Here is a 72,089-nt window from a genome sequence, read left to right on the forward strand (position 1 = left end):
CAGGACCAGCGGTTCCCTCCTGGCTATGTCTCAGAGTGTCCTCGAGCAAGACACTTAATGCTACTGTAAGTTGCTCCTGGTGGGTCAGGTGAGCACCTTGCATGGCAGCCACCCCCCCCCCATGAGTGTGTGTGTGTGTGTGTGTGTGTGTGTGTGTGTGTGTGTGTGTGTGTGTGTGTGTGTGTGTGTAAATTAGAAGCAACATTGTGTTGGATAAAAGCCCTTTATAACCAGACTGCTTATGATGTAGAATTTTAGCTTTTATTTTATTATATTTATACCTCAAAATGTGCATGAAAGGCAGTACTTTTTGTATCAGATCACCCAGGTAATATTTCTTCTAACAGCATAGGAACATTTGACTGACATGCTACCCAGGTGTCCCCTGTGAGGTTGACTGTTCAAACAATAAATAGCTCTAAACTACTAGTTTTTTTTTTAGACTCGGGTTTTACCTTTTAAGCTGTGTATGGAAGCCAAAGAAAGCTCTGGTGTCCTGAGCAACATACACAGAACAAGTTGGCCAAAGAAAATAACAACAGCTTATGTCAGAAGGCAGAAAAAATAGTAGTGACATAAAAACTACAACGTTTTATTTTTGAAGAAGCACAAATACTTCAAACTGTACTTCTAAATGTCCTTTCTTTTCCTCCACTTTTTTAGGATATAATCTGGGGCAATTCACACTGTCCCTAATCATGACAGCTGTACTAAATCCGTCTGCAGGCGGAGTTAATCTTCTGCCACAGCCGCAGCTTTGACACATCTGCTCGGCTGGTTCAGCACCTCGGACAGCGAACTCGCCCATAGGCTGGAGCCCCGTCGCCGGCCAATGGCTACAGCGGCGCGGCTGCGACAGCGACGAGCAGCAGCAGCAGCAGCATCTAGGCAGCAGCCAATGAGAAGGTGCCGTTTCTCTCCTACATCCAACCGGAATGACTGCAGATGCCCGCATCAAAGCAGTGTCTCTCTCTCTCTTTCTCTCTGGCAGCCTTGGATAGCTGTGGGTATAAGCTGTCATCTATTTTTGGAAATCATAGTAGCCATTTTCGTGTCTCGGTATTTTCCGTCATTCTGTCGATTAAGGGTTTTTTTTTTAAGGCCGATCCGTGTTGTCTTCGTTCTAACTGAGGGGGCTGTGTGTGCTGTAGCGGCACATTCATAACCGTTACAGGTCTTCGGTTCTCAATGGAAGACATCTTCCCACTCGCTGCGAGCGAACAACTGAAGCACATTTCGCATCTGCTTTCCATCTACATCCACATTAACGAGAGAGGGACTTTTTATCAATGAAGATTTGAAGGGGGATAAGCAGAACACTGGGACACAGCTACACCGGTGTTTTTCATATTATCGGGCACCGATTCCGTTTTCACGCCCTGGACCCCGGGCAGCCTGTGTTGGCGAGGTGGAAACCGAACGGACCGAGAACGCACAGAGCAACATTTTGACCTCTTTTTACCCAGCAGCAGGAGCAGCAGCAGCAATGGGGGTCAGGGTGTGATCCATGGGGTTTAAAAGAAGACTCGATTAATTGATTGGAAGGTAGGAACACAGAGAGGCTTGTTTTGCTTCATATGAAATGAGACATTTTTCTCAGCATAGAATACGACAGTCTGCCCAACAGCATCACTTACTACACAGGTATGTGACCAGTTTATGCTCACATCTATGGCTCACAATTGGGTCATAGTCTACAGGCATTATAGAAAACAGTGCCTAGATTTCTTATGTTTAGAAACATCAGCCTATCAGCTGATGTTTCTGAAGCTGGCTTGTGTTGACGGAGGGGGGGGGGGGGGGGGTGTTTTCAAGGCTTCCATTTTGAAGCTAAGATGGATGCTTGCGCACAATTCTTTCTCATGCCTCTGTGGTTTTATCTTATATAATAAAGATGAAGGTCCGCGTTACCCGGATTCAGCCTATAGGCTTCGAATGTCAGTGCAGAGAATCAATCACAACACATTAACACCCGATTGGACGTTAAAAGCTAATGGAAATGTAATTTATGATTGCTGCCGTCCTTCATATTAGACTATCAATAGGTTTCAGTGACAGGGAAATAAAAATGTGGCCATTGAGCTGCACACAGTGGCTTTAACCATTATTAGTGTGAAGGAATTTAAGCAAAGTATGTACAGGTAGGTGGGGAGTTTATAATAAATGGACCAGTCACAGACTCTTTATTGTTAGATTTCTTTTACATTTTTTCCTTCCTTAAATTTGGGAGTTTTTTCTGAGGCTTGGAAGCCAAAGTTTGATTATTTCTTATGAGTTTGCTAAAGATCCATTTACCTGTTTAGTGGTGCTTTTAAAAACATTTCCTGTTCTTCCACAAAATATAGTTTTCTTGCTCCTCAGGCTTCATTGTAACTACGTGAAAACAATATCAAACATAAATCTAGGAATTTAGATCAGTACAATAAGCAAACTCCATAACCATAACAGAGACATGATTGATAACTTCAGAAAAGTTTTCTCTTCATTTTTTCTCACAACAACAGTTTAAAACTGAACCTTCTTTGTTGCCTTTGGAAATCATAGATCGAAAAAAACAAATTAAAAAAAATTCTTTATTCAAGGTTCAGTAACTAGCATTTTCTGGACCTTTCACTTGGGTTTTTAGGTTGTTCAGTTGTTTTTCAGTTGGTAATTGAAGGACAGCAATCTATAGACTGGGCCCATACTGAGCAAACTTCATCAGCTGAGAATGACCATACAATATGACTGAAATCTTTGGAAAAAGTCAGTAAGTGAAATGTTTTCTTCCCTCAAGCACAATTAAAACTCAGTGAAGTCTAATTCTTGGCCTTACAGAAAATACCCTATATGTATAAGCCAACGGGAGTTTTGTCCGTGTTTATTCTGCCTTGTTATTCTGTAGTCAATGCCTCTTTAGGTAAGTTAGTAAGTGTATGTGTAAGCGTAGCGATGATGTCATCAATGACATCAACCTTTTGAAGTGTTTGCCTTTGAAGTTTGCCTAGTTTGAAACTACAGCTATTGTAGCCAACAAGACAGACATGGAAAAAAGGGTAGTTGTGGAGGGAAACAAGATGTAGTGGAGAGTTGAGTGTGTAGCTGTGGTGGTCCATGGTTTCTTAACATGTTCTGCTGAAGTATTCTGAGAAACATTTTCTAAAGAATTACTTTGTTATCAGCTCAATTGTGGAACGTGGACTTCAATAAATGTTCAGTGTTTGTCATACAACAATCTCTGGAGTGGATAGCTTGTGGAGTACCGGACACGAGTAAGCCTGCCTCTACATTATTAGGAAACCATCTCTACATGAACTAAACACATGGATTAACATTCGGTGTCAACCATGGAAGGGGAAGTTGATCCAGCTTTTGTGGACAGTGATAACTGACTCTTAGGGCCAAATTAGGTGAGCTGATGGTAAAAAAGAACAAGACACTTCATTTAATAGAAACTTTTAAACATCATTGTAAGAGCTTTCAACTACTTATTAGCATTTTCTTCTGTGGATTGAGTCACACCATGATTGGGGCAAAGCAAAAGCTCCATCAGAGTATCTAGGGGGTCCTCATAAAAGCTGAACAGACACCATCTGCTCAAAGAAACTTGCTAGTGAAACTCTAGTTAAGATTTCTTTAATCAAATTAGCTTTCTAAAGAACTTTTAAAAATGTGGTTGTTATTGAGCCTTGTTTCCTGATGTAATTAATGAAGAGTACTGCCACTACTTCCTGATGTTTCCTTCCAGGTTCAACTTTTTCCAGAAGTCAGACTGTTTGATCGCCTCTGAGCTCTTTGTTCAGGGCAGTCAAAGAGCTTTTTCACCACTGCTCCCCACTCCACCTTTCCTGAGTCTCTCTGCTAACCCTCACCAGCCATCATGGGTACGGTGTTGTCACTGTCTCCCAGCTACCGCAAAGCAGCTTTGTTTGAGGATGGTCCAGCTACCGTGGGCCACTACACAGCGGTCCAGAACAGCAAAAATGCCAAGGATGCTGCAGCTGCAGCTGCAAAGTCCCTCAAGCGGCCTTCCATCATTAATGTGTTACCATGGAAACGAATTGTGGCTGTATCGGCTAAGAGGAAGGGCTCAAAGAAGCTGCAGTCAGATGTTGGGGACGGTGGAAAAGGGAGCTCTCCAGAAGGCCATGGTGCCACCACAGCCAACTCTGCCTCCAATAGCCTGAAGCTGAAGAAGTCTCAGTCCTGTGCTAACCTTTCATCATACACATCCAGCCAGGACCCATCGGCCACTGCTACCACTACCTCCTCCCACCTGCCCATCTCCAAGACCCTGGCTAATGTAGCGACTGTCGCTGCCAAAAAGAATTCTCTCACTGGCTCTGGGATCCAGCCGTGCACTGCAGTGGGGACACCAAAACGTGTCATCGTGCAGGTAACTGCCTTTTTTCTCACCACATAAAATGTGGTGTTAAATTGGTAATAATGAATCTATCATCACTATAATATCTCCAGTTCTTTCCCAAACCACTTTTCTCATTGTTCCTGTCTCTTCTTGTCTTTCTTCTTCTCTAATTCTCCTTTCCATTTTCTCCGCCCAGGCGTCCACTAGTGAACTGATGCGCAGTTTGGGTGAGTTCCTGTGCCGTCGCTGTTACCGACTTAAACGTCTATCTCCGACAGATCCGGTGCTGTGGTTGCGCAGTGTGGATCGTTCCCTCCTCCTACAGGGCTGGCAGGATCAGGGCTTCATCACACCGGCTAATGTGGTCTTCCTCTACATGCTGTGCCGCGACGTTGTCTCAGCCGAGGTGGCCTCAGAGCGTGAGCTACAGGCCTCATTGCTCACCTGTCTCTACCTGTCCTACTCCTACATGGGCAATGAGATCTCCTACCCCTTGAAGCCCTTCCTGGTTGAGGCAGAGAAGGAAGCCTTCTGGGACCGGTGCCTAGAGATCATCAACCGTATGAGTGGCAAAATGCTCCAGATCAACACCGATCCGCACTTCTTTACCCAGGTGTTTGCTGACCTGAAGAACGAGAGCAAGAAAGAAGAGGAGAAGACCAAACTCCTCATTGGCCTTGACCGATAAGAGGGAGCTGGGAGGGGGGACGGCAGGATGGGTGGATAAAAAGATTGATAAAGTTAATAGGTTGAGGACAGACGGATTCATGTAATGCAGTGTAGTGCTACCTTGAAGCAGTACTGTTGTCTGGCGTCTCTAGAGGTTTATGATTAACCAAATTTCCTGTTACTAACCCAGAACAAAGAGCTTCTGGTATCAATCAGGACGTTTAAATCATTTGAGTTAGGTAATGAGCCACCTTAGCAGCTATAGGCTTTTAGTCCGAGGCAGTTATAGAAATGGGGTGTCTTGTGTGAAGGCAGAAAATGGCCTGCAGAGACATTTCACTTACAACAAAACAGATTAAATCAGTGTTGTTAGGATCCTGACCAGAGTACTTAACAAGACTGGATCTGATGAGATTCTCAGACTACTTGTCACAATAAACGGCTTTAAGACAGAGATATGATCTTTACTTTTTCAAGAGCATTGTAAATGACTACACAGACAAGCAAAGCTATAAAAGCTTGGTCAGCAGGGTCCATGATGTGACATTAACAGAATGTGGGAAAGAGATATCTATCTTTTGCCTCTGGCCCTGGAACACCCATCTGTCTGCCCTTTTCCTTGTTTTAGTGAGATAAGAACCAAAATCAGATTTTCTGTCTTTTGATAAAACATGAACGTGGTTAGAAACGCCAGACAATGCAGATTCAGTAATAAAGGCTGAATATTATATATATATAAAGATAGAGGATATTGTTATTTGATTGCATCCTGACATTTCCACTATAGAGAGATGTCAGGGTAAGAATAAAACAAAGTTGCATGAGGTCACGTCATATGTCCTTGCACATGACCACCTGCTTATTGCCAACCCCACTTTACCTTATTCCTATTGTTCTGCCCAAGCTTGTTGCACTCACCATCACTGGCTGTGAGGTCCACCGTTGAATTAACCAACACCATAACATGGACTGGCTAGAATGTGTGAATACTTTTTAGACTGTGAAATTTCCATCCTAATTTGGCATAATTTTGCTATACGTATTTCATTCAAGCAAATCTTCTACATAGTACTGTACTTCTAAAGGAACATTTGGATTTATTTGGCCAAATGTGCTATGAAGTGCAAAATCAGTTATTAATTTTAGTATGAAATACTAATCCCTTGTGCACAAATTCTTAATCATTAAACAAGCAGAACTTTAAGCTGTTTACATTTACAAAAATGTGGGCGAATGCAATACAGACCCCTCCAGGTCATGTTTTACATGAGGAATAATCTCATTCCTTCCTACTTACCTTGCACTTTCTCCTGCAGTTCATATTGGTGCTGTCCTGAATGACCTGACCGCAGGAAAGTGTTTTCGAAAGAAAGAAAGAAAAAGATTTCTGGGCTTACCTACAGGATTGATAGGTGAAGCTGGGTTTTGAACGACGTGACCCGTCTCAACAAATGGCTACAGACATCAGAATGAAAAAAAAAAACTTTGATTTTATTCCAGGTGTGTAAGAGCAGGGGGCAGATGTGACTTTTCTTCCAAAACAACAATGATGTCTTCACTTGGCTCGAGGGACTGCTGATTGAAGTGTCTCCCCAACCCAGATTCTCTCTCTCTCTCTCTTTCTCTCTGTCTATCTGCTCCAGCCTGGTCTGAACCAGTCCCCTCCTGTCTGGTGCATTCCAGTCCAATCGTCCTATGTTTTAAGACTCTGGTTCCCGGACCTGACAGCTTAACTTATTCACACAAGTTGTTTGACATGCATGTGTGCTTTTATAGGTTTCCTAGCATGCTGCTTTGTGTTGGGCACACCGCACCACATGTTACAGAAGAGACTGAGCGGTTGCCAGACTGAACTGAAGAAAGCTAGACTCAGTAATGTGACATCCACATGGCTCAAGGACTTTCAAGCAAAAGAAATGTGTGAAAAACAAAGGAAAGTTTTATCCATGACAATGCTGCACATACAGTGGCAAAAGCAAGTCCAAGCATTGGTCCCTCTTCGAGATTTCCACTATCCTTGGTTCCGTGGTGCTTAGGGGTCAAGACTATAGAGTTCACCTTTTCCGAAACCAGTCATAGCTTTGATGGCCTTCCAAAAAAGTCAAAAGCCATGCAAGACTTTGGATCACATGGAGTGGATGCCACATGGGTACTCCATTGATTTAGCATTGCATTTCCACAACTGATGTTTACACGTATACCAACAATGTAGCGATTTGTTTGTTAAAGACATAAATGACTGAGCCTCAGCTATATTTCCCCTGTAGTGTAGAGTTCATTTTGAATTGATCGAGACGCATGGTGGGCACGTGGCTGCAAAGCTAGATTTCATTCATATTGTTGAGCAAAGATAAACGCACTAATATATTTAGGATTATATTTAAAAAAAACAAAATAGGATGCACATGTTATCACAGATTGAGCACTCTTTGTCCTGATAATTTCAACACCTGTAAAATTGATGGAGTACCCCCTTTAAGAGCTCAAAGGATTTAACTGGAACTAGCCAGGATATTTTTTTTTACCAAAGGAGATACAGATGCTCCATGTGTCCTTGCTCTGATGATGTCACATCACCAAGTCTAACCGTAGTCAATAAACTCTGTTCAGTTTTTTAAAAAGCTCTGCCTTCTCGTGCCATATCATTCTAAATACTCATTATTTCATCACACAATGAAGAAACACAAAGAAAAACGAGCCAACTCAAAAGTCTGCTGTATCAAAAAGACTATAAAGGAAAGTTGGTCCACATGCTTTGTCACAGTGTTGCAACATCATGTAGACCAGACCGAAATATGTGGACCAGAAAAGAGGAAGGACCCTTGTTTGTGATGCAATGGCATAATGGCTAAATGGAAAGTTTTTCATTTACATACACGATGGAGGTTTTATGTGTCACTTTGCAAAATGAAAGCCAAATTTTGACTCGTCCAAAGCTGAAGCGTTCATCATTCTCTTCTCATATTTATCATTTCTTAAAAATGTTCTTTGGCCCAGTTTCCACCACGGTGAAACAGTTAAATTAGCAGTTGAGGATTCACTTACCTTGGGAAATGGGATTTTCAGAACAGAATTTCATGCCTGTTCCCGGACTGGGTGTCACCATGATTCAGGTCATGTTTGAACTCTGCTGGTGCTTTGTGCTCAGATCATTAATGACTGTGTTGCAGCAGGAACCGTGCTGTGAGACAAATATGCACATGTAGAATGAATCCATCATTCCTCCTATGGATTAGTAATGGGTTGAACAGTTAGCAAGTAGCATTTCTTGAATGGCTTTCCTGAGAGGACTGCTGAATAATCACTTTTTGTGTCATTTGTTGAACCAATTTGTAGTCAACAAACAAGTTTAAAACTTGTTTGTTGATCTTTAACTGCCATTATAAAAAAAAAATGCTGACAAATCCCCCTTTCTATGAGACGGCATCAGGTGAGCGGAAAGCTACAGATAGAGCAAGAGGCATATATTTGTGTTCTTTAACAATACAATGATTTGAATCTAACCCAGATTTGGTAGAAGACCAATGAATATTCATGGTGAATTCGAGATCTATTATCTAAATGTGCTAAATTTGAGATTGAATTGACTGTTGGCTCAGCCACGTCCATTTTGGCTTCCATTGCTACACCTGTTTAGCTTTCTGTTTTATGTACTTCACGCTGTACTGTTTTAGCGAAAATGATTTTCAAAATGGACATGACAGAAATTCGTAATTATTTTTTAAAACAGTGGATGTTAGTGGCATTATTCACACCTACATAAGTGTGGAGGAATTCTTGGTTTCTAAGCTAAGCTAGTTAGCTGGACCTGCTGCTAATTGTAGCTTATTTAAGTTTAAAGTTAAATCCACTCCTTATATGTTTTTGTACTCGTTTTTCCTCATATTAGAAAAGCTTGCAAAAAACATTTCCAAACTTCTGAAATGCAAAGTATTTATTTTTTTTAACCCCAGCACCACTGCCCCACCATGTGGAGAAATATAGAGCTTAGGCCTGCCAAGTGTAGCTATGGTGGCCACGACTGCACCATCACTGTTCAGGCTAATGTGTCAGTAAAAGACCACTTCTTCTCCTTTTGTTACATTCATACTTGACATCCTATTTTAGAGTATGATTTATTATTCGATATCATGTGAATGTGGGGGTTTTGACAGACAACAGGAGTATGTATTTCTCTGCGAAACAGAAGAACGGATGAGGAAAAACTCCCTCAATATTTTTCACTACTTCTGCTTTCACCTGCTGCAGTCCTACAGTGAACCGGAGACAAGGAAGCAAGGAAAGGAAATATGTCCTCTGAAGGAAACTTTTTAAACATTTAGAGAGAGATTTATGGGTCTTATGCTGTGAGTTGCAAAAAAAACAAACAAAAAAAACATGTATGGATCACCTACACCCCCCCCTCTCAAAATTGATCAACTCATAACTATGTGCCATGGTTTATCTTGCAACACATACAAGACAAAAAATATTGTGTAAGATATGAAGCTTTGATAATGATGACGAAGTTATTACAGTTTTTCTTCCTTTTCATTTGTGAATCATATTGTGTAAACAAGAATCTTTGTTGAACAAAAATCAAGGCTACTAGTGTTACTAGAGTGCTGATGCTGCATTCTGTTACTATGTGGATGTATGAATATGTATGTGAGAAATAAGAATTATTTGATCAACTGTTACAGGTACTTTATATAAAAAATACTTTATAATTTTGGTCTGGTGTGTTCTTTTGTCAGGCCACACAACTTTACCCATAGATCTTGCAATCCTTCAATATGCAGTTCTTAGTCTGACCACAGAAAGGCAGTGATACGCTGTTGCAGTGATACACAGCAGCTGAAAGTGAAGACTGCAGCACAACAGTAGGTTTAGTTTAAGAAGGAATAGGTTTTTTGAGACTCGCCAATGAGAAATCCCTATTATGGGAAGTGTTTTCATAACTTTCTAACACTTGAGTGTTTGTAACATTGTCACATGCACCAAGAGAATCATCGAGCATGGGTATAACTTTAGCTGAGGTGCTAAAATGTGAATAAATTGCTGCAGGGGGGATGACAGGACAGGTTGCATTCACACTAGACTTGAAGCTAACACAGTCCTAACACACAGAATAGGAATTCTCTAAACTCTTATTTTCAGCAGTAGAAGAAGCACCAAGGTCATCGTTTATATTTATACCACATATAGAGCAAACATCTTCTCAAAAATAGGGCTGGATGGCTGTTCCCTAAGGAAATTCCCGAGACTGAATACAATCAATACGTGTAGCTGTTGGCCAGCATGTCGACACTGTGTGTTGCTGTCCATGGTGCTGAAGATGCTTCAGGGGCAGCCCAGATGGGCGGTGCAGCCCCAGATGGGCGGTGCAGCTTGTTACCTGCTTTACTTGTGTCCTAAATATGATGTATGCACTGCTCAATTGTCTATTTTATATTTATATTAACCGTGTAGGGACCATCTCTGTCCCAATCTACTGCCATAGTGCGAAACAACCTGACAAAGAGGCGTTTCTCACGGGAGAGGATCGCGGAGAGATGCAAAGAGGAGTGATCCTCCTCCTCCTCCTCCTCAACCACACGCGAGCTGATCATGGTGGCAGCCCCGTCAGCACGCTTCCGTCTGAACCGGCCAATCGGAGTCTGGTGCGCTGCGACTTATAAACCCATCTGCTGCCGAGCCCTTCCGCTCACTCTCCCCGCAGTCCTATGAATCATTGACCCGAGCTTCATCCTTGATCTACACCAACCGTGAAGATGGCGGCCCGGGTAAGACATATATTCTTTATTAGCTTTTCAATGTGATTCTGTCAGGGAACAGATCCAGGGCGCAAAATCTCGGCGAGCCTTCTAATTGTAATGTGGCCAGCTACATTTCGAGCCTGTATGTCACCTTAACTGCAGAGCTCGGGGTGTATTTCACATGACGTTGCAGCCCTATAACCCTGGCATGTGCCAGGGAGAAACATTTCCGCTAGTGTTCCTTAAGAGCTTCAGCATCCGACCTTTATTTCTACTGACCGCTTCGCTTCCTTCGCTGGGAGGATCACTGCTTAATCCTGGGCTCTACTTGCCCTTCAGCCGACGCAGCTGCCACTCAAAAAGCTTTGACGAATTGTGCATCTGAAATAGGACTGTAGACGTTTTAGTGTGGAAAGCGCAGAGTGGTCAGAATTAGCACCACAACATGTCTGTTTAATGATATTGCTGAAAACAGCAGGGATCAGTGTTGCTGCTTCAGTCTCCAGTCTGCAGTGTTTTGCGGTGGTGAGCAGCACAGCAGTGCATGGCCGCTGCTCGGTGGATTGTGTGCATATTCATTAGTGCCTACAACCTGCAGGGTCGTGCAGGATGCAGGATGATGATGTTCTAGGCAACCTGGGTCAACCTGCCCTCTGCTGTTATCACTCTCATTACAAGTGTAGAGGAACCTAGATGTGGTTTCATTTAACAAGCAGAGTAAAGCTGGGCTCCTTTGTTTCATGTCCAAGACAGGATTTCCACAAATGTACATTTTGTTCTCTTTGCACCATCCAAAAAATGGCGCACATACAGCACTTTATAATGAAGTGTAATGACTCAGGGTAGGGCAGCCAAGCAATTGCAACATTACATTTACACTCCTAGATAAGGCATTGAATTTAATAAATGTAGTATTCTAATCATTCATAGCAATACTTCAGCAAGTTGTTCAGTACTGATTCGGTCCATCCATAATGTCGTCATGTATTTGTGTTAAGGTGAAATTCATATTATGCTTCTCCCAACACTGCTGCTGTGCACACACACCACAAGCACACTGTTCTTAAAAGAAATAATGGAGCATTTTGGAATGACATGATGAGATGTGTGTGTGGTAGACGGGAAATGTCCTGGAGTTTTTGTCAATGTCTGGAATCAGTTTAGCAGCAAGAATAAAAGGAACAAAATAAACTAATGCACAAAATGTGTTTATTACACTTTTGTGTCCTGTCATTATGCTAAGCTAAGCTAACAAGTTGCAGTGTAGCTTCATAATTACCTGAGTGAAGCTAAGAAAGTCAGAGAAAAACATAGTTATACTGTATCTTAGGAATTTTCTGATTTATGTTGTGATCTTCATTCCATCATTATTGTTGGTGCTGTTAATAAAAAGGTGGAATGCAGCTTTAAATTCAGGGACGTTATCACATGTAGTCTCAGCAGAGTTTAATGTGGTATCGAGGTCCAGTCAGACTCTTGGTGAGCAAAACAATCGCAGGACGCATGACGCATGGTGCTAAGAGCTGTAGCATTAGTCAGCAAGACTGTCACGAGGCTGCACAACATTTGTAGAGGGCTCATGTCGATCACCTCCTTCACCCTCTTCTTTGTATGGGCAAGCAGGAAATGAAGAACAACACATGCACAAATGAATCCCTCGTTTTAATATGTGCCATTAGGCTGGTGGTTTTCTCCAAAGAGCCTTAAGCTGCTTGTTAAAAACTTTTTATTAGAGTCGTCTAAGCAGAAATGTGACTGCTACATTACACCTACTGACGAAACACTACACAACAAGGCTGTAAGTGGAACTCATAGCTCTAATCGGCTTTTTATTGCTTTACTTCTGTTGAATAACCAATCAGAATATGAATATATAGAAATATAAAGCAGGAGGGAAGCGCTGACCTGCCGGTTCACTGAGTCGATTTTTTACTCCAGAATCCAGACAGACTACAACAGTGCTGTTTTCACGTTCTAAGAAGGATTTGCAGATGGGGTGAAAGAGTTCAGTGAATATTTTATTGAATAGCCACATGCTGTCATTAGCCAATCTTATTTGAGGACTTGGATTTATGCATTACTTTTACTTAAAACTTACTGTTAGGTTTCTGATTCGGTGTGACATTAAGCAAACATGCAAGTAAACTTGATAACTGATAACCATCAGAATTCTGATTCCTTTTTCAAACAATGGGCTATCGATTCTACACAGTGAGAGACAAAAGCCGATTGTCACATTTAATTAGTGCTTGGTATATCTTTTCATCAACCTTTCATTGAATTGCCTTAAGCTGTATGAAAGCGGCTTTATAAGTAAAGTTTGATTCATTGATTGGTTTGTTGGTAAATTATTGGCTGATTTTTGTTTTTAAATTTTAGCCACTGTCACGAGGAAGCCTGTTAATGTTAACACTGTTGGAAACACTGTCCAGTTGACTTTTTAGTTGACGCTTACAGACTTTTAAAAGAATAGCATGAGAAACATACTAATATTAACTGAACTGAGATAGAACTGCTACAAATATATCAAGCTAAAAAGCTGTAGCAGTAATCTGTCTCACATACATGTTCCTGTTATAACCAGTGTTGTAACCTCGTCCTCACCCTCAGTCACACCTTGACACTTTGGAATGAGCTGTGGCTCCTGCTCCAAGAGTGACCTTTTCACAGCCAGGGCATTATTCTCTTGCACACTGTGACAATGATTCCCTTCACTGAGATGTGTGCTCTTCGTTAAAATAGTGAGTTAAATGAGAGTTCAGTTTAAAGCCGCACCTCAAAGGAAAAAAGTAAGCATCTATAATAAAATATTGTTAGTGTGAAAGATACAAAGTGAAGATATAGTATTTATTTTAATGTTTTCAAAAAGTAGCTTTTTATTTTTTATGCAACTAAATAAAAAATGTTTAGGAGACTATGGTCAGAGTTGGTGGGGGGGGGGGGGGGGTCGCTGGGGTTGCTGGAGTGTAAACTTCCTTCTATTTAGTAAAAAGCAAAACCGAGCATACTAATGACTGAGTGGTTTAGAATAAAATAAAAAATAACCTTTAGTCATAAAAAAGACGCCCATTTTCTGTCATTTTATGTCATATTAATCGAGAATTTCTATTAAGTATTAAATATTTCTCAATTTATGCACAATAATCAAATGGATTGTTTCATTCACTAATTAGATCTGGTGTCAAGGACATAGTCAAAACAAAGACAAAACTCTTCTTACATTCTTAGCTTTAATTAAAAAGAATTATGTAAAACAATAAGAAAATATGATCATATTTTCACAACACAATTGAACTACAAATACTGCATGGTACTGAACTATTCCGTAAAATGACAAACACTCACAGACAAAGAATTATTGTTATGTAAATAAAAAATTAAAAAAACCTACTCTATTGGGCTTCACCTTTATTCACCACTTACTGACTGGTCACACATGAGAAGGCACATGATGCAGTTGATATTATATCAGAGTGACAGAAATGATGCACCTGTTCTTAATTTGCAATGCAGAGTTGAAACGTCTGCCTTGTTGAAATAAGCTCAAAATGCATTATTCATTTTGATTTAGAGAAGATTTTAATAATGCATGGTGTGTGTGTGTGTGTGTGTGTGTGTGTGTTTGTGTCCATATATGGAAATTCTCTTAGTTATCCATCCTGAGCAGAAAGTGTATTCTGACATGTTTGACCATTACTGCATTTGATACACCCACACTCACATACCCTTCAATGTCACTTGCCCTGCAGACCATGATCCGTTGCTGGGCACACTCCAGCTTGTCAGAGACTGAGGGCAAATACTAACATTTCCTTAGACTGACACCATGATTCAACGTCATTCTCGAACCAGAGAATCCTTCCCCCAATGTGCAACAAGACAATCGTGAAAAATATAAGGCAGCATCGGTTACCAAAAAACCCCTCAAGCTGTGATGCTTACTAATGAGCAAGCTTTACAACAGGCTGCAACCAAGGGAACACCTGTATTTTTTCAACTGGCATAAAAAAATCTCTGTACTGCAGCTATTATGCTCTAAAAATTCAGTTCCCACATCCAAAGCGGGTGATGACCAGCCTGTCTCCTGTCATATCAGTTCATGCATTTTCCAGGCTTGTCTTGATTATCAGTGAAGCCTTTAGTGTGAATAGAAAAAAAGAGTGTGTATGACTTAGTGTTTGTGTTGACAAGCCTTTGATTTCATGTTTCTGACCTTCCAGCTAACTGTTCTGAGGCTGAGCTGTTTCCTGCTTAAAGCATATAACTGTCCCCGACTACCAGCAGCATGGGTAGTGCAGAGAGGAACTGCTAGCTTGTCCTTGTGCATCTTATCAAAAACACTGTTAAGCAAAAACTGATTTAGAATTTGATAAATCTGATAAATGTGATTAAAGCTCTGATTGTATTCAAGGACTTTGTTATCAGAACAGCGGTGTGTGTGTCTGTCTGTCAGCAGGGCAAAATGCCAGTGGCTGGAAAAACTGTGTTCCCCAGGCTGACTGACTGCAGAAATTTACTGCGTGATCACAGTTTTTATACAGGCTCAGTAGAAAGACAACTGCGATGTATTTTAATACGCTGCGGATTGAGATTTTCTGCCTTCCCCAAGTGTGGAGAGTGATCCCAAGATCACAGTGACACACGGGGTCGTATCAATATTTATATTATAACAATTCTGCAACAGTAAATTAAGGAAAGCCATCAGTACTGTGAGACATGGGAGGTTTTTTTTTTATCTCGCAAGTTCAGGGTCGTCACACCAGATTTTGTCCACCTGTTGATTGGGCACATTTTTACGCCGGAGGCCTTTCATGACGCAACCCTCTTCAATTTTACTAAGCTTGGGAGCAGCACTGCATAGCTGGGGACGGGGATGGGCAGTTTGGGGTTCATTGTCCTTCCCATGGACACTTATGGTCGGGGTGAGCCAGGCGCAAACCTGGGACCCTAAGGTTGGTAGGTGGCCCTTCTACCAACTGAGCCACTGCGGCCCAACTCTGTGATGAACATTTTTTTAAAACGTGTCTAAAAAGGATTTTGTATTGATTTGTTTTTCGTTAATTACAGTACGTATTAGACTGCGTTGCTTGCAGTAGAGTATGTATTGAATGCTCACCCCTGTATTGTGATAGGTATTGTGTCACCACATATTTGCCCACACACAGCTCTACTCACACAGCAGTGGCAGATTCAACAATCTGAACTTTCAGTAATTAAAACAACTGGCCTCGTTAATTGGGCAGAAGACCAAAGCAAGCCCCTCAACATCAGCTCCGTGAATTGCACAAGTTGCTGCTTCTATTAAACAACCACAAAACACCTTTAACAGATCATTCCCTCCCTGATCAGGGCGTCTTAAACTGAGCGCTGTGGTGAGATTTTGATGACTAATTCATTTGCTGTGTTCAATGATTACTGGACTTCAGGATTCACACTGGGATTTTCTGTCTTGACTTTGTTCCCTGAAGTCCACACACTCTGTTTTCCTGCTTTTCCTCCAAATAGAGAATGAGCTTTAAGTCGGACAGGAGCACAAAGGGTCAGGAAGACATTTGGACGGACACTGGCTTTGTTTGGGGCTCACCAGCCATCTGGGCTTTATAAAGGCAATAGATTAGAGAGAGGCAGCTCAAGACTGGAGCATGTAAATATTACAAGCTATTATTACTTCTTTCTGGCAGACAGTTCTGACACAAATATTGTTTTTAACACCAATAGTGGCTGGATTGTCTTAGAGGTACATAGTCACAAAGTATAATAATCCAAATTATAAGTAGAGTGTGGACTCATCTTGTTTTTCTGTCGGCAGAAAAATAACCAGTGAAGCGCTTTTGTTTTGCTTCTGTATTTTTCTTATCGTGAATGTTCAACAGCAGAATGATTCAGTGGGGAAAATGCAAGTTGCAGAATTTAATTTGAGGTTTTTTACATCAACAAGTATCAGTTTAACCTCTGACAGATGACTCCATGTGCAAATAGAAATTCTTTAATGTTATTCAGTCTTTCAACATTGCTGAGTAAGTGCTTTCAAGGACAACCTGGTCGATTTGATTGTGTCTAAGTCAATACATACTGAACTGGGATACTTTTGAAAAAAAAAAGTAAAACACGCCTACTTGTGTGATGGAACGAGTGAGTGGGCTACAAATGATGGCAGCTCACCTAATGTGTTGTCTTTGTCTTTGTGGTTCTTCTCCCTTTAACGAAGTGAGCTGTTCATTTCTCCCATAATTCCCCAGTAGCTCAGACAACTACTGCTCTGTCAGCTGTTCTGCTAAACCTCTTGCTTCTTTCTCTACTCCAACTCAACTCCTATCAGCTATTCTCAACTCCCAATTTGAGAGATAGCAAACTGCACTGTCATGGTTGGAGGCTGTTGGAAAGTCTCTTCTGTCCCTGTCAAGATTAAAATCTCTCCCACCAAACAGGAGTTTTTAATCAATCAACTGAACCTTATGGCATCAACCATTTCTTCTCTTTCCCTGTGTCCCAACATGAATGAATTTTGTTTTAAAGTATTTAAGTATTTGTAGTTGTACTTTCCACCCCTGCCCAAATAATAAGAATGCTCAAGAACTATTCCTTATTCTTGAGAATCTTGGCTGCTCTCAACATGTTGAAGAACCTACTCACAATAGAAGCCATACTGCACCTAGTTCTATTGACTTTGCCTTTTCAGATCATGAAACTATCAAATACCTGTATTAGATCGGAAACTGTTAAACTATGATATATCAATAAGCACATTAGTAAAGCCTTTTCTCAGGCAATTGCAAAGATTCTTTTCACCTTGTCACCTTCAGCAGATGAGCTTGTAGCTAACTGTAATTCCAAAGGAAATTAAACTTACCAGAGTCCAGAATGCTGCTGTCATGGATGTAACCAGGACCAAAAAGCTCCCATACATTTTAAAATACTACTGCTTGTTCATAAATCCTTAAATAATCTGCTTCCTAATGGGTCACCTGGTGTGAACCCTGCAGACCCCTTAGTTTGGTAGGTTCTGGGCTCATCGTTGTTTAACCAGTTAAAAAAGAAGCATGGTGAAGCTTCCTTTAGCTAACTGCTAGAAGTGCTCAGACTAGAGGCAGGACTACTTTCTAACTTTAGTCCTAACTAAAGACTAAAGACTAAATTGTTTCCTATTGCTTTTAATTACATGGACTGTAATTTCATGAGGTCTGGTCTAGCTGAATTTTTTCAATTATGGTCTCCTCTGTTCATTGTTTTTGTGCTGTTTATTCTAGTCTTATTTTTTGTATTGTTGTTTGCCCATTTTTTTTCTTATACACGCGAAACACACAGGATTGTGTTTGACCATAAACTTTACTAGATAAATACTCTAAATCTGTCTGGCCTTATATGTTCTGTACATACATAGTGTTTGTATCATGCACCTGCATGTTCAGTGGTTGTGTTTCTCCAAATCTGGGTGTTAATCCCTGGCTGTCTCGATGTAGGGCCTTCCTGTGTAAGCTCTGATCTGACACTATATTTAGAGAACTACTCAGTGTTGTGAGGCAGCCAAACACAGCACATGACATACAATTCATATCAGATTTGATGTCTATAGCCACATATCATAAATCGCAAATTTGCTTTCTAGTGTGCTACAAACCGTACCACATACAGCACAACACCTTGAATCCAAGTGAATCAAATCAAAGGGAATAAGTAACTGTACCCATGTCAAAATACTTTAAGGAAAACAGTAGAAGAAATCACTGGAGGAACAACAGAGGAGGACCCCTGTTTATAGACAGACAGACATACAATAGCTGCTGTGTGTATAGAATAGAGCATATAGGCGGTGTTCTGAATGGACAATCAGATAAACAGTGGTCTCCAGGAGATGGACAGTAATCTTTTCAGCAGGACAACACTACTACTACAACTGAACTGTAGCAGGCTTAAAGGATAAGGCTGGTGATATTCCAACATTTTGTTATTGTTAACAAATCCCCAAAAGTGACTTTAAACCATCCATGAATTCACCAACCTTAAATTCTGTCAATCCACAGTCTCATTTCTAGCCCATTCGTCTGTACCACAAACCTCCATTTACAGTCATATGAAACATACATGGGCTGTTGTTTAGCTCACTGTTGGTGCATGTGGCGTTGTGCACCTGGTGCACTAGGTGCTGCTTCGTGAGTCACTTTTTAAAGGGCATGGAAACACTTTGAGCATTGAGCCACTCCTGTCTCATGACGGTGCCCTCTGCTGTAGCCGCATGTCCTGACAGTTTGCAAAAAGGATGTGAAACTACAAATTCAAAAGAATGATTACTTATTCATCCAAAGCCAAAAATGGCTGCTGCATATACGTGTGTAATTTATAGCTCATGAGATAACACTTAAGCTATGATGCATTCATGAGCCCTTTTGTGCCCTTTTTAATGCCTTCTAAACACTTATCAAGTCATGAAAATTTTATAAAATGCATAATAATATGTGTTTAATAATAAATTGAATAATAAATAATAATTTTTGGTTCCGATCTGCCCATCACAGCTCATGACAAGTCAGAGCAACATTTCCCCTGAAACCTTTAATACCATCTTCAACAGTTGCCTGCCAAGAAACTACTTAGTTTGATTTATTTAAATATGAAAGTGATTTGGCCTTGAATGCAGTGGATTAATTTCATAATGCGCTCAGAAAGGGCTGATGACAGATACTGGCATAATGTTTGGCTCTGAGCTTTAGGTGCTAAACCAAGTTGATTTGGGTGGTTATTCCTATCTCTTTCATTGTGGTTCCTATCATTGTAACTACTGTATCACTGGAATGATTCATTTCAAATATGCACTAGTGAATAGATTATATTATATTATATATGTTTCTTAACCATAAGCCGATAGTGGTAAGATAGACTATTTGATACAAGTAGAAAATCCTAATTTAAGATGTGTTCAGCATTTATTTTGTAGCACAAGTGGGAGCAGGAGCTACCGATTATGTACTGTGTGTGTATCTCGGCTAAAGTCTTAGCTGTTCTACAGTCACCAGTGCAGACATATAACAGGATACAGCCCCAGAGACATTAAATGAATAATTTAATGTGATGCTTTAAATAAGAGCAATATTAATAGCATGTGAGAGGATATGCAGGGAGTTACCACTTCATTATAGGTTTAAAAAACTCCACTTCCTGGGTAATGTAAAAGAAGGTGACTCATGAGAGGCTCAAGAAAGAAGAAGAATCTAAAGGTGTCCCTATTAAAATGTGTAGAAAATTGAAAACAATAACCGATTAGATGAGGGTCTACACTTATTTCATCCTATAATTAATATGTAGACAGCAGCTTTATAAGGAATGGAATTGAAGGAACTATTCAAAGGAGCTAGAGAAAACAAAAGCCGTGGCTGAAGCTCTCCAAATAAATCCAACTGATGCTTCTTATCATCTCTGCAGCTGAGCTGAAGTCCCAGCACACTTTCTCCAAAAGCTATTGTAAATATTTTTTAATATGGAGGAAGGAGGGACAAACGGAGGAAGCCAGGGGAGGCGGATGGATGGACAGAAAGAAGGAAGGAGCTTATTAATGTTAGCAATTTATTCACATTCACAACTATGATTTACATCTCTCCATGCAACAATTCCAGTGTGTGTGTTTGTGGTTTGGATTTAATATAAATCAAATACTCTGGCACATAACTAGTAGTAAAACTTCAGTGCATATTCTTTGCATTCTTGGCACATAGTAGTGTTTTAATTAGTGAGCTTAAAAGACATTTGTGGGTGAATTTTGTTACCTTTGGACAGAGTCTACACAGCCACCTGTAGACAGTCTTTATGCCAAGCTAAGCTAAGTGACTGTAAAAAGCAGATTTAACGCACAGACATGTCAGTATTTTCCATTCCGATCCTCTGCAAAAACATAAGGAATTGTACTTCCTGGAAAGCTGAACTACTCCTTTAATCAAGAAAACATCAGTCCTTGAGGAAACTGCTTGCAGCATAAACAAATGCAACCTGCAACATGGGATCATGAGAAGACAATGCTTTTTAAAACGTGGAAATTAATCTTGATATAGATTTTCGGCTTGTCCCTTCAGGGGTCACCACAGCAGAACGTGTTCCACACGTTGATTTGGCACGTGTTTTTACGCCGGATGCATTTCCTGCCGCAACCCTCCCATTTGATCTGGTCCCACCAAGGTGGCTGGGCAGGGGCCACGCCTGGTGGGTGGGATTCGAATCTGTTAAAAATTGACACATCTTAGTGTCTCTAAAAGTCAAACAAACCAAAAAATAAATAACAAATGAATAAAAAGACATAAAGAAATACATAAAAAAAGAACAGGAATGTACCTGTAGAATTCTTGTCCAGGACCAGTTGCCGGGCAACCATGGAGACCCCTGTACATTAAGCAGGGAGTTACGTGCTGGTTTGTAGGTTTTGTTACCTTTAGATAATACTAGACCAGCTGTTCACTCTGTGTCTTTGTGCTATGACTTATTATATAGATGTTACAGTGGCATTAATGTTCTTCTGAACCAGAGAAACAAGGGTGTATTTTCAATTTATTTATTATGAGACATGTTTTCTATAGAATATAGAAATGTCTTTGTTTGCATTGTTTCTGCTTCAAGTCTGTTCTTCAAAACAGGTGCAAGTAGTAAAAAAACAAATGAAAAATGTTGTTTCATTCTTGCAGGCAGGTTGGAGTAAGATATATCTGTGCTGCTCCTCATGAGATTGAAAAGCTATCAGAGGTGGTCCTGAGCTTTCTTGAGGCAAACAGCACTGCTCAAAAAGGGAATTTGGGGAAGACGAATGTGATTATTTGTTAAAACATGATCGTGACCTTTGATGTGTGTGTTTTTTTTTTTTTTTACATCTATCTTTGACGTGCTTAAGCATGCTGGCTAATGCTGACTTACTTTTCTAACAAATCTAATAATGATTCATTGATGCATTTATTGAACAGTAAAATTATAGCACCTGGGCACATTATGGTAACATTTGGTGCATTCTGTGCATCCACGTACTGTAAGACAGATTTTGTCTCTAACGATGGGATGTATTTTTGACAGGACACACATGTGACCACATGGCTCATGTCCTCATTCTAAAACCAGATTTGCAGTGTAGTTAGGAACTGGAAACAGATAATTTTGCAGTTTTTAAAGACAAAAATTTTACAAAAATGGCTTTGAATTCAACTCTTACTCAACCACAACTCTGGCCTGCATGCATGTCACCATCCCAAGGGATCTCTTTACAATCAGTGTGTGCATGCCTGAGTGAATCTACGCGTTTGAATGCACCTTGAATGCACCTGTCACCAGCCATGACTGCTTCACACCTCAGCCTCAGCAATTAGCTGCTCAAATGCTGTCTCCTGTCCTTCCTCTTTGCTTGCATATGCTGTAAGGAGACACATCTGTGAAACACTGATACTGTGATAAGTTGCCATCTTCCTCATCATTTGGAATATTATGTACTTAATTTACCTATTATATATGTGCTATATATGATTTCAGCCCTCTACCGCAGGCTGGAGAGCTAGTTAGCCCCTCAGAGAGACACCATTGCATCCTTGTGTTATCCCACTGAGCTGCAGGCATCACATGCAGGCTGAATGGAAACGCTTACTCATTAGCATCCATTAATCAACTCTTGTTGCAACGCCCACACAGGGCCTGTTCTCTGAAGCCCCACACAAAATTGATTTGTTCCATTAGGAGCTTGCTTTTCGATTAAGCTGGCCGACAACAGAAAATTAACACAACAATCATAGACATCTAGAGACAACAGGAATAAAGAGAAACCATCACATGAATGATGTAAAACTGTCATGATCTGGCCTTCAGTTCCACTTCCTGTCTTGGACTTTTATTTCATAGCCTTTTCTCTATCTTCCTATTCCCAGTCTTTTCCAGCAGCTTTACCCTTCATCATCAGTCATTATTATTTGCACCTGTTCCCCTCACAGTTTCCTACCAGACCCTCCCCTCGCTGCTGGATAATACACCTTGGTAATGAGCTACGTGACCCGTGTTATTTGGAATCCTGTCTCCTGTTATTTGGAATCTGTTGGCCTTTTGCTTTTGGTCTGAGGTTTGCTCTGTATTTGCATTCTGTTTCCTTAGTGTTCATTTTGGTTACTAGCCTATGTTTAATATTCTTGTTCAGTGTTTTTTATCCTCCTCTTATGAGTTCTATTTCACAATAAAACCTGTTTATTTAATTGCTCCCTCTCGCCCTCTCTTCACTGTTCACCTTCATACAAATCGTGATTTAAAAACATTACATAATAACATTTAGAATTGCCCACATGAGGATAGTTTGTAATCTGTCTGTTATTATTATTATTGACTTTAGACACAGTTGTGTGGCAAACTTAGTAGCTTTAACCATACAGTAGCTATCAGCTGAGTCTCAGTCTCATCAGTAAATGAAGTTTGGCAATTGTAAATCACGTGACCTTAAAAGTCTATTATGCGATACATGGATGCACTGGATTTCAATGGCCTCCTTTATCTACAGATAGGCCACATGATACCGTGCATTGAAGATGAAGGCCTTAAGCTGCAGTAGAAATCTCCAGTAAATAAAGATTGACATGTGTAAATATACATTACATAAATGTCATCATCTCTCTTACTGTATTTCAGTTCTTTGAGAGAAACACATCTGAAAAGTGAACTTCCATGATTCTGCTTGAGTTTTGGAAAATAACATTCATTGTTTTCTAGGTTACCCAGATTCTTTCTAGGATAACCTAGCTGTGAAATATTTTGCAGATAAAATTGGAAATCCCATGTTTGTATTACATGATGATGATCATGTATCAATACCCTCTTTATCAGGCATGTTGATGTTTGTCCCCCCGATTTCCCATCTCCATTACCGCATGACGTTTCTGTGTAACACAGGTTAGAATTGGATTCTTTCACAGAAGTAGGATTGTTTTTTACTTCTCATTTGTAACAGAAATTGGCCCATACCTATGTTGGCAAATGAATAGAAATGAGTCATATTTACACTCTAGAATACTGAAGACACCAGCAGCGCTGAGAGCAGCCATTTTGCAATTGACAGTTCCCAAATCTCCTAAAGTCTTAATGATGTATAATAATGAAAAAAAAAAATGACATATGTATCTTTTATATATAAACTACAGTAATTCCACTTAGAATGATGCAGGTGATGAGGGTATTTGGGATAATTCCCACCTCCCAAATAACACTTTTGATTATTTAGCTGATAATTTAAAGCTGCACTACTCAATATTTTTACAATAGCTCATTTAATGTAATTAAATCACTTTTGTTTAATGTGAGAGGCGTCAATCAAAAAGTCATATCGGCATCAAATCAGCAACTTCTTCTGCACGGCCCTTCAGTTTTCAGAATAAATCCTTCACTCCGTTGTGTAGGTTGTGTAGACCACTACTGTTTTTGTTTTTCTCTCAAAAACTTTATTTCTGCTACAAGTTGTTGGCAGTTGTTTTTAGCAAATGTGCTACTTGCACAGCACCACTCAGCATAAAGATACAATCAACAACTGGCTGATTAGCAATAAAGAGCTAAAGAGCCACAAACTTCCCTTAAAGGAAAGAAAATTGACATGAGACAATGAAAACATAAAGCTAATTTATGTATTCAGTGACCGTGGTGGAATTTCTTTTAATTTAAGACAAGAAAGAGACAGAATTGGTCCTTATGAAGATTGAAGTATTTTAACATCTTGATCTTGTTCTGTTTCACCTCCATCCAACCAGACTAGGGGACTGCAGGTGATGCTGACACCATGCCAGCACTGCAGTGTTTGTCTCTCCGTCTTCTAGTCCTTTGCTGTCCAATCATTATCTTAAAACATACAGTGTACAAAACGTTAAATATTTATTAGCTCTAGATTTTACTGACTATGTCTGAATCACCTCTCAGTCTCAGAGTTTTATATCTCAAGATGCAGTAACGTTTTTGAAATTTCTATCCACTTTTACATGTGATACTGATGATCACTACAGGTGGTTAAATTTACAGGCACAAGTGATGAAGGAGAAAGTATAGCTGCTTCAAATATCACATTACTGATAACATGCAATTTTACTGTACATGCATTGAAATACATTATAGCAGCTGTAAAATGGGTTTAGAAACTCCTTCATGTTCATAATTAACAAACCGAAAGAGGTGTTACCAGTGTTAACACTAAGCTGTTAACAGTATGGTTTATCTGTCTGTTTGTTCTTTTGGCAGAGAATCTCTGGAGATTATGGGGGGATTTGGCAGAAATTTCGAGAGCAGCTTAGGGAATGATTGGTTACCATAAAACAGTTTTCAGTTTTTGTACTTTCCTCTGCTAATGAGGTGGAACAATTTAGACTAAAAGCAATGCATTCATGTGAAGTGTGGCACGAGACCACATTCATAAATGCTGACCTTAAACTACAGAGGGTGCAGCTTTGGCATTGGTGGATGTTTTGTTTTTGTTCCAACTTGTTATGTATTAACTTTAAAACTGAAAAATAAAATCATTCAGGAAAGTTAATATCTTCACAGCTTATGTGACTCTTACCCTGAAACTGAGTTAGCCACATTTATCTGCAGTGCAAGCACTGATATGAAGCATTTTAGAAATTACAAGATAAAATTCACCAGAAGAGATTAATTGCAGTCCCAGCTTTTCAAACTCAGAATTACTGCTGCATTACTTCTCAGTAACACTCCTTTACAGAGATGCATTATAAATGCAGGATGTAAATGCACTGATAGAGAGGTGGTAATTTATGTTTTAATGGTTTTTGAAAGTAGGATTAAACTAATTTCAAATTTGAAAATCTGATGCAAGTTTCTTTGTAGCTAAGATTTTACTGCCACTTAAACTAACATTTCCCTGCTATTTTAGTCTCTCAAGCTTCTAAAACAGCTTTTAAGATACCTGTCAGTGACAGAATCCTAAGGTCACCCAGTAGAGATACCCCTGTTCTCATCTTGCTGAACCTGTCTGGAACATTTAACTTGATGGACGATTAAATCCTGTCTACACTATCAGAATTATCTATTTCTAGTTATGCGCTACTCTGGTTTGTGTTTTGACTCTTTCAGCATGGTCATTTCTTTCTTTCTTTCTTTCTTTCTTTCTTTCTTTCTTTCTTTCTTTCTTTCTTTCTTTCTTTCTTTCTTTCTTTCTTTCTTTCTTTCTTTCTTTCTTTCTGCTGGGGTAAAACAACCATCAGTATTTGGCCCACTTTTTTTCTCTGTATACACCAGTTTCCTTTGTCCAACTATCCACTCAGATGGTTTGCATACCACAGCTATGCTGATGATACCCAACTCTATCTGCCAGACAAGCTCAGTCACAGCTGACTGATATTGCAAAATGAATTGGTGAATGTAAGGAATCTGGTCAACTAACTTTTACTGAGCCTGTTGTTGAGCATCTGTCACTTGATTACATTACATTATATATTATGTAACAGCTAAAAGCTAAAGGTTAGTTTGACTAAAATTCATGTCAATCCATGTACAAGAGGGTCATTTATCACCAGAAAAACCTTCTTAACATCACAGTATAATGTCTAAATTATCCAACATATTTGTTGTACTAATTCAATTCACTTTAATTCAAGTTTATTTACATGGTGCCAATTCACAACAAACTCATCTCAAGGCACTTTACAATATAAAGTAAATACTATTAAGATGTATAGTCAGTGTCTACAGTTAGTGTAAGTCTGGTGTATTTGCTGGAAAGCCTGACTGGAACAAATGACTGGGAAAGTTTGTGACAGTGCCACTGAAGCCTGTGATAAATGAGTCAGTAGAAAAGCCTCGTTGATTGCCAGAGACTTTGCCGAATTTCATAATGCAGTTACCATGGTTACTACTTTATGTGCTGCAATGATATGCATTGGAATTTCTGCCAGACAGTGTAGTTGAGGTTTTAATTTGTCTTCTGCGCTGCAGGGAAAGGAGTTTTGCAAAACCTTTAGAGTTTTTATGAGGGATGAGGGTTGCCCGCAATATCCACAGTCCTCACAACTTGTGGAAACAGTTTCCTCACACTGTAGCACACTATTTTGCATAAATGTGTTTCACCTTTCTAATTACAAACAGTGGATGGAAACTGTTCATGCAGTGCTACATAATTCATCCATTATACTAACTATAGCCTAAAACCAATGTTCTGCTTTTTGAATTTTAATTTATATTCATTTCATATACAATTGTGCAATGATTTGTTTGTTTGAATGTAACATATTATAAATTTACTAATTTGTTCCCTAAAATAGAGATACAGTATATGAGAACTGAATTGGGACAGAGGTTTTTTTTGTAAGAGGTTTCAAACTAAAATAATGATTGTATCTACAAACCATATGATATGTTTTTAAGAAAGATATTTTCCTCATGACATGTACAGTGGTGGGGTAAAACATAAAATGCCTCAAACGTATACTTAAGTACCTGTGTAAATGTACTTTCAATCTGATCTGATAAAGTTTAGTCCTCTTTCTCTGCCTTTCTCTTTGCAGACCATGCAAGCGGCGCGATGCCCGACAGATGAGCTGTCGCTGACTAATTGTGCCGTGGTGAGCGAGAAAGATCTGCAGTCAGGACAGTGAGTAGTTAATATTGCCTACTCATCGCTTACTCGGGCATCTCTCCTACCGTTTTCTCTCTCTCCAAACATCCATCCATCCATCCACCTTAGTTAGTACACATTATGACCGGAACAAGATATAATAAATCTGATGTCATCACATGTAAACAACCAAATACCTTGTTATGGTCTTCATAAAATAGTCATGAGTGTTTTTTTGAACAATTCTCTTATTAGTGAATGAGGACAACTTGTTTTTTATTTTAAAATCTTAAACAACATAACTATATCTTAGAACATTAGACTTTAGCCTGTTATGTTTTACTGTACATTGGGGATTATTGTCAAATAAAAACTGTAAGAAGCAATACGTGCCACATTGTTACATTATTTACATGGAAAGTGATAATTATGTACTTTCCACTACTGACTTAGCACAGTCAGTCAGTTAAGTTCAATTTACGGTTGTCAGCTTGTAGTGAATTTTAAGCCACGGATGTCTTGCTGCTATTTGTATTGTATGTATTCTAGTTGTGCAGCTTTAATAAGAATCATTTTACTCATCTCTCATTTTTGCCCTTTGCAGCATTCAGACCTCTGTATGTCACATATATCCTGCTGCGTTTGTCTGTTTGTGTGTTGAAGCAAGAAATGCTGCCGGTGAAAAATAATGATAAGGCTTCGTAAGGAACGATTGCTGCACAAAGTTATTTTACCCAAGCGTGAAACAATAAAGCAATAAAACGCAGACACATTATACCAGTTTGAAAGCAGAAGGCACCTGACAGATTTAACATTATTCATTCATAGGCTCATTTTTCCCACAGTAGTTTACTGCCATGGCAACTGCAGCCTTGTTTTCATCATTCAGTGCCACCAACCATTGGTATTCATCCCACAGTGCTGCTATAGAATGTTGTTCATGGTCTACACTGGTACAATTACATGTGGGCATGGCACAAACAATATTTCATAGTGTGAATGTCAGTACCAAAACTTGTGTTAATAAATACAGTACATGCATCAACTTGTAGCCCATCTGGCATTTTCACCGCCATAATTTATAGATGGTTCTAGTTTTACAACAGAGTAATGTAATGTAATATATTCGTCTGTTTCAGCATGAACCTGGAAATGAAAGAGGTTCACGTGAGAAGACTAGTCATCTAGCAACTAGAGGATATTAACCAATCGTGACTCATCAACAATGAATCCTTGAAACCGTCCAATTAAATAGTGCTCTGGCTCCTAACACATTCTGAATGATTAAAGCCAATGAGAGTAAAAAAATCAAAGAAAATAAACGGCATCGATGAAAAAGAAGTTAGTAAAACCAATTGTCTACTGTCTCTGCAGACATGTGACTGTGAAGACCACACCCAATCACAAGTTTGTGTTTACAGTCAAGACCCACCACACCGTTGCACCTGGAAGTATCGCCTTCAGCCTGCCGCAGGTACAAACACACACACACACCGTTATAAAAGCAACTTTACCAAGTTTCACTTTGCCTCCTTAGGTATAGTCTTGATTAACCTGCTCCTCCGGAACTCGTCCAGACGACAAAATCTGAACTAAAAAACTTCCCTCTTACTGATGTTTTGCAGAGGAGTTTTTCAGGCAGAAGGAGAAGCAGAGATATTTTCACACAAGGAATATTTATGTACAAGAAGAGCAATGGGAAGCTCGCTGAAAATTGGTGAAATTGCCCTTTAATTTCTAGCTCCTGGTTAAATGCTTATTTGCTTTTCTTTATCTTGTAGAGGAAATGGGCCGGCCTCTCCATTGGCGAGGATGTGGAAGGTACAGTAAAATATTTTGTGTTTGACAAACAAATGTCAGACAGCACAGTAGACAGGAAAAGGAGGTTTGACACAAGGATTTGACTGGTCTTAAAAATGACAAGTTGGGGGTCGAAACGGTTGTGACATTAATTAATCCAGAAATTTAGCGGATGGTCATTTTGATCGTCATTTTATTTGCAGCACATGACCGTGACCAGCACCTCGATTTTGGTGTAAAATCAATGAAATGCTATTGTCAACAAAATAAATGTTGTATTCATCCCAAAGCTGTTTAAAAATATGTTTTTATTATGATTATAAATCTGATTCCAGACCAACAAATGTAAATGTTGTGTTCATCCCAAAGCTGTGTAAAAAGATGTTTTAAATTATGATTACGAATCCGATTCCAGACCAACAAATGTAGATGTTGTAAGTTATTTAAAAACTAGACTATTTGCATCATCCCACTGATTAAATGTTTTAAAACTTTTTAAGAAACATTAATGTAAAACTGGAAGTTTAGGAAATATACAGGAGACTTTTTGAATCAACCTGGACTGGACTATAGCCAGCAATAACTGCCGTTTGATAAGAAATGCAACCCGCTGCTTGGTTCAATCTCATCTTATTGTTATTTAAAATTTGCAATAACCCTCTATGTCCCCTCAGTGTGCAACTACAACTTCGACAAGTCCAAGCAATGCATTGGTGCCATGACAATCGAAATTGACTTCCTGCAGAAGAAGAGTACAGAGTCATCTCCCTATGACTCTGATAAGATGGCCGCTGAGTTCATCCAGCAGTTCAACAACCAGGCTTTTTCTGTCAAACAGCAGGTGTCAATTAACATGCTTTAAAATGTCCAGGCTTACACACGCACACACACACACACACGGGTAGACTTTTGCTTTGTTCTTTGCTGTGTAAGTTGCTTTAACCTTGTCCTGCATCTATCTGTCTCTCAGTTAGTGTTTAGTTTCTGTGACAAACTGTTTGGATTGGTGGTAAAGGATATTGAGGCAATGGATGCCAGCCTCCTCAAAGATGAACCGGCCACTGGAAAGAAACCGCAGAAGGTACACTCCCTGCCACACGGCTCAAAGCCGTAAATCTACAACTGCATGATGTCACAGTTGACAAGCCTCATTCAAATCCATGTTTTTTTTTAAACAGCACAAAATAGAGATACGTTCAGTTAAAAAACAGGAACAAGATTGTTAATGAAAGTGTGCTGCAGTATTTGATCCCTTTGATTCTTGATGGGATTTTAGTGTCACTGCAACAGAGAATAAACTACTCATTTGTTGTTTTGTTGCTCATTATTTATGCATCCTTTTTTAATATAATGGCCCTACATGTAAGCACAAAAGCACAACTACTAAGAGATATTGAACACTAGATCTAAAATGGAACACAAAGTAAAAACACAAAGTTAAGTGAAATTTGCTTCAGATTTATAAATGCCTAAAACAATGAACCACAAATGAATAACAATAATTGCACATGCATATGTGAAAGCAAAAGCCTTGAAATACATATGAAAAATTTTAAAACATCTGCAAATATGAACACACAGATCCAGAAATATCTAAATATCTTTCACTGTGTCTGCATGTTTTAAATCTTCTATGTGCTGTTACTGCTCCATCTTTGCTGCAGTATTGCAGTGCTGTTGCCTTAGTGTATTTTGCCCTTAGGGGGGTCAATGCATTTTTTCCCCCAGAAGAACAGGAAAACATGGCGTTCTACAAAACATGAAGGCGCTAATCACACAGATGAACATTATATTGGGTTGTGCTTATGATTTTATCTCTTGTTTGTAGTGATTAAAGTGTATCTACAGTCGCCTCCAAAAGTGTTGGACTGATAAAGCCATTGTTCTTTCTGTACACTGAAGATCCTAATTTCAGCTGTTATTTGACAGTATTTACTCCTGGACATATTAAACGTAGAACATACAACCTTTTGTATAACCTCACTCAGATCAGTGAGAATTTAGGTGAGCAAAGGTTTTGGAATGTGTTTGTCCTGTGAGAGTGATTGAAACTGTGAAGACTTCATTTGTTATAAAAAAGATATGTCAGCATCACAACCAAAGAGCTACATACGGGGGAAAGCATTTCATTTAAAATCTGACAATCAGGGAAAAACAGTTCCACAGTCACTGCACAAACCAAGGGAAACAGCCAATATATTCATTTGAAATGTCTTGAAAGGAAGAAGCCACTTATGTACTGAGCAACATACACAGAGCAGGTGAGCAAAAGGGAAACAACTACAGCTGATGACAGTAGCTTAGTGACAATGTGCCTTTTTTTGGGAACAGAATGCAAACTTTAAATCTTCTTTGACAGATTGACATCGGACTGATGGTGGGAAACAGTCAGGTGGTTTTTGAGAAGGCAGAGAATTCTTCCCTCACACTTGTTGGTATGTTTCTTCTTTTTCCATCAGATACATCTGATCCTTCCATCTGATCCTTCCCAGAACTCAGAACATTTTTTTTTAATAAATATTACATAGGAGCAACTGAGAAATTTTAAACAAAAGCTGAGATATACCAATGCACAACCATCATGCTCAGGTTGCTAACATGTAAGAATGTTGCGTAAGAATCTATTAGCTCCACAAGATGGCAGCAAAGACACATTACAGCTCCATGTTGAAACAACTCTCTGCAAGTACAAGGTCAAAAAATACACATAGACCAAACTTGGCTTTTTTTATTTTTACATTTTTCATTACATACCTACATTTTAATCATTTTTTGAGTCTGTAAAATGTCATTTTGACACTTGCTGTTAAAAACAAAAGGTCAACTACTTGTTAAACTTTTTACCAGGTAAGGCGAAGACCAAGGAGGCCCGGCAGACAATCATCAACCCAGACTGGAACTTTGAGAAGATGGGAATTGGAGGTCTGGACAAGGAATTCTCCGACATATTTCGTAGGGCCTTTGCATCCCGAGTCTTTCCTCCAGACATTGTGGAGCAAATGGGTGAGAAAACCTCTCTGTTCTAATTCAGTCACTTTTTAAAAATATTCTTCATGATATTTGTTTTCTATGCTAGAGTGCTGGGGCTATTTAGGTTTTGTTTGCACTGAGTCTTCCTCTACTTTGACGATCCTCTTGAAGTATTTTTAGTATGAATATATACCCTTCCTTACTTAATTACAGTAAAATATGTGTTTTTCTTTTATTAGACAAATATTTTAAGGATTTCTTGTTCAGTAGCGGCAGTACGTGTGTATTATGTGGCTGCAGTACCTAAATGTAATTTACACTAATACAATTATTATTAGTATTAACATTTCACACACACACACACACACCTTTTACTGTATGATTTAATGTATTAAATTGGGTTCTTCTGCCACTGGCTCTCAGCACACACAGTCAAACTATTTTGTAACATTTTCCTGTCTGGCTCTTCCCTCCCTGCTTTCTGTGTTCCAGGGTGTAAGCATGTCAAAGGCATTTTGCTGTTTGGACCTCCAGGCTGTGGCAAAACACTTATGGCCAGGCAGATTGGAAAGATGCTCAACGCCCGTGAGCCAAAGGTTGTCAACGGTCCTGAGATCCTCAACAAGTATGTGGGAGAGTCTGAGGCTAACATCCGCAAACTGTTCGCTGATGCAGAGGAGGAGCAGAAGAGGGTGAGATGCCGTTCACAGATACTTAATGTATGTATAAATTCCATTTATAATATAAATCTGTATTTATAAATTAAAACCTGTTTCCAGCTGGGAGCTAACAGCGGCCTCCATATTATCATCTTTGATGAGCTGGATGCCATCTGCAAGCAGAGAGGCACAGGTGCCAGCAGTACGGGTGTTCACGACACTGTGGTCAACCAGCTTCTGTCTAAGATTGACGGTGTGGAGCAACTCAACAACATCCTGGTCATCGGTAACTAGCATCAGAGCAACTTCCTCATTTCACTTCCCCATAAGCTTTTGGAGACATTAAACTGATTTGAAACTCAGGGCGCATGGTGTCTCAGTGGGTAGGGCATTGTGTTGGGATGGAGAAGGCTGCGAGATTGAATCCCACCCCACCAGGTGTGGCCCGGCCCAGCCACCGAGCCCAAATAAAAATGGCAGGGTTGAGGTAAGAAGGGCATCCGGTGTACAAAATCATGCCAGATCAACGTGTGGAACACGTTCCACCGTGGGGACCCCAGATGGGACAAGCTGGAAGCTGTTGATCTTTTGAAACTGACTCGAGACAGTCCATTAGTGTCAAATTAATCATCACTTTAACTTAGTGACAAAAATCTGTCCATGAATAGATGTGCAATTATGACATTCGTTCATTGAAACAATCCGTGCTGTAAACGGGCAAACAGTGAATGCAGCCTTTAAAGTAACTTTAAAACCAGATGGTTTTAAAAGAAACTTCATTAGTTAATTGGAGATCACCTAAGTGCAGTGAATGTGTTTAAAGGATTTTAGTATAAATACACCTGTTCTGGTGAATCCGTTGACATCATGCAGAGAAGGAAGGTGGATCTACTGTGTGTCCAGTAGTCCAGGTGGAAAGGTATTAAAGCTAGAAGCTTAGGAGCAGGGTTCAAGCTGTTTTACCATGGTGTGGATGGGAGGAGAAATAGAGTAGGAATTATCCTGAAAGAAGAGTTTGTGAGGAATGTTCTGAAAGTGCAAAGAGTATTAGACAGGGTGATGAGTCTGAAGCTGGAAATTGAAAGCGTGATGTTGTATGTTGTTAGTGGTTATGACCCACAGGTAGGATGTGAGTTAGAAGAGAAGGACAAATTCTGGAGTGAGTTAGATGAAGTGATCCAGAGCATCCCCAGAGGTGGGAGAGTTATGGTTGAGCATTTATTACATATCCCTGATATCAAACTTAAATTTCCCCTACTAGTTTGCGAAATGAGTGTACTACTGGGATATGCAAGTGCACTAGTTTGCAATGTTGCCATACAGTTCAACAGAATTGGTAACAACTTTACTAGTGAAAAATGGGCACTAGTTAACTTGTGAAGGCCAACAAGCTCAATAGTTGACTAGTTGAAGCCTTTTACACCTTACTATTTAACTAGTGGGGCTCAAAATATTTACTAGTAGTACTAGTGAGGTCTAGAACATCCAAAGGTGAACTAGTTGATGCCCCTCTGGCGCTACTAGTGGACTAATAAAGTCTAAAATGCTTACTAGTTGTACTATTGAGGTCCACAACATCCACTATATAACTAATTTTGAGCTTACTATTAATACTAGTGAGGCTCCAAATGCCTACTAGTGGTAACAGTAAGGTCCAAAACATCAACTCGTTAAAGACACTTTAGACCTTACCAGTTTACTATTTTGGTCAAAAGTGTGTACTAGTTGAACTAGTGAAGGCCAAAATGCTGACTAGTATTACTAGTTGCAGAAAAAGCTAATGTGGAGGTGGGGAGGTGGTGTGGATTGAGGCATCGTGTCTGCTCTCCACTTCAAATATACAAAAAACAATTAATCAGGACTAATCAATTTGTCATTGCCTCACCCAGTCAATGTTGGCTCATGAAACTGCAACTACTGACACTAGTTGAAAAACTGTTCACTTGTTTGTCTGCGTGCAACTAGCTAACTAGTGAAATGTCAGACATTTCAGTAGTTAACACGTATGGCATTAGCAATACTGCACTCGTTGACCCGTCATGCAAAGACGTTGACTAGTGCTCAGTTTTGTTGAACTAGTACAAATCAGACGTCAGCTAGCACACGGCAAATGTTGACTAGTGAGGCCAAACAAGAGCCCAACTAGTGGAATTTGTAACTTATTCTTTACCTAGTAAACATTTGATCCCTTTCTACTTGTAAAAGTCAAATAATCTTTACTAGTTTTCAGGCTACATTATATTATCCCTGTGATAACAAACTATTGTGTCTTTCAAATTAAAGAATATCTACAAATCCCACCATAAACCCAAATGTATAAAATGGCAAATTTATAGTTCTATCAGTAGCCATGGCTGGTAAAATATGTATCTAAATCTATTTAGCCACAAGGAAGACAAATCTTTTGACATTGCATTTGCATTTTGCAGGATGTTATTATCTATTTCCCAAAACTTTAATTGCCACTGCCTGGGCTTTTATTTTAATGTACAAAGTGAGTATTTTCCTTCTGGTATTTTTGTTAATAAAACTGTGACTAAGTGTAAAGGAAAGACATAATAAGAGAAAAAGAGTTTAATATAATAAGTATTTTCTGTGTTAATTGCTGAAGAAAGAATTATTACATTGGTTTCAAAGTTAAAAGAGCAAAAAAGGAAAAATAAATCAAGCATTGTGAATTTAATACCTTTTTTCATCTTTGTTTATTTTCATTATTGTTAAGAGACAAGAAATATGATGGTTTCATGCTTTGTTCTCCATGAATAAACAGCAGGTAGCAGTGACAGCTCATCAGGCTTTATAGGGTTAAATTTTGGCTGAATAGAATTCCTCATGGAGGAAGGTTATAGGAAGCTTTTCCTGCCATAATTTCCATAAATCCCCTTGCTCCTGTCACTCCTCGGTATTTGTCTCCTCTTCTCTAGGTATGACCAACAGGCCTGACCTGATAGATGATGCTCTGATGAGACCTGGCAGGTTTGAGGTCAAAATGGAAATTGGTGAGTCTTACAAAACTTGTTCAACTCCTTCCTTATTTGCCCTTTAAAATGTATGTAAATTATGTTTTATGTTCAGCTGGATATGAAAAATAATTATTATACACTATAAATAATAGGCCAAAAAATCTTCCTATGCACTTAAATCTCTTAAAAAAAATAAAAAAAATCCTTTCTGCTCTTTCTCGCACTTGCATCTCGTGAACTGTAAACACTTTTCTGATAGGACTTTGCTTTGATGTTTTCTCCTTGACTTAGATGTTTGCTGCCTTGTACCACACTTGTAAGTCGCTTTGGATCAAAGCGTCTGCTAAATGACTAAATGTAAAATGTAAATGTAAATGCAAGTACATGAAATCTCCTTTAAAGCATTTCATAAATGCTTAATTTAACCCTTTAATATATACAATTACAGCACAACAGTCATGCAAACATTACCACCCTGCCGTAATGTTAATTCTGTTCTTTTTTTTTGTGCGTGCAAAAACATATTAAAAATCATCTGATCAGCTGGTCGGTATTAAACTAAGGTATCGTCCACACCTGTTATCAACAAATAGGGTTCAATTAGTTGCATTGAAATTAAATGACAGTGATCGATCTAAGGTTTTACAAGAGTGTTTTTAAATAAACTCCACAGCAAAAACTCAGCCACAAGTAGCTGAACAGAAAGCATTAATGGTCCATAAAGGACTACAATTTATTGAGACATTTATTGTGTACTACTTTAGTACATTTTGTTAGTTTTGGGACTGTATTTTAATAACACTTAGTCTGTGTTTATTATTTGTCCCTTACTTGTCTTCTAATATTCAGGTCTGCCCGATGAGAAGGGCCGTGTCCAGATCCTGAATATCCACACCAGCAAGATGCGAAGCTTTAACCTGCTCTCAAATGATGTTGACGTCAAGGAACTGGCAGCTGAGACCAAGAACTACAGTGGTGCAGAGCTGGAGGGGCTGGTCAGGGCCGCTCAGTCCACTGCCATGAACCGACACATTAAGGTCAGTCGCAAACCTTTAGGGAAGAGAGAAACCAGCAACACAAAATGCTTCACTAATGAAATATGTCTACTAAATATGTCTTTTGCTTTTATTTTGAAGTGATCGAATTGCAGTAAGTTTAAATTAACTTCATGTGAATATTCCATTCTAGGCTACATCTACAGTTGAGGTGGACTTGGAGAGGGCCGAGAAGCTGCAGGTCACCAGAGATGACTTCTTAGGATCCCTCAACAATGACATAAAACCAGTATGAACCTCTTCATTTTACAGTTTATGTTCCTAACTGCCGAACACAATATATATTCCTGTCACATAAATTGTCACCACCTGGTCCCTAACACAGTCATGTCTTTCCAGGCATTTGGTACAAACCAGGAGGACTACTCCAGCTACATAATGAATAGCATCATCAAATGGGGCGACCCGGTCACCCATGTTCTGGATGACGGAGAGCTGCTGGTACAGCAGACTAAGAACAGTGATCGCACACCACTGGTGGCCGTGTTATTGGAGGGTGAGAGATGAAAAGAACACACACAAACACTTTATTGTAATATTGTACATGATTAAACAGTGCACTGAACACACAAAACAACACAGGCACACAGTAAACTGTACACCACCTCTGTTCTCTTCTCTCAAACACACATACACACACACACACAGGTCCACCCCACAGTGGAAAGACAGCCTTGGCCGCTAAAATTGCAGAGGAATCGCAGTTCCCCTTCATTAAGATTTGCTCACCCGACAAGATGATTGGACACTCCGAGATCTCCAAGTGCCAGGCGATCAAAAAGGTCTGTGCTTTAGTGTGTTTTAACGCTAAATGTTACTGTCAGCAATTAAAGAGCCTTTTGCATTCAGACTGTTTTGTCTCACCACTCACGCCTTCCTTTATCTCTGTACATTTATGCCCTCATGTCTTCCTTCCCTTCCTCTGTTCTAGGTCTTTGATGATGCTTATAAGTCCCAGCTCAGCTGTGTAGTGGTGGATGACATTGAGCGCCTGCTGGACTATGTCCCCATTGGTCCTCGTTTCTCCAACCTGGTCCTTCAGGCTCTGCTGGTGCTGCTGAAGAAAGCTCCACCAAAGGTCAGAGATCACCAGAAACACATATTGTTTACATAGTTACTAGACTAAAACCAACAATAAACTGATTCTATACTATTGGTGGTGCATTCAAAGACAGACATACCTGGTATAAAGTACTTCTCTGCCATAAAGTTAAATTTAAAATGTAAATGTAAAACAATGGAGTAACATCATTTGCTAGTAATGAAGACTTAGCTTTATTTAGAGCCCAGACGGGTTGGGAACCATGGCACTAGGGTACTGCTTGGTATGATTGTGAAAAGTCTTCCAAATATTCAGAAAAGTATTAAAGAGTATAAACCCAGGACTTCTGGGAAGCACTTCAGTGAGATGGAAGTGTAGAGCTGAGCTCTCAGTGGGTTTTGAAAAAACACCTCCAGTGAATATAATTTATATCACAACCATCTTAACTCGAGTATGAAAGAAGTGAAACTGCAAAGAAGTCATAAGAATGACAAGAAGATGAGTAAAACTCTAGAAAATTCAGAGGTGGTCAATATTGCAGAGCATGTAAAAGATGGAGATAAGGAAAAAACGGCATCTGATGAAGTTAATATTGCAGCTACCGTTAATTGCAACACCCTAACTCTTCAAAGAGCTAAAAAACTTTAAAGAAGGTATGAGACGGGATCTGGACACTTATTTATTTACCCATCTTCTCTTTGGATGCAAACTGCAACTTGAAGACACTAATTAAAACACAGAAGTTTAAAACAAGATGAGATTTTTAAAACAATCTTACTATGAATTGGTGCCCAGGGCAACTAGACTATTGACAAAAAGATTTTAAAAAACAGGTGGATAATACAATTTATAAAATAAGGGAAGCAATCACAAACCAGATAACTTATGAACCCAAAGAGATTAAAACTAATTGTATGAACTACTATAGAGATTTGTATGGCCACCCACTGTCAGCCAATGCTGAAAAGATGACAGTGTTTCTAGAGACATTGGATTTACATGTGTTACCTCCGGGACACGTCTCCAAACTGGAGTTAGTAGACCTTCTGGTACCGCTTGGCTCGTAGCTGGTAACTAGCTTAACAACGTGGGTTGATTAGGCAGTGAAGAAGGAGTTAGACTGAGTTGACCGTTTTCACAGTCCGGCTTTTTTTTTTGTTTGCCAACAGGTCAATACACAGCCTCTGTACATACAGTTGTCCTGGCAGTCCAATTACTGGGGTCTCCTCTGGGCTAAGCATTCAGGTTCTACGTCCAATAGTCCTGCGGCCACCCATATTTCATTTGTGAACATACATAAAACACCGGGTGCACTAGCCACGTCCCGCACATGCACCAATCAATGGCTGTCAATCTTAAGGTGGAGGCATAACACTACCCCCACTCTGGATGACGACCTGGCAAGACAAAGAGTACACACTTCGGTCAAAAAAACAAGTTACCCACCATAGTAAATAACACAATCTACAGAACCCCTGCCTTCATTGCACAATACAAAGTGGGCCACAATAGAGGAGCTGCTTCCGCGGTGCTACTCTCAGTACAAGTGTCCTTTTTAGTGTGCACACGCATCTGTCCTGTAGAACATAACTCAGAAGTCCACAAACAAAACTCCAAGATTAGTAACCCCTAGACACTTTGTCTAAGTCAAAACATGGTGGAATTCCTTACAGACAGAAGTTTCTGAATACATTTGCTTTACATAGTCATAGCTTTACACTCCTTCCACGCACAAACCCACTGGACCGTATATATACATACATATTCCCTTTAGCAGGTACATTGACCAAACAGCAATGTTAAATTGCCAACCCGATACTGTCCTCAGCAGACGTTCTTATTATACTGGCACTTAGCACGTTCCACTTCCCACTGCTTCACGAGCCAGCTGCTTTGAAACTGTCTCTGTGCTGCAGGACATAACGTGGAGGGGCGCAGGCGTCATTGCTGTCGAGCGGCATCAGGTCTACAGACTGTGTTATTTCTCATCCAAAAATCATCATGTTCGGTTTCAGGTCGATGCAACTACGTTTGGTGGCCTGATGGGCCATAACAGCATATGGAATCATCACGTCCCAGTCCCAGTGGCACTACTCTGCAGTAGCAGAAATATTGTTGGACCACTAATATGTAGCAGTTGTGTGTCTCTGTTTCATTCAGGGGCCCCAATAGATCGACTGCAATCCATTCCATGGGGGCCCCAACACGTACTGTGCCCATGGCAGCCTGGGTGGTTTTCCTTGGCTGCGCCCTCTCAGCGCATTGTGGCATCATCCTTCATGTTATACAAATAATACCTGGCTTTAAGGTGTGCCAATATTCTCTCTACTCCAAAATGGCCCCTCACTGGACCATCGTGAAGCTGTTCCATCACAGAGGCAAGGTACATGTGAGGTAGCAGACTCTGTGGGTTAAACAACCTCCCCTCAGAGCAGCAAAACTCACTCCAAAATACTCCATGTTCCTGGTAAAATCTTTTCCACCGGGTCCAGTAGTCTTTGGTGGCAGAGTTGCATGATTACATTTGTAACAAGCAGGTTAAGCTCTGTTCTCTCATCTCCCTCCAGAATGAGCACTATAGCAGCCATTTTGCCTGCTCTGAGTTGGTCCAAGGTCCAACCACTGAATAGGCTGGTGCTTTGTCGCTCTATTGATTCTTGAGAACCGCTGTGACCAGTCTGGGCTGTCACCAACTGCAGTCCTCCACCCCCACTGGAGACGACGCCAGCAAGCTTAATAAAGTGTGGACCCACCAAAAGCGAGCCTATAGATGTTTTCATCCAAGCTGTCTTTTCGATCACACTGCACCGCTTTGTCCTGGTGTTGCACAATTTTTGGAGAATGTTCATTTGATCAATAGCAAAATTCTGGGCTATGATATACCTCCGTCTTGTACAGTGTGGTATTTTGGTAATATGACAGGAAACATTGTATCAAGAGAAGACAGACATTTGTTCAAAATATTGTTAGTAAAAAGCCATAATGAAACGATGGTATAAGCCGGATCCACCAAAACAAGAGGAAAAACTGAAACTAGTAGCTGTAGAATACGTAGTAGAATACGTGCTATGGAGCAACTGACTCATAAGATAAGAACTTAAGAAGAAATGGGAGAAATGGATCATTTTTATGTGTCATCGACAAGATGAAGACTGGAACACTGATAAAAACAAACTGTAGAGAACAATGCAATCAACAGTGTTCATGGGTTCAGTTTTTCCCCCTTTTTTTCCCTCCGAGTATAAACCGAAGTACTTACTGTTTGACTAATGCTTAATAAAAATAACAGTGCTGAGATTTACAAAATTACCAAAAAAAAAGAAATGTTATCTTTATGACCTGTTCTATTTCTCCCTGTTTATACTGAGCTACTGTAGTTGTGATGCTGACAGTAGCCTCATATTTCATGACAGTGATATAGATTTTTGCCTCTAAGTCTTTTAAATCTAACTTCCTCACTACTAAACTAACTAAAGATCTGTTCAACTCTGAAAGTGAAAATCAACACAGGCCATGCTTGTAGCTGTTGTTACTCATAAGACTTGAGTCGCGTTATATTTTTGACCATATGAAGATATAATTGAAGAATTATTACATTTCACAGTAACTAAGTGGAGAATTTGCTGTCTGCATAGGGTCGGAAGCTGCTCATCATTGGCACCACCAGCAGAAAGGATGTGCTGCAGGAGATGGAGATGTTAGATGCCTTTAGCACCACCATCCACATTCCCAACATTTCTACAGGGGAGCAGCTAGTCGATGCCTTAGAGGTATAAACACACACATGCAGTACTCAGACACACAATCACAGGTGTTCAGCCACCTTAATGTATGTAGAGAAAACAATATAAACTCAATAAAGAGTAGGTACTTAAAAATGTAATTATAACTCAGGTGGTATTTCGCTGTGTCTTTCATCGTTTATCTTTTTTATTAGAGATTTTGAAGTTCGCATTGAACATTTCTCCCTTTCTAAAGCCTTTGTTGTGCTTGCAGCTGCTGGGGAGTTTCACAGATAAAGAGCGGGCCAGCATCGCACATCAGCTCAAAGGAAAGCGAGTCTGGATCGGCATCAAGAAACTTATTGTGTTCATCGAGATGTCACTGCAGGTACAGACGACTTTTCAAAGCAGCGATAGTAACAGCGTATAGATGAGCTATGATGTGGCACAGTGAATGGCTGATATGTGTTGTGTTCATAAATGTTTTATTTTTTGTCCATCCGGCTTATCCTGTGAGTTCAGGGTCACCACAGTGGATCATTGTCCGCATGTTGATTTAGCACGGTTTTGTTTTTCCGCCGGATTCCCTTCCTGACGCAACCCTCCCCAAATTTCCACCGCGCTTAAGACCGATGCTGCATGGCTGGAGATGGGCTGTTGGGGGTTCAGTGTCTTGCCCAGGGACATGTGGTCGGGAAGAACGGGGTGCGAAGCTCCGACCCTATGGTCGGTGGGCAGCCAATCTACCAACTGAGCCACTGCCACCCACCATTTCATAAATAATATAAATAATTACATCAATGTTATACTTTGTACAAATGGGATATTACATGTACAATGTAGTACCTTATTGGTGTCTGTACTCTCCCAAGATCCACTGACCAGCACTGTTGACACCAGTTAGAGCAGCGATTGTTGGGGACACTGGTACGGTTGAGACACCAAGATGGGACCACTGTCATCTTTGAATTCTGTACATATCTGTACATGGCTGCACATGTTCCAGCTGAATATGAACATGAATATGTTGAATGCAAGTGTTCAACATGTCTAAACAGACAGGCTTTATCTCAAATAGCCACTGGCTTTAAACACTGAGGCCTCATATTGACTTTTGAAACATTTTTTGCCACTGTTCGTTTCTGCTGTCAACTAACTGTCCGCTCTGTGTCTCCTTCTGCCTCCTCTTACTGCCTCTACTGTAGATGGACCCGGATTACAGAGTCACCAAATTTGTGTCTCTGCTCAGAGACGAGGGGGCGTGAGTACAACCTCTCAGCACCACTTAACATTAATTTCACTGCCATTGCTTGTCAACAACCTCCATCAATTGAATCCATCTTCTTTTATTCTTATCCTCTTCCATGTTTACAGTATGCTGATCCTCTTATTGTTTCCATGTTTCCTTCAAACCATAGTAAATTACTATTTCCAATGACAGCACTGACAGAATACAAGTATAAACTGGTTACTGGTTAAATTTGATGGTTCTATTATTTCTACACACACAGTAGATTAGAGATTCTCATTTTCCTAAAAGTGCAGACAAAGGCGCAGTCAGTGACGTCTCACCAACTACTGACTTTAACGGCTTTATTTTACAATCACCAGGTTGAATGAAGGTGATCAAATCCGAATTTAAGGTGTCGGTTCCTCTCACTGTCCACTGGTAAGGTCAACAACAAAGCCATCAGGCTTCTGTCCGAAGTTTCGGAGTACAAAGTCCATGACTTTCTAGTAAATGTCGTAGATGAACATTTAAACATGTAGCCGTTTGAAATAATATTTGTTGTGTTGTGTGTTAGTGTATTGTGCTTTTAACATTTAAAAATTTGGCATGAGATTAATATAATATTTGTTTACTTCTAAAACTCATCAGTAAACCAGTTACACACTATGTATCGGAATTTTGTTAATATTAGCTCCTTATCTGCCATAAAATTGGAAAATTGATTTTCTTACTGTGGTGTGAAGATTTGCGCTGTTAGTGTATCTGACATAATCCCTAAAGACATCATATCATTACAGTGACTGCTGTGTAATGATATACTAATCTTTATTGTCCTAACCTTGATCATCATTATACTCCAACAGTCACAGTAATTTGATATTTTAACCTTTTTTCTTCTCTAATCATCATTATTGAAAAGATAAACAGCTTTCGGCTTGTCCCTTCAGGAGTCGCCACAGCGGAACACGTTGTGCACATTGATTTGGCCTGTGTTTTTATGCCGAAAGCCCTTATGGCCAAAACCCTCCCATTTTTATCTGTCCTCGGGACTCGCACTGGGTGGGTGGGTGGGGCCACACCTGGTGAGGTGGGATTCCAACCCGCCCCTGAGTCACCAGACCTCTTATTAATATTATTATTATGACTTCTGTCACCCATACGTTTTTTGCACCTAAATGCTTCAGCATACTTCAGATAGAATTAAAACGTCACAACGCTCAGCTTATAAAAAGGACATTATTGATGGTATACTGCTTTTAAATTTTCTTTTCTACTTTACTCTCATCTTTAGACATTTTGCAAGCACAAAAATATGTTTAATTGTAATTTTACAGGGTGAATTGGAGAATTAACATTTGTTTTGGAATCTCAACAACAACAAGGGTGGGTTCAGATGGCCAGGTGCAAAAGGACCTGGAAGAGGCATAAGACATTTAAAAACACAAAACTGAAATAAGAGAAGCAAACAACAAATGACACAAAAAAGAATCAGAGGAAATCTTACATGACTAAAAAATTACCAAAAGGCTCAAAGAGTGTCTTTGTCAGTTACACCTCAAGAAATCATTTGATATGTAAGGACATCTTCACTGACCTGAAGCATGTCCAGTTGCTCATAAATGGTACCTTCTACAGTAATACAACACAACCTATCTCATACTGAAACCTTTCTTACTTCTGCTTTTTTTAGTGGCCGTACCTTCTATGACTAGGGGAGCTGAATGGGACAAAATGAGGAAAAAGACAAGATGAAGATATCTCCCTCTTGTCCATCCGCAGATTTATCCAGCCACTTATCATCTATCTCAGTACACCCTGGGTCTAAGAGGGGACCACAGAGAGTCCTCTTTGTCTCTGCATGTTTCCATAGGCAATATCACTTTATCACCTTCTTCCTGCTCGTCGTCATCAACAGGTATTGACATATCACAGTAAACTACTGGAAGTTGTACTGTTAAAAGTCTGTTATCTGTAAAGAAATTGCAATAGATTATGTAAAAAGTGCTGTTTTGTGAACTGTGCATAAAAAAAAAAGACCAGCCATATTGTTTTTAGCTATAGTACTTGTTATATTTGTTGCAGTTCTCTTGTCCTGCCAGAGAACGTAACTGTTAGTATGATATGTATCCTCACAAACACAAGCAGTATAAACAATATACATCTAAAACTGACACAAATCCTGAATTTAAATATTATGAATCTCAGAGGTGTTGGGTGAATGTGTGGTGGCTGTACAAAAAGCTGTTCCATGTGTAAATGTAATCCCTTTAATACCTAGTATGTTCTTGTTCTGTAAATAGTATATATAAACAAAATGCAGTATAAGAATACTTTAAATGATCACTCTCAAGTCTATTTGCTACATCAGTATGATTCTTCCCTAATGCTCTGGAGATGTTCACTTTACCAGGTGGCTGTACTGTAATAGTGAAAGTAAATGATGGATTGTTGGTCTGTCTGTGTTACGTACAGTAAAGTTCGGTCTAGCTACTGTAGCTTTCAGTGTTATAAATAAAAAATATATTTATTCTGCACTTTTAACATTGACTCTTAAAAAACCTTTGATACTTATCACAGTGGTTCTTTGTGGGGTCTTGTGGAGTCTGTGTCTGCTCATGTGCATGTGTGGGGGAACTAAATTTTGGCATGTGCCCAGTGTGTACGTAAGTGTGAGGTGCAAGAACATACTTTGGAGTGTGGCCATGTTTGTGTTAAAGAGATCGAGAGTGTGTGTGGGTGGAATAAAGATTTAGAAGGTTATGATCATACTTTTTCTCTCATGTCACAGGTTCAGTGCTTAACATCTAGTTATTGTTTTATTCTAAACATTAATGGTGTTTGTGTGTGTGTGCGCGCGCGCGCGTCCATACATGTCTTTCTATGGTTGTGTGGACTTACATTCAAAACCAACTTTGGGATTGTGAGTACTGTACATTTTGGTTAGTCCTCAGCAAGTTAAGTGTTCAAATTTGGTTTTAGGATTAAGGTTAAGATTGTGTTAGTGTTATGGTAATGGCTGAAGTTACACAGCTGTGATGGTTAAAGTTTAAGTTAGAAAAGGTAGAGAATGCATTATGTCAATAAGTGTTCTCACAAGTGTAGAAAGACAAGTGTGTGTGTATAAATATATATCAACATGCAGATGTATTATTGCAATAAAAGCACAGATACACAAGAAAAATATCACTTTCATCTGCTTCATCTGGCCTCCTTTATTTATCAAAGATCATCATAACATACAAGTATAAATGTAAATAATGCCTCTAGTAATTAAAGCTTTGGAACATCTTGTTTTTATTAAATTGGCCTAAACATATCTGCACCTATCAGGCTTTATGATAAAATAGAGTCAAATCAACAGCTCTTGGCTCGTCTCTTGAGGGACCACCACAGTGAAACGTGTTCCGCATGCTGCCCTTCCTGCCCCACAACCCTCCCATTTTTATCTGGGACCGGCACCAAGGTGGCCCTTGGGGCCACACCTGGTTGAGTGGGATTCAAACCTGTGGCATTCTACATCCATTCTGCAATGCTCTACCACTGAGGCACCAGGACCGCGAAGTGGTGAATGGTTAAACTGTGAAGATGAACAATATTTACATATTTCAAGTTCCAAAGCTTTTTCATTAGGAGAAAAACTTGATGTGAGTTAAAATCAATATGTTGAATTCAAACCATTATTTTAAATGTCTCAACTGGGATGACTGGATGGGGCCTTTTTTGAAGGTAACCAATCAAATTTAAACTGATGTGAAATGCTGGTCAGTATACACCTGCTAAGTCTGATTAAGCCCATAGAAAGTTCAGTGTTATAGTAGGACTTGTCTGACATTTATTTACTTACAAAGCAAAGGCACCAGTCAAGTGAAGTGTAACAAAAGGCATTAGATATATGATGGAACACAGTGAAGACATCATCAACAAGTGGACAAAATATGGCAGTGATTTTATTAAAAACTCAATGTCCGCAAAGTCTCCAAAGAGGTCTGCAGCAACATAAATAGAGCTCTAGGAATTAATGGTGAACACTGCCTGTGTACTACATACAGTATGACAACAATCTCCTGTATTTTTTCAAAGTTTGTTTCGTGGGCTTTGTGCATCATTTTCCGTATCATATTGACGGCAGGACACTCTACCAGCACCATTATTTGATACCCTGGGAACAACTGCGTCCAGTAATAGCGTTGCATTTATCAACCGGAAGCAGCTGAGAACAGGATGCTTAACTTCCATTGAAAGTCATTACAGAGGAACAATTTCAGAGTCTGCAAACGTTGGTGCAACAACACGTATAGTTTACCTCTTCCTACCTTTTGGAGTAAGTGTTTTATGTAAGTAGTTTTTTCCTGTTATAAGTTTCTTGCCTTTCCCCCAATTAATTCAAAACATTTATTTGTCTTGCCACTAGTTTTCATTGATTAATGTCGAGGCACCTCGTTGCTTGCTATTACAGATGTAGCCATTGAAAGTGTCCTAGTTTTTGTGTGTGGTGTGTCTGCGGTACCCTACTGGTGGCATTTCATCAGGAATGCAGTGTGTTTAATTCAGAAAAAAGACTCATTACATCCAACCTGCAGTTTGTCTTTTCAGCCGCCAGACGTCGCAAAGTGTCGTCCTCATCATCCGTCCACAGTACTGAATCCTACCATCTGTAGATGCAACAGATTCTTGGTGAAAACTAATTTTAAATCTGATCTATCACACAGCTGCTGACATAACTCCGTGTTTATGGTGACTTCGTAAGATGATGTGATGGACATAAGGTTTCCTATAGATTGTGTCTCTGTCTCTTTAACATAGCTCGGGATGAGATTACATTACTGTTTCATACATGTTCAGTAGCCGTGTCTCCTAAAAGGTTCATAAGCCACTAAACTGCAAAATTATATTGTAGAGAACATTGGATATTTGGATTATAACTAACATACTGCAACATGTCTTTAACAAAGTATTTCGATACATTTACCAACAGACATGTGAATGTGTCTATCACTCTGTCGGAGTAGAGGGTTGATAAAGTGCGGCGCTTTGATGCCTGATTTGTGAATTTGATTACAATGTTGTTCCATGAAAGAACAAAAACAATATTTTAGTTTATTACATTACATCTCCTCTCTTCCCCTAGTTGTAAACACAGGTCTACTGATCACCAGTGTTGGACAAACTACACACTGTGGTATAGTAAAATATATTAAAATAACTGTCACAATGTAAAGATTATAACATTAAGATTCAGTGAGAACTAGAATTTCTTATGTACATTTTTAAATACTTTTTTTTTTCATGTAATAAATTAACTGTGTGGGGAGAGTAAGTTTGATTAGGGATTTGCTTATACTATTAAAATGTTTTATAGTTAAAATAAACCCAAATAAACCTAGAAATCCGAAGTAAGCGTTAAAGAAAAAAGGCAAACATCATTTGAATACGCCCATGCGCCATTGAACAACACACGATTCCCGCAGTTTGACTCAGTAAGTGAAGTCATTGCCTTTTTTCTATACATTTGTTTTAATATGTGTCCTTGTGCATTTTTTACTGCTTGACGAGATGAAGTATGTCTAGTTGCTGTTAATAATTACCTTAATGAGGAGCTTTAGCTAATTGGCTTAGAAGTTATATTTATTGAATATTACCAGCAAGTAATTTAGTTCACACAGGAGGCAATTTTTGGAAATACTTTGCAGGTGAGGTAGTGCTAACAGTAATATCAACAATCCTGTTCCTACAATTTGGCTAATGTGTTATAGAAACAATTTACATTAAGGAACCTGAACATGCAAGTTTGTTAAAGAACGAAATTTTCCAATTTGAAGTTGCGTTTTCTTACAGCGCTTTTATTTTAAAATGAGGTTACTGTTTCCTGCTATGGAGCAAAATGACGATAGACACAAGCTAATGTTAGCTTCATTACTTGGTCAAACGCAGGTATAACTATGAAAACATTTAACGTGTTTTACTGCTTTAAAGACAGACAAAGGAGAAATGTTCTAAAATAATTCACTTTTCATGTACGTTATGATGATCACTGAGTATTTCTCCGTTGTCTTTCAAGCACTGCAACACATTGTTGGTTCATTTTATTTTAAGCGCAAATTCTGCAAATTTGTTTAATATGTTAAAAAAAAAAAGTTGAATGCCTTAAATTACATTGTACCTTCTAATGACTATGGAGAAATGTGGATTCTCAGGCTGAAACAGTTGCTGCAATATCATCTCTAGCACACTCGAATAAATATTGATCATTTTCTTAAGAAAATATAATGAAATATTTGTATTTTTACAAACATTGTACATATCTGATACATTTTAAGGTTGGCAAATGTTTAATGCTAAGAAAACATGCATATTTCTATCAACAGGAAGCAGAGTGACTTGTCGCATCCAATTTAGGACTAGAATATGCTTTAGGATGCTTTAGGATAGAGGTCTTAAAGCGTTATAGATCGAAACATTTACACACCGGCCAAGGTTGGTCACTACCCTGCTTGTATTACGATTGTCCTTGTTCGTTAAAGGGCTGGGGTGCACTTCACACACATTTGTCTGGAGTTCATGCACAAACTGAACAGTTAGGGCGAATTGTAGAAAACAACTGTACTGTTGAAGAATTGGCGATCACAGATTTGGTATATAGCATTTGCCAGTTAAATCCTCTGAACACAGCCCTAAGTGAATCGGGTCTCCTTGGCACAGCCTATCAGAAGTAGGTACTTCAAGGAACATTTTCCTATTATTGACCCATTGGAGTATATACTTGATGCAAAAGAGATTCCAATATGTACCAATTTTGCCATTGTCACAAATTCTAAGAAATTGTGAATTATAGGAGAATGTGTTTAAGACATTGTAGTTCTTCAGGTCAGTATACTAGTAACAAAATAAATTTCTATCTGGAGAGGAGTTTCAGTACTACCTGTTTTGGAAAAATCATCAAGGGTACCGTATTTTCTGGGATTGCCGACTCAGTCGACGGGTTTGTTGAAAGTTTCAGTGGGTCACACATTTGCAGATTTTGTGTTGAAGAGCTGTCCTAATTTCAGAAATTGGAAGTCAGGACAGGAGTGTTCCCTGGTAGAACAAAAGAGCAACACCAGTTTAACATAGAAGCAGCATTGGCTAGTACCAACCATAGCCACGGAGTTAAAAGGCATTGTACAATCACTTAAAGACTGAATCATTTTCATGTGACAACAGGTTACCCCCCTGATGTACTGCAGGACTTGCTTGAAGGTACTGTATGTACCTGCAGAATTGGCATTGTGTTTAGATATCGTGATAAAGGAGAAATATTTCTCCCCTGAAGGGCTCAATCAAATCATCAAACATTTCCCTTATAGGTGGAAAGACCGGACAAATTGTCCCCAGGGTATACCACCAAACTCTGCCCCTCGCAAAACAATCAGCGCTTGCTGATGTTGCTTCCTCTTATGATTGGCACCAAGTACCAGAGCGGGAACAGGGGTGGCAGTTGTTGAAGACACTCAAAGATGTTGAGTTGGGTATGTCGCCTACCCACACAGATAAAAGCATAGGTCACCTAGATAGTCTGAATGCTGAGCATAGACCAAGATTTAAATGTTTTTTCAGCAGGGAAACTTATTCGAAAACACCAATTTGGAGAGCATTACCCGCAGCTCATTAGAGCAAACATAAAGTATTTTTTTCTAAACTGCAGTTTGCCGACTGAAGTGGGTCACATGATCGCCCCAGAGGAAAACTGTCACAAGAATGAATTACTGAAATTCAAAATACATTAAAGTAATATATATATATATATATATATATATATATATATATATATATATATATATATATATATATATATATATATATTAAAATATATTAAAGAAACAATGATTTATTTATTTTTTTCTAGGCATGACACCATTTTGCAGACGAATTGTTCTCTGTGCGACGTTTACTCGTTTGCTGTGGTGCATAGTTTTTTTTGTGGTTGTTGTTTGCCCATGATGAAACCATGTGGACTCCTGAAGAAAAAGTGTTGCCCGTACACTTGCTTTGCCTAATAAAGTGGCAATCCAGTTGAATGGTTAAACAGAAGGAAGACATACTTAACACCCGTATTATGCTCAGTGGTATTTTTGGGTCGGCTGTCACATCAAGGCAAACGAGATGATGATAATAATAAAAAAAATAGCTTTATTTATAAAGCACTTATCAAACAGCACAAAGTGCTGTACATTAAAAAGGAAAAAAAAGATAATTAAATAAAATCAGGTTAAATATAAAATCAAAGAAAAGCACAGGGTAAAATGCGTCAAGTGATATAGATAGAATATACTATTTATACTAAAACAAGAATCTCACATCTCAGGAAAGACACATATGTAAAGCTGCTGAGTTCTGAACAAATTGTAGGCGTTTCAAGTCTTTTTGGTGAAGTGAGGAAAATAAGCTATTGCAATAATCTAGACGAGAGGAGATAAAAGAATCAATCATTAAAATTTAACATAGGTCTGACTTTTGCAATGTTCCTAAGATGATAAAAGCAGGACTGAACTAGTTTAGTGATGTAAATGGTAAATGGTCTGCACTTATATAGTGCTTTTTTTACCTATTGGCACTCAAAGCACTTTAAACTGCTTCTTATTTACCCATTCACACTCACAATCACACACATTCATACACCGATGGGGGAGATGCTTTGCAGCTGGCCAACTCTCACACCGGGAGCAACTAAGTTGGGGTTCAGTGTCTTGCTCAAGGACACTTCGACATGTGACCGGAGGAGCCGGGGATTGACCCAACAACTGTGAGATTGGTGGACAACTGCTCTACCTTCCTGCGCCACAGTCGCCCCAATACTCAAAACTCAAGTTTTGAGCATTGGGGCAAAGACCCTAAGGATGGGAGTATATTATTGGAAATAGTTTGAGGTCCAATTATGAGAATTTGCGATTTATTTGAATTTAATTGAAGACAATTTAAGCACATCCAGTTTCTAATATCTTCTACACAATCTTGTGGAGAACTCAGCCTACTATGGTCCATAGGAGTAATAGGAAGATACAGCTGAGTGTCATCAGCATAACTGTGAAATGAAATATTATGTCTGCATATAACATCACCCAGTGGAAGCATGTAGATTGAGAAAAGAACTGGGCCAAGTATCGATCCTTGGGGAACACCATACTCAGAGGGGGAGGGGGATGAAATATGGCCCTGAAGTGTCAATGAAGACACAAGATTTCCTATTAGACTAATATGAAGCAAACCAGTTTAACGCTGTGCCTGATATACCCACCAGTGCCTCAGACTATCCAACAGAATATTATGACCTACTGTGTCAAATGCAGCATCTAAATCCAACAGCAGTAGGATAAAGCACAAGCCAGAGTCGGCATTAATTCGAAGGTCATTTGTGACACGTAGAAGAGCTGTCTCTGTGCTGTGGTTTTTGCGAAAACCTGTTTAGAACTTTTTGAAACTGTTATTTGTTTCCAAAACTGTCAGCGACTGCTGTGTGACCAATTTTTCTAGAATTTCAGAGATGAATGGCAATTTGGAAATGGGGTGGTAGATGTCCAGGATAGAAGGATCAAGACCAGGTTTCTTTAAAATGGGCTGTATGCGGGTATGTAACTTTGAAATAATCAGGGACACAACCTGTACAAACCTGATTTGTTCGATATGATAAGCAGGTTTGGGGCTATGCAGTCTAACACTTCCAGTAAACAATTTGTTGGAATAATGTCAAGTGGACTAGTTGATGCTTTTATATGAGATATTGTATCAAGTACGTTAGACAGTGTAACTGGAGATAAATCATTCAGGGAGCTCCGATAAGAACAGACCACATCCAGAAATGATGGATTTTGAGTGATAACACCCCTAATTTTCTCAACTTTGGAAACAAAGTGTGAAAAAAACTTATTGCAATCAGCAACACAATTGGCAGAGGAATGAGGGGGTAGAGGGTTAACCAGCCTATCAACAGTATGAAATAGAAATCTGGGATTTTGATGACTGGCATAGATGATTTGAGAGAAGTAAGAGGCTCTGGCATGTCAAGCTCCTCAAACTAGGCTCTCCTTTCCCTGGACATCGCCTCCTGGCAGCGCTCTCCTTTCCCCCCGACCCAATCTATTATACCTTCCCCAAAATAAATAATTTACGCCTTCCTAACTCCCTGGTTCCATCTGTCTTTCTGAGTCCGCAGAACATTAAATGCACATCTAAGTGTGATAGTGTCACCTGACACAAACACAAAAGTGCAAATACTTGTACATGCCCAGGAAAAAAAAACAAAACAGTACTGCTTCAATTTTTTAACTCAAGTTGAAGTACTAAACTTCAAAATAAATATACTTTAAAGAATTTTATGTTGTTCATATGATCAAAGTATCAGTCAGTTTATGACTGTTTTTATATAAACAAAAAAACAGCTGTAAAAAGGGGGCATGAATTATTTGTGTTTTATGTACTGGTAGATGCTTCATCAGTAACAGTGAAATCTACATCTGCAAAGTAACTAGTAAATAAAACTACCATATAATGAAATGTGTAAAGAGTACAATGTTTAACATCTCAGAACTGCAGTGGAGTGAAGTAGCATAAAATTAAAAAACTCCAGGTACATAAACCATTCAGTGCACTTCGATACTTCATACCTCTGCAAAGCAAAAAAAAAAAAAAGAAAGAAAGAGAGCCTTAGAAATTCAGTATTCAAAAAGAAGAAAATAGATCTTGAAAATAAAAATGCAAGCTTCCTCAATTCAATTCAACTTTGGTGCTATATAAATAAAGTCATCTCAAGGCACTTTACATAATAAAGTCCAGACTACACAAGTATGTAGAAACAACCCAACAAATCCCCCTTGAGCAAGGCATAGGCAACAGTGGAGAGGAAAAACTCCCTTTAACGGAAGAAACCTCCAGCAGAACCAGGCTCAGGGTGGGCGGCCATCTGCCTTAACCAGCTGGGGTGAGTGGAAAGCGAAGAGCAACAAAAAGCTACAACAAAAAAGCAAAAAGCAACAACAAAACATTATACAGGTTGGTAGGACACAAAATTAATAGCATACAGTCGTGACAAATAAATCTATAGAGAAAAAGAGGAGGGGAGCTCATTGCACTTACGGGAGTCCCCCAACACTCTAAACCTATGGCATCTTAAGTAGGAGCTAGTTCAGGTTGACTGAGCAGTTTTAATTATAAGCTTCATCAAAAGGTTTTAAGGAAGGTTTTAAGCCAAGTCTTAAAAGTAGAGAGGGTGTCTGCCCGACGGATTTCAATTGGAAGCTGGTTCCACACGAGAGGAGCTTGATAGCTAAAGGCTCTGCCTCCCATTCTACTTTTGCAAACTCTGGGAATCACAAGTAGGCCTGTATTCTGGGATCGAAGTGGTCTAATCGGGCAATACAGAACTAAGAAGGCTGTTCTAGAAATTTGTCTTATATGTGACGTAAACGCCAAATCCTGGTCAAAAATAACTCCAAGGTTCCTCACCGCAGTACTGGAGACCAAAATTATGTCATCTAAAGTAACTATATTGTTAGACAGCATATTTCTCATCTTTTTAGGCCCAAAGAGAGTAATTTCAGTTTTGACTGAATTTAGAAGTAGGAAATTGTAGGACATCCAGGCCTTTGTCTTTTAGACATGCGTCAAGTTTGACTAATTGGTTAGTATCTTCTGGTTTCACAGAAATAGAGCTGGGTATCATCTGCAAAGCAATGGAATTTTATGGAATGTTTCATAATAATTTTGCCTAAAGGTGACATATACAGATTGAAAAGTATTTTTCCTAACACAGAGCCCTGTGGAACTCCATAACTAACCTTTGTGCAGAAAGAGGATTCATCATTAACATGAATAAGTTGGAATCTGTCTGAAAGATAAGATTTCAACCAATGCAGTGTGGTTCCTTTAATCCCAAATCCATGTTCTAGTCTCTGTAATAAAATGTTGTGGTCAATGGTGTCAAATGCGGCACTAAGGTCTAGTAAGACACAAGTCCATTATCTTGGACTTGTTGGTGACTTTTACCAGTGCTGTTTCTGTAGTATGATAAACTCTAAATCCTGACTGAAAGTCTTCATACAAATTATTCCTGTAAAGGTGGTCACATAATTGTTTTGCAACTACTTTTTCAAGGATTTTAGAAATAAACGAGAGATTTGATATTGGTGTAGAGTTGGCTAAATCACCTGGATCAAGACAAGGTTTTTTAAGTAGCAGTTTGATTACAGCAACTTTATAGGTCTTTGGTACATAGCCAGTTTCTAAAGATAGGTTGATCAAATCTAATATGAACTTGTTTATTAAAAGTAGAACATCTTTTAGCAATTTGGTTGGGACAGGATCGAAAAGAAATGTTAGTTTTTTAGTTTAACTTGGCTCAGTGAGATCTATGGGTGAAAAGCAGTCTAAGATGGATTGGGGCCTTATTGAGGATTCTAGAGCTGTTGTACATGAAGATCTATCTGTAATATTTGTAGGGAGGATCTGGTAATTTTTTTATCCCTAACTGCTGTATAGTCCATTATTGTAAATTCAAATGTTATTAGAAAATATTCAGACAGAAGAGAATTATGAGGAAATACTATTAAATTATTAGTTTCAATGCCATATGTAAGGATGAGGTCTAACGTGTGACTAAAACAGTGAGTGGGTTTATTTACATCTTTGGGAAAAACCAATTGAATCTAATAATGAATTAAACGAAGTGCTGAGACAGTTACTGTCAGCATCTACATGAATGTTGAAGTCACCCACTATAATGACTTTATCTGTACTAAGCACTAAATCAGATAGAAAATCAGAAAATTCAATCATAAACGCTGAATAAGGGACTGGAGGACGGTACATGATAACAAATAATAGTGGTTTTTGAGTTTTACAGTTTGGGTGTGAAAGGTTAAGAGTAAGGCTCTCAAATGAGTTATAACTATGTTTAGGTCTATGGTTTATTGATAAGCTAGAGTGAAAAAGTCAGTAAGACAAAATACATCATTTATCAAATCATTTACTAACAGAGATTTAGACGAGAGAGATCTGATATTTAATAATCCACATTTAATAGTTTTGGGTTTTGGTTCAGTATGAGCAGTAGTCTTTACTTGTATTAGATTTTTATGATTAACTCCCCTTGTGTTCATTTTTGGTTTAAAAAGTTTAGGTGGTCGTGGAACAGACATAGTCTCTATGGGGCAAAGAGCAGTGTGGTTAAGATCATAACATTCAACAAAAGAATAAAAGTCCCTGGGTGAAAAATTAGAATCCATAAGAGCTGCATTTTGTCTGCTGGTAACGTCAGATTAGTTAGAAGTCAGAAGTATCTCGGACTGTTTATACCTGTGGATGTTGTCGGGTGTTGGAGCGGAGGTTGCAGGAGATGTGAGCGCATCAGAGCCACAGGTGTTTACAATGGTCAGTCAGTCTCCGGAGATTAAGATGCTGTGGACAATGTTCTCAGTCAACATCCGTGATCCCAGAAAGTTCGGGTGCAGTCCGTCTTGCTTGAAGTACTGAGGACGATCCCAGAAAAGATTGAAATTGTCCACGTAAAAGAGTCTGTGTGCGGAGACTTGTGGTTGAAGCCATGTGTGCAGGTTGAGGAGTCTGGAGAACCAGCCAACACCACGAACCAGCGTGGGAATAGGGCCGGAAATGAAGAACCGTCTGTCGTGAAAACTCTCACAACAGCAACTCAGACTGTTGGCGTTTAGGCTACTTTTGTTGCCGTAGGATGTCTTTCAATCAGGTTTGGAATTTTCTCCGCTATGTCCAAGGTCCTGGGTCGGGGTCCTGGGTCACTGAACAAGCCGGGTGGCTAGAGACTGTTTGTTCCATGAAGCTCGAGGTATTAAGAGCTGCGAGGTGCTTCGCTTGTGTGGTGGCAATGTTGGAAAACCCCAAGATAAGTTCATTTTTTTGCTTAGTTCGTTTTTCAAAAGTTTGATAGTCTCTTGAAACTGCATGAAAACTACGGAAGTGACGCATCGTAGTTGATCTTAATAATTTCATTATAGACAAAATATTTTACGTCCTTCCAGGTCAGAGTGCTAAGGAACGAAGAAGGCAATCATTCTTTGCTGGCACCCTCCTTAGAGCATCTAACTTGGCCATGTTTTGCTGAACTGCAGTCTTCTCCTGTTCAGGTTCTCCTTACTTTTATTTTTGAGGAATCTATCAAAAATTACAGGAGCTGATTAGAACATTTGCAAATCTTATAAAACATACATTGACGAACATGTTGATTGCAGTAATTCGATTTTTCAGTAATAGGGAACTCCCTCCCTTGATTCTAAAATGTTAAGAGTAATGTATTTGTTGATTTATAATTGTTCAACAAAAATATGAATGATAAAAATGCAACTCGTGGCAAAAATACTACTATTAAAGATTCTACTACTACTACCAAGTTTGTTTCCTCAACTACAAGTACTACGATGAAAACAACAGCTTTATTTATCATCTTTAATCTTCATATTATGTTAAGGGTCAATTTCACCCATTTCAGTTTTTTTGTTGACCAAAGTACTGGTTATACTTTCTTTTTTTTCATGAAAGTTTGTGACTTTTCCTCATCTGGGGTCATGAACTGGTGTGTAAAATATGGACACTTTGATGTGTCCTGGAATGTCTGTGCAGAGTATGTATATAAAGATGACGCGGGTCATTTTGACCCAGACACTTTAATGCGGGTAAGAAGTTGTTCAGATTCACGATACTCGACATGACTAACTTGGAGGGGATGCGTGTATTTCAAGAGAAATAGAAGCCACTGGATCAGACTGACTTGCATGCTTATTTTGGAATTCTGGTATTAGCTGAAGTATAAAGGTCAAAGGGAGAAGCAACTGCAAGTCTATGGAATAAAGAGAATGGAAGGCCAATCTTTCGAGCAACAATGTCTCTGGAGATCCGATTTGACAACCACGACACCAGAGCTGGTCGACATGAAATAGACAAACTAGCTGCAACAGATATGTATGGGATAAATGGGTCGAAATCCTACCTTTGTTGTGCAACCCTGGCCCCCATGTTACTGTAGATGAGCGCCTTGTTCCATTAAGGGGTCGCTGTCCCTTCCGACAGTATATGCCCAGCAAGCCGTCCAACTATGGCATCAAAATATGGGCAGCCTGTGATGCAAAATCTAGCTATGCATGGAATATGGAAGTGTACACTGGAAAGCTACCTGGAGGAGCATCTGAGAAAAATCAGGGGATCCGTGTGGTGCTGGAGATGAGGGAAGGGCTGCAAGGTCATAACATCACTTGTGACAACTCCGTTACATCCTACCGCCTTGGAGATGAACTTCAGAAGAGAAAGCTGACTATGTTGCGAACAATCAGAAGAAATAAGCCAGAACTTCCAAGTGAAATTCTGAAGATGCAGGGAAGATCTCTGCATTCCTCAATATTTGTTTTCACTGAGAAAGCAACAGTTGTTTCATACTGCTCAAAGACAAACAAGAATATTCTTGTCATGAGCACAATGCACAAAGAGAGGACAAGAAGCCACAAATGATTCTGGACTGCAACTCCACCAAAGGAGGAGTTGACAATATAGACAAAGTCACAGCGACATACAGCTGCCAGCGCAAGACAGCCCATTGGCCCTTGGTGATTTTCTACAACATTGTGGATGTGTCTGCTTACAATGCCTATGTCCTGTGGACTGGGATCAACCAGCAATGGAATGTGGCAAATTGTACCGACATCTGCTTTTCCTGGGAGAACTGGGCAAAAGCCTTGTCACTCCCAAATTCCAATGGTGAGCCAGGCCAGCTCGGTCCCCAGCAGCTGCAGCTGTCATTGAAAAGGTCAAGTTTGTGCCGTCCAACCAATCAATGGATCCAGTGGATACAGGTGTAAAGAAACGGAAGAGATGCCTGGACTGTCCCTCCCAAAAGGACAGCAAAACAAGCACCTTTTGTGTGAAATGCAAGAATTACGTCTGCAGAAAGCACACAGTTACATTATGTCCATCATGCGGACAACAGTGAAAATCTGAGAAAATGGGGCAAGTTAAAAAGAGATGTGTTTGTGAAGAAGGAAAAAATCCTGGAATTTCAAATTGTATTGTATTTTTGTCTTTTAAGTGTTTAATCTAATGGAAAATAAAGTTGCCGTTGTTTTAACCCAGTTTTTTGACAGTTCTAAATGGTTTTACATAGTGCGGGTCATTTTGAGCCGCAACATAATCAATGGGATTTTTTATTTTTCTACATAATACAAGGGTTAAGACATCTTCTGATACAATCTAATCTACTTAACTTTTATATATCCATTTTAGTTTTATCATGCCATCCAATATGTTATGTTGCCTGTGTGTCTGTAATCTATGGGTCCTGGTTCTAAATCCTGCTGCTGTGCTTATATCCCTCAGTGTTTCCAGGTCCAGCTCTTTCACATCATTTCATTATTTTTGTAATCTGCCTTTTGCCATGTTTTGGATTGTATCGGCTGGGCTAATTTACAGGATAACTTTAGTCACTTTCTAAATTAATCATAGTTAATAACCATACAGATACTAATACCAAGGCAGAACTTTCACTAGTAACCACTGTTTTCTTATCACCCTATAGTCTAGTTTATCCTTATTTAATTAAATGATTGGTTGACATATTTTACAAACGTTATCCCACATGCTTCAGCATCTCATTGTACTGTTGCCAGTCAAATGTGTATGCATAAATATTGCCTATTGGAGAGGTAAGTTTGGGTGAAGTGTTTTAATAGTTTATGGACAACAATGAAGGTCTATGGGACAGATACAAGATAGTGCAGGCTGACATTAGGCAAATATAAGTACAGAAGATTTCGTGTTGAAGTTAGTATGTCTAAGATTGTGGACATCCTGTAGCCCCTAGTTGCATATTTGGCTTGTGTATTATTGTAAATGGAACTCTTGGTTGGTGGAGTTTCACTCTTGTTTCATGGTCAGGTCTTTGGTTTCTGTTCTGGTTCCTGCATTAATCACTATACTGTCAGTAAAATGTATATCACACAACTTCTTGCCTCAGAGTATCTGTATTTAGCGCCCATGTTAATTGCCCTACACAATTGATCTTAATGCAGTGTCTACAACAGAAATGGCTACCAATGCTTCTATTAATACAACTGTTACTAGTTTCACCACCACTACAAGTAGCATTGCTACTTTATTTACCTAATACACAAGAGAAAATCCCTGCAGCAGAAGTTCACTCTACCTTTCATCAACTCTGACTGCTCCTGGCATTGATTGCCACACCAGAGTCTGCTTCTGCAGCTATACAAGCACAGTAGGGCATAGCAAAAATCTAACAAAGGCCGTTAAATGACCTACGTCTAATCAAGCAACACCAAAGAACATCCTACCAATCATGTGGTTAACACTTGACCCTGCATCACCAACGCAATCCCCTAGTCCTAGGCCACGTGTCTTCGAATGTACCAGTTTAACAGAAAAACATTTAAGCTGGCAATAAATACTGAACTCAGGCTGAAAACATTTTGTTTTTAAATGGCAAGACTTAGCCCCTTCATCGCTCCCATCAGATTCATCACATCTTTTTTTTGTTGAATTGTTCTTCCACCTCTTAACAAGTGTCCTTCCTGTGGTCGGTTTTTTCACTTCTCCTGTGAAAGATGATGGTTTAGTAGAATCAAAGTATCAAATATTGCTGTTAAAACGCTATACAAGCTAGAATATCAGTTAATACATTTTTAAATGACATTCAGCAGATTTTTTTGATCACCTTGTACTCACAACTATATTGTAATCTTTTTTCTACTGGCTCAACTTTATAGTACAGCAGTTTAATGTTTACATTGTGCTTTGCCCATCTTCTGCATCTACCTCTGAGGAGCTACAATGTTTGCTATACCTGCATGAAATCATTTGAGTCTGAACACCAACTGAATATGGAAGATTTACTGTAGGACTGTTGGATCAGGCTTAGTTTGAGCTCAATAAACTTACAGCTGAGTGGTAAACATCAGTTTACATATGTTTCTGGAAAAAATGTTGTGCTGTGCACCAACGCTTCCCATCCAACCTCATTAAGCTTGCGAGGTACTGCAAAGAAGAATGGGAGAAACTGCCCAAAAATAGGTTTACCAAACTTGAAGGATCATACTCAAAAAGACTTAAAATGAATACTTGCGTGATTTGTTTTTTTTTTATAAATTTGCAAAGATTTTAAAACAAACTTCCTTCACGTTGTCATTATAAAGTATTCTTAGTAGAACTTTGAGAAAATAATGAATTTAATCCATTTTGGAATAAGGCTGTAACATGCCAAAATGTGGAAAACGTTAAACAATATGAATACTTTCTGGACGCATTTGTGTGATCACAGATTTAAACATTTCGCTTCTTATGGAGGAGAGAGATATTTTGTTTTCTGTTGGTTCTGACAGCAGTACCATGACCTGAAGAGCAGCGTTTTAGGCACAATTTAAGCCAAACAATTTTGATTCACTGCCCATGTCCCTCAGTCATAACTTGACCAATGGCCTTTTAACTGAACCTAGTCTATAGATATTGACTAACATTATGAAATATCCTTTGACTGTTAAAACATAAACTCATTAAGTTTTAGGTTTCCAAGTTACCAATAATGTTTAATGTAAAACAAACAGTAAATTAGTAAGGGCCTAAAGTCCCAAAATAGTCCTAATTTTACCAGGTCCATGCAATACTGTAAGAGGAATATGAAATGCGTCTCACAGCGATGCCAAAGGTGGTGACAAATGGGCAGAATACACCTGTAAGCCACAACATTAAGTCCCCCTGTGCAACTTAATGCACTCCAATACGGTGACTGCCACCTCATTCATTTTAAATAGGGTGGTCAATACATTACAGTTTCACCTTTCTGACAGTTTCAACCTAAAAACTAAGAAATAACCTTGAAAAAAGTAGACTTCATGGCAGAGTTGCTGCATTGGATTGTATTAAATTGCACAGGTGGTCAAAATGTTATGCATGATCAATGTATGATGCCACAGGAATAAAAACGAGTTGGGGAGATGTGTAGAGGAGGAGGGGACGAGATGGCTTAAAGAGTATTAAAAAGTATCGTACTTTGCATCCGAATAAGGACACTGAATACTAAACTCAGACAGAGAACATTGTTTTTCAAAGTCTTGACTTACCACTATGTCCTCAATCAGTTACAGTCTTCTTCTTGCTTTTAATAGGTGAATTTAGCAGGGGCAGTTCTCGATCTGATAAGAGAGCGTACATTAAAAGACACAGAGCCCCAGCTCCCAAAACCTTGAGATTATGCTGCCAGTCACAGTTATTGCGAAGGAAATCTAATAGTCTTCCAGTTGGGAAACTGAAGGCAGGGATGGATGTTAAGCCCGTACAAAAGGATGTTAACCCCGTACAATCCACTTTCTCAGCCCGCAGGAAGAAAAGGTGTTTATCATACCCAAAACCCCCCACTCTCCTCAGCAGTAAGCGAGAGGTATCGAGCCAGCGTGAGCCACAGCCGCAAAGCAGTTTCTGCGCAGTATAAAGTCTGAAAGAGGCAATCTTAGAGTGAATGTCAATCAGGCCTTGACCCCCTTCAGCCACAGGCAGGTAGAGAGCTGCTGCCCGGACCCAGTGCCTGCCAGACCAGAAAAAGTCCACAATGATTTTCTGGATGTCCTCTATCAGGCCACTCGGTGGTGTCATGGTAGTAAGTTTGTGCCACAGAGTTGAGGCGACCAAGTTGTTGGAAACAAGAACTCTTCCTCTGTATGACATCTGAGGTACCAACCATTTCCATTTAGACAACTGAGCACAAACCTTCTCCCTAACTTCTTCCCAATTTTCTCTATGGAAACCTTCCGAGCCAAGAAAAACAGTACTTTCAGCCCAGTCTTACCCCACTGATGTCCTCCAGGCAAGCTAGGCACTTGCTGACCTCTCCACTGTCCCAGTAGCAAGGCCTCACTCTTTGCCCAGTTGACCATTGTAGATGTGAGACCAAGTCTCTTTCAAGCACAAATCATCCCCTTGATTGGTCAAAAAGACATTTAAGTCATCTGCATAAGCGGAAACAGTGAGAGGGGGGGACGTGCTGGAGAAGCCCGGCAAGCCCGAGACACAGAGGGCTCAATGACAAGAATGTACAACTGCCCTGAAATAGGGCAGCCCTGTCTGATTCCTTGCCGTACAGGGATTGGTCGACTCAGTCCTACCCCCATCTTTACCCTGCATTCCGCACCATTATACAACAAACGTAACCTTTCTAGGAACCCGTCACCAATGCCAAAAGCCTTAAGTGCAGAAAACAAATAGGAGTGGTCAACCCAATCGAAGGCTTTCTCCTGATCTAAAGAAATAATTCCCACATTGACATTTGAAATGTTACATAAATCAATCAGATCATGCATAAGGAAAACATTGTCCATAATGGTCCTGTCCGGTACACAATATGTTTGGTCCGGATTAACAAGAATTCCTAGATAGTCTTTAAGTCTATTAGACAAGGCTCTGGAGAGCACCTTATAGTCCGTGCAAAGTAAGGCCACTGGTCTCAAGTTCCTAAGCAGGGCCAGGTCTCCCTTCTTTGGCAGAAGGGAGAGTACTCCCGCTGACAAGAAACAGGAAGAGAACCCTTATGTAGACACTCCATAAATCCTGCACGCAAGTGTGGACTAATTGTGTTCCAAAACCGATTAAAAAAGTCACTAGAGGGACCATCAATCCCAGGTGCCCGTCCTGTTGCCATTTGGTTAACAACGTCTGTTAACTCTTCAAGAGTCAATGGGCTGTCTAGAGTGGCGCTCTGTTCCTGCGCGAGCTGAGGAAGCCCATCCAGAAGCTTCTCGCGATGCTCCATATTGCAATCCTCAGCGAAAAAGGGATCAGAATAAAAATCCACTGAATGGCGTCCCATTTCACTTGGACTGGAAGTCAACCTGCCTCCTGGAAGTTTACGACAGGTCATTTGCTTCCTTCGATCCACCGATTTCTCCAGGTTGAAGAAAATGAAGCTTGGTTGAAGGAGGCGAGACCTCAGGAGGGCCCCCTTTATTTTCTTGTACAGAAAGGAGCTGAGCTCCAGCATCTTTTCCTGCAACACATGACCTGTGTCAGGATCCGAGCCTCCATTTAGCTCTTTCTCAATGCTTGTTATGTCTGCTTCAAGCTCCCTGACTGCCATCTTAATCTTAGCGGTGGAGTGAGACCGCTGGCAATACACGCGTGTTTGAGCCTTTGCAACCTCCCACCACTGCCTCAGAGAGCTAAAGTTGGATTTCTGAACCCTGAATCTCCTGAAGTCTTGGCAGAAAGTGTTGTCCTGTAGTAGCTTATTATTAAAGTGCCAGTATGACTTAACCTTTTTGCCTGGGGAAATTACTAAGGTTGTGCTAACGAGGTGGTGATCAGTGAAACCCACCAGGCTTATAATGCTGCTAGATAGTCTAGAGCTAAGGCTTTGGGAGATGTAGATCCTGTCAAGCCTAGCTGATGCTAACAACAATAAACAGACAAACAATAACAGATGCTAATCTCATAATATATAATGTCTTAACTACGCAACAGTATATAAAGTTGTTTAAATGAGAATAGTTTTAAACAAAAGCAAATGCAACATAGGCCTGCACACAAATTCAGCAGTAATTTTACCAAAAACATAATCTGTATTAGTAAAACTGCCAGGCATCATTTTTTTCCTCAAAAAAAACGTCCTGTCTTTTGTAAAGGAAGAGCTTGACGAAGTTGTAACTGCCCAAAAATGATCATCGCATGAACTCTGGTGTGATCATGTCATGATGAGGCTAGGAACCACGAAATACATGCACAGGGTGGATATATCAGTAACACTGGCTTTCATGTCATAGGATTCAGCAGGGAAATGGGAACTATCCTGTCTTTTGTGGTTTTGCAGCTTGATAATCAGCATGCGGTCTCATAAAGTCAATGGCCAGAATGAAATGTGAGAGAAAGTAAGAGTCCTAAGAGTAACAACCCTTCATACTATTGGCCTGCCAAGACATTGATGGATCCTTTTGATAATTTCTATTTATTTTGTGGCTGCTTTAGCACTTCTTACTTTGTTAGAGCATAATTGTGATGACGACCTTCACCTATGGCAAAAGCAAATTCAGTCATACCATAGCAGTCAAGTTAACGGTTAAGTCTGTATATATTTATTTTATTTTGCTTTATTTTATTTTTTGCATTTCCATTCCCCTCCCCAGCTGTGCAGTGTCGGTCCAAGCCCGGTATAAATTGGGGAGGGTTGGGTCAAGAAGGGCAGCCGGTGTAAAAACTGTCCCAAATCAACATGCGGACAATGATCCGCTGTGGCGACCCTGAACTCACGGGATAAGCCGAAAGGATATTTTTGCATTTGCAGTATAATAAAGACTAATATGGTACCCTGACGAATATCTTAAAAAACATATTTGAATAAACTAGCTTAGTAGGCAGAAGGATAACACATCAGCACCACAGGCAATACTCAAGTAAAAGTGTAGGTATAAAAAATACAAGACTACAAGTAGAAGTGCTGCCTTAAATTACATCAAATTGAAGAACGGCGGTGAATAATTTACATTTAGGATATAGTTCCTAGTTATCCTAGGTATTTTGCCTTACTTTTGCTCTGTCAACAATGATAATTTTGTGGCTGATAGGTAGAATTCATTGTGGATTAAGATTGTGACTTCATGTGTTTATAACTGTACTGTACAGTCTTGATTACTATTCTGTACTGTGATGCTGCTCTTTATGTAAAGGAGAAGTGCAATGTGGGGAAATATAGTAAATTTAGTCATATGGTTAGATAATTAGCAAATAGTCAACTAAGATGGGCTTATTGAAGAGGTCACAAAGAGAAAAAAAAACATCTCCCCATGATCCCGAACCCATTCTCCACCCATCATGTGTACTGGGGGCCCTCACCTGGAAGATTGAACGGACTGTGCGAATTGCCCAGCGGTAGGAGCCAGATCCCGGCACCGGACCCCCTGGTCTCCTTTTTGTCCCGTCTCGGGTTCGCTCCCATTTCCTTCAGTGGGCCCACTGCTCCAAGTTCTCTTGTGATCCCGGGGCAGACCGTTTATTTATTTATTTAGGCTACTAAATAAACAAGACAGGGATAAAGATGAACTGACTAGTAACAGGTAATACACGGTGGGGGACTAAGGAAAACTGATAAACAGAGGTAAACCAGATAAATAAGGCACGGACAAACATAAAAGTCACTACACAGGTAACACACACGGGGAAGTCTAAGGCAAGAAGAAAGAAACAGATAAACTAAATTAATAAAACAAGGAAAAACAAAACTGCAAACAGGAATATCACCAAACCTCAGACCATAGGGGAAAGCTGCACAGGGTCCAGAATATAAAAGTCCAAGAGAAACAACAGTCCCGAATGCAAGAGTCCATGAAACACACATTCAGATTTTAGCTAGAGTCCAGAGTTTAGAGTTTACTGTGGGGTTGTTGAAGTTAACGACGACAATGAAGACAGGAACAACGACAGCAGTTACCACGAGGATCTGGCAGGGGAGTGAAGGGAAGCCGGAACTTAAATAGAGGAGGGAACAGGTGCAAATAAAGAGGGAGAACGAGGGTAAAGCTGGGCAAAACGAACCAGGCACAGGAAGTAGCCTGTAAACTCATAACCTGTAAAGACCCAAGTCCGGTTATGTGCCTGGGGTCTGTAGCCCAAGAAGGACACAAATGGCATCCATAGGGGGGAAAAAGAAAAGGGGAAAAAAAAAAAAACTTGCACTTCTCTGGGTCCTTGTTTTGGCTAGATCCTACTATCACAATTAGGGCGAGGGTGGACCCAAGTGAGGAGACTGTGGGGGACTGAACTAACAAAAGGCATTTATTGATAAGAACATAATGACAAACAGAAATCGCTCCTAACAGGAGGGTACAACGGAAAACATGACCAGAAAAAGAAATAAACTGAACCAGAACAATCTTAGGACATAAACCTGAATGAAAACCAGACAAATTATATGACTATTATAACTAAAATGCATCCCACTAAACCTAAATTCCCATCCGGGAAACCCTACTAATACTGAAAAATAAGGGGACAAATGAACAGAAATCTTCTCCGAGGTAGGTTGTTGATGGTGGTTGTATGTTTAATCTGTAAATGTGTGAAAACAGAGTTGGTCTCCCATCAGCCTTAATGCAGGGTCATTTGGAAAGCACATTTTGGAAAGCGTAAAAACTGTCCCAAATCAAAAATGCGGACAATGATCTGCTGTGGCGACCCTGAACTGACAGGATAAGCTGAGAGGAGAAAAAAAATTAAATTGTCAGCCTTTGCAAAACCAGAACCACTAGATTAAAGAAGTAAGGAATGTATTTAATACAGGGTTAACCTGCTGTCACATAAACTGCAATTACATGTACTGTTCTGAATGCAATTATTTTAGTATAGGGTTATTTTATCAGCTCTGTCCTTCTTTTGCTTAATTTACAAAATAAAGGAAATAAGCCTGATAGATTTTGGCATCTCGTTCTTTAGTCAGATTATCAAACCAAAGTTAAGGAGTTTGGATCGGATGGACCTGGTATGGACTCATTCAGGGGTTCCACAATGAGTGCACAGTGCTGACCAGGACCTTATTGGGACATGAAAGCAGCCCTGGAGTTTCACTTAGCACAGCCTGGGAGGGGGTAGAATGACCTAGCAGAAGGTGTATCATTTCCCCTTTATTTCTAAAATAATTGAAAAAGTAGTCGCAAAACAATTATGTGATCACCTTCATAGGAATAATTTGTATGAAGACTTTCAGTCAGGATTTAGAGTTCATCATAGTACAGAAACAGCACTGGTAAAAGTCACCAACGATCTTCTCATGGCCTCAGACACTGGACTCATCTCTATACTTGTTCTGTTAGATCTTAGTTTTGCATTTGATACCATTGATCATAACATTTTATTACAGAGACTGGAACATGAAATTGGAATTACAGGAACTGCACTAGGTTGGTTTAAATCGTATCTATGTGATAGATTTCAATTTGTTCATGTTAATGATGAATCCTCCATGCACACAAAGGTTAGCTATGGAGTTCCACAAGGCTCTGTGTTAGGACCAATACTTTTTACTTTATATATGTCTCCTTTAGGCAACGTTATTAGAAAACACTCCATAAATTTCCACTGTTATGCTGATGATACCCAGCTATATTCATCTATGGAACCAGATGAAAATAATCAGTTAATAAAGCTTCAAGCCTACAAGACATAAAGGCCTGGATGTCCCACAATTTTTTACTTTTAAACTCAGACAAAACTGAAGTCATAGTATTTGGGCCCAAAAATCCCAGAGATATGATGTCCAACCATCTTGTTACTCTAGATGGCATAAGTCTGGCCTCCAGTACTACTGCAAGGAACCTTGGAGTTATTTTTGATCAGGAACTGTCCTTTAACTCACATATAAAACAAAACAGCCTTCTTCCACCTACGGAACATTGCCAAAATTAGGAGCATCCTGTCTCAAAGTGATGCCGAAAAACTGGTCCATGCATTTGTTACCTCTAGGTTGGACTACTGTAATTCCCTACTTTCAGGATGCCCCAGTAACTCCCTAAAGAGCCTGCAATTAATCCAAAATGCTGCAGCAAGAGTGCTGACTGGAACTAGCAAGAGAGATCATATTTCACCTTCACTAGCTTCTCTCCATTGGCTTCCCATTAAATGTAGAATAGAATTTAAAACCCTGCTTCTTACATATAAAGCTCTGAATGGTCAAGCTCCATCATATATAGAAGACCTCATAGCACCATATCATCCCAGTAGACCACTTCGCTCTCAGAATGCAGGCCTACTTATGGTTCCCAGAATTTCCAAAAGTAGAATGGGAGGTAGAGCCTTTAGCTATCAAGCTCCTCTTGTGGAACCAGCTCCGAGTTCAGATTCGGGAAGCAGACACCCTCTCTACTTTTAAGTCTAGGCTTAAAACCTTCCTTTTTAATAAAGCATATAGTTAGTTATAGTTATGCTGCCATAGGCTTAGACTGCTGGGGGACCCACCCCCCGATGCACTGAGCTCCTTTCCTCCTCTTGACCCTCTCTCCTCTCCTCTCACCCCGCAATTGTCACCACTGTATGTCATTAACTCTGTGTGTTCTCTCCCATAGTTGTCTTTGTCCTCCTCTGTCCCCCTCTCTCTGTCCCTTTCTGCAGGTGTCCCCCGGCTTTGAAGCTGTGTGTCTTCCAGTGTGCAGCTACTGGTCCTACCAATCTGCCCGATGTTTTGTTGTTGCTTTTTGTTGCTCTGTTCTTTTCTCTCTCCCCTTTCCACTCACCCCAACCAGTCGAGGCAGATGGCCGTCCACCCTGAGCCTGGTTCTGCTGGAGGTTTCTTCCGTTAAAGTGAGTTTTTCCTCTCCACTGTTGCCTATGGCTTGCTCCAGGGGGAATTGTTGGGTTCTCTTTATACATCTTTATAATCTTGACTTTATTCTGTAAAGTGCCCTGAGATGACTTTGTTGTGAATTGGCGCTATATAAATAAAGTTGAATTGAATTGAATTGAATTGAATCATTTGAATACACAAACTTACATGTGACAAGAAGAAAGGACGTAACACTCTACTACTACTCCGCTACTCCAGGAAGCATCTCTCAGTTCTTCGACAGCCTGGCCCTTGTCCTTATTTTCCTCCCGTCTCATTCTGCTCAACATAGAGTATCTCCCCAAGTTTCTGTATTGTCTACACTAGGAGTAAATTGCTGTTAATTGCTTGGAGATCATTTTGTTATTGTTGTTGTGTTTGTGGTGATATTTTTCTCCTGGCGACCCTGCTATTTTTTATGCTGAGAAATATAAAATGTGTTCCCGTTTCCTGCACACAGCCTCTTCCACTCCTCAGTTTACCCAGCCTACCGCCAAAGCAATATTGCCAAACACACAATGCATTAAAATAGTGACAATCGCATTTTTAAATTGTATCTGTTGTTCTTAAACACACATTTTTTCATATTGTTAAATGGTTAAGATTGCAGTCCCGTAAATGGCCTACAACTATAATGCTATAATACAATACTAGAGTATTTAAACATGATGAAGCTTTATATCTTAGGACCGAGTAAAGTGAGGCAGTATATTTTCTATTTAGAAAGTGGCCAGTGAGTTTATAGTCATGATAAATGGTTGCAAAATGAGTAGCACTCACAATAGGTTTTGTGTTTTCTCAAATCACTTTTCATCAATACACTTCTGTACAATTTTCCTCTATCCAACCGTGCTGATTTCAGTCCAGGACTTAAAAATCACTATAGTTATACTAAATGTAGATGTGTACATCCTACATAAATAGCAAATTGGCCATGGAGGAAAATGAAACAATGCATTAACATAATCCAAGAACAATTTAAAAATGTAAACTATGATCTTGACATATGCATATGTATTACAGTATATATTTTCTTAATTTGCATGCATTCTGACCTTTTTGCATTACAATTTTCTTTTTCTTTAACTATCCCATTGCTACATTACCCAAATAAGTCCCTTTATGATTTGTGTACTTATACTTCCTTCCCAACAGAGGTTTTTGAACTTGATATCGCTTTTCACACATACAGTAACTAACCATCCAATATAGAAGCTTGTCATTGCCAGTGTCAAAGTGTCCTCATTGGTATATTGAGCTACTGAGAAAAATGACCCCAGTCAAGTTCATGATTGTGGGCTACATCAACTTCTGCTTTGTCTGAAGTATCTTGGGCATTGTGGAACCTAAACATATGTATTTTCTAATATTGTGACACCCCATAGGGAATTTCAGTGAAGGGCAGCAACTGGATCATTAGAGGAAAAAAATCCCATCTGTCCAAAGGTAGCTTAAAAAGCTGTAGCTGACGATTTCTAAAATGTAGCTAGAGTATGTTAAAGTAAAGGGTGTGTGAGATGAGGAAGCTCTTGAAGAATGGCTTTTTTTTTATCCTAAGCTGCAGCTAGAAGGTCTTCAACAAGATGCTGTAACACTCGATGCTTTAAAAATATTACTTTGCTGTGGGGACTGGAAGAGCTCAGGTACTTCTTGTAAAAGACAGTGTAACAAACAACTCTTGCTTTTAGAAATGAAAAGCAAACCTATAAAATCCCAAGTACAGTACGATAAATTATAAATATTACAATGTTGACGTCAGGCTGTTCCATTTTGTGAGGATCCCCCTCGAAGCTGTGCTCTGACTTAAAGCCATGATTCTGAAAAGCATCATATCAGTATATCATTGCTGCTGCCATAGCCTTACATTTGCTCCATATCTATCAGACTTAAAGGCTTTTTAACTTTTTAGCCTCACAAAGCCAAAGATTTGCATTTAATCTACTGGAGTCACTGAAGGCATGCTGAGTTTATACCTCACAAGATGGCGCCTCTGTTCTTTAACAGTTAGCATGTTGTGACATAAATTCACTTTCTCTACAGAGAAACATAAAGATGTTTGGGGTGTTCTATAAGTGCACACCATTTACCATAATAAACAACTTTTTCCATTTTTTAAAATGAAAACAAATCACTAGAGAGACAGGCATCGTGTCAGTTTCTCCTTCCATGGTCTTGTTTAAAAGACCTATTATGACATATTAGCAGTACTCAAAGTGAGATATTAAGCAGTAATTTTACTCCTTGGCTTCCTGAGCTTGGCCTTGCCTACCTACCACTCCACATGAGAATTTTAGAAATAAAATTAAAAAAGCATCCGATCTTCAATCCATCATTATGTCAATTAACAACACTTGGTTAATGGACCTCCAGGCTGTGGTAAAACACTTATGGCCGGGGAGTTTGGCCAGATGCTCGATGCCCACGAGCCTAAGGTTGTCAACGGTCCTGAGATCCGCAACGAGAATGTAGGAGAGTCTGCGGCCAACATTTGCAAACTGTTTGCTGAGGCAGAGGAGGAACAGAAGAGGGTGAGGGATTTTCAAGGGTACATACAGTATGTATAGGTTCCATGTGTAATATAAATCTGTATAAAAAAATAAAACCTGTCTCTAGCTGGGATCCAACAGATTATCCAGTTGGTTTCAAAAGACACGAGGATCACCTGAGTGCCATAAATGTGTTTAAAGAATTGTAGTATAAATACACCTGTAACTGGTGAATCAGTGTTTTGGCCAAAATCCCATTTTCACTTTTATATATTTAATTAATGTAAATTAAGTTGTAGAGATCTGTGTTCAGTTTCATGCATATATTTAAATGATGACTTTTCCTTAATGCCAGTAAAGCAGCATAAAGCTAAACTGAATGTGCTCGACATTATAATAATATATTAGGGTTTTTATAATAAAAAATAGACATTTACTCTTGCCATTTCAACTTTTCCTATTTCTTTCATTCCTTTCCATCAATTGTATTCAGATCTTGAACATCCTCAT

The 72,089-nt window shown here is 39.5% G+C and overlaps 2 protein-coding genes and 1 pseudogene across 7 annotated transcripts; all 3 read left to right on the top strand.

The window, feature by feature from the left end:
- The first annotated feature begins 816 nt into the window (after positions 1-816).
- On the top strand, positions 817-9,425 carry LOC137100264 (cyclin-dependent kinase 5 activator 1-like). 5 transcript variants are annotated; one of them, XR_010910874.1, is made up of 5 exons: positions 817-1,644; positions 3,728-4,375; positions 4,542-4,958; positions 6,331-6,426; positions 6,515-9,425. XR_010910874.1 is itself a non-coding variant. In XM_067477966.1 (4 exons), exons 2-4 carry the CDS (start codon positions 3,860-3,862, stop codon positions 6,349-6,351), a joined length of 954 nt encoding a protein of 317 aa, XP_067334067.1. In that variant the 5' UTR covers positions 817-1,644; positions 3,728-3,859; the 3' UTR covers positions 6,352-9,425. The 5 variants fall into 5 exon arrangements, 3 of the variants coding, with proteins under 3 accessions (XP_067334067.1, XP_067334065.1, XP_067334066.1); XM_067477966.1 differs by having other exon boundaries at positions 6,331-9,425; XR_010910873.1 differs by having other exon boundaries at positions 819-1,644; positions 4,542-6,426.
- A 1,179-nt stretch (positions 9,426-10,604) lies between these two features.
- Positions 10,605-45,932, top strand: LOC137100434 (vesicle-fusing ATPase). 2 transcript variants are annotated; one of them, XM_067478265.1, is made up of 21 exons: positions 10,605-10,779; positions 27,249-27,334; positions 28,673-28,772; positions 29,080-29,119; positions 29,773-29,939; positions 30,069-30,179; positions 31,458-31,533; positions 31,946-32,101; positions 32,561-32,760; positions 32,848-33,013; positions 35,652-35,726; positions 36,540-36,727; positions 36,879-36,974; positions 37,085-37,241; positions 37,394-37,527; positions 37,677-37,823; positions 41,423-41,557; positions 41,784-41,897; positions 42,715-42,770; positions 43,121-43,178; positions 44,431-45,932. In XM_067478265.1, the coding sequence occupies exons 1-20, from the start codon at positions 10,768-10,770 to the stop codon at positions 43,149-43,151; spliced, it is 2,247 nt and encodes a 748-aa protein (XP_067334366.1). In that variant the 5' UTR covers positions 10,605-10,767; the 3' UTR covers positions 43,152-43,178; positions 44,431-45,932. The 2 variants fall into 2 exon arrangements, with proteins under 2 accessions (XP_067334366.1, XP_067334367.1); XM_067478266.1 differs by lacking the exon at positions 43,121-43,178 and having other exon boundaries at positions 10,607-10,779.
- An 11,375-nt stretch (positions 45,933-57,307) lies between these two features.
- LOC137100077 (piggyBac transposable element-derived protein 4-like) lies at positions 57,308-61,135 on the top strand (annotated as a pseudogene).
- The last annotated feature ends 10,954 nt before the right edge of the window (positions 61,136-72,089 follow it).

The sequence above is a fragment of the Channa argus genome, chromosome 15, assembly GCF_033026475.1.
Source record: "Channa argus isolate prfri chromosome 15, Channa argus male v1.0, whole genome shotgun sequence".
Taxonomy (NCBI): Eukaryota; Metazoa; Chordata; class Actinopteri; order Anabantiformes; family Channidae; genus Channa; species Channa argus.

What these genes read in the sequence shown, in the direction of transcription:
- LOC137100264 (XM_067477964.1), top strand. Translation starts at nt 3,860, where the DNA reads ATGGGTACGGTGTTGTCACTGTCTCCCAGCTACCGCAAAGCAGCTTTG. An exon ending in CAAAACGTGTCATCGTGCAG is followed by an intron (nt 4,376 to 4,541) that starts GTAACTGCCTTT and finishes TTCTCCGCCCAG; the next exon opens with GCGTCCACTAGTGAACTGAT.
- LOC137100434 (XM_067478265.1), top strand. An exon ending in CTGGAAAGAAACCGCAGAAG is followed by an intron (nt 30,180 to 31,457) that starts GTACACTCCCTG and finishes CTTCTTTGACAG; the next exon opens with ATTGACATCGGACTGATGGT. An exon ending in AGCTAGTCGATGCCTTAGAG is followed by an intron (nt 41,558 to 41,783) that starts GTATAAACACAC and finishes TTGTGCTTGCAG; the next exon opens with CTGCTGGGGAGTTTCACAGA.